Here is a 60,948-nt window from a genome sequence, read left to right as displayed (position 1 = left end):
TTAATTTGCATATGCTTAAACTTTGGTATCAACTTGCAGAGATTCCCCAGGCCTGTTAGATTTTTCCAGTGCCCCCTACTTGTCTTCTTCAACATTTCACCCACTTATCTAGGGTTCCACTTCTCAGTCCACATCCTTCCCAAACCCTCTCCCCTCCACCTTCACCATGTCTGTTGGGATGGGACAGGCTCTGATGATGGCTGTTTGGTCCCCATGTAGGTTTCTCCATATTGCCAGTAGGATGCAGAGAATTGGAAAATTTCTTGGACATCTGTCCTTTAAACAAAGCAGCTAGGCTGGGCCAGAGCTTGGGACAAGATTTTGAAGCTGGTTTTGTGAGTCACTGTGAACTCTGAGCACCCGCCCACTTGAGGCAGACTTTGCAAGTTTAGCTTACGGGACCTATCAGACCAGGTCCAGGGACTGGGGCTTCCTCAACGGCCTTGTTAGCGTTCAGCTAATGAGAACAGCCTCAAGTTGAGGAAACTGTGGCTGGAGCGAGGCAGTTCTGCTCCCCGTCACCCTCCTGCTGATGGGTGGCTGCTGAGCCTGTGCAGGGCAGAGCATCTGGTGGGAGAGGACCCGGCCTGACCCCTCTGTCTTGTGGGGATGTTGGGGCAAGTGCTTACCCTCACACTCTTCCTGCTCATCAAGGGACATCGGGGCCAAGGTAAGGAGGCTCAGCCTGGCAGGGGTGGGGTTGGTATGGACTAGGGGCCGTGGCCTTCAGGGAGATCAGCATCCAGAGCCTCTGGGTTGTGCTGCTTACATGGTGACCTGGAACTGTGACTGAGCAGTTCCCCGCAGCTCTGGACAGGCTGGGTCAGAGACCAGAGGCTGGCAGTGGGTTGGGAGGTCCTTGAGAAGTGCCTCTGGCCAAGCAATCCAGGCCACCTCAGGCAAGGTGAGTCTTTTCCACTGGCTTCAGTTTTCCTTTCTGTCTAGTGGGGAGAAAGTATCCTCCCTGCTGGCTGTAAGAAAGACAAAGGAAATATCCTCTAATTTGGTGGGATTACCAGCAGAGAGGAGAAGTGGCCATGAGCTTCATGGGTTTCTCCAAGGAAATAGGGGTACTGGAGCTCAGAGACTGACAGATTATTCTCTGAGGCAGGAAAGCTGAGCCCTGGCAAGGGGGAGGGGAGAGGGGAAGTGTGAGGCCAAGGCCAGAACAGACGCTTTACCAGCATGGCCTGGTCCCTCATCCCTCAGCTCTTCCAGCAGCACAGAGGCCATGGGAGCCTGAGAATTATTAGGGAAATGTTGTCTGGGGGCAGGGTGCGGGGAAGGGAAGAGAAGGAGACATATATAAGGAAGCTCCATAGCAAACTGATAACTGTCAGCTGGGCCCAAGCCAACTAATGTTTGTGTGTGTGGGAAGCAGTCTCCCCCTCTTTTTCCAACCCTGTCTAGGATGCTCTGAGACTTGGAGCCTGCATTTTAGATCAGCGACTCTTTGAGGGGCATCATGAGCGCGGCGTGCAGTGAGAGGAGGGCACACTTTTGTGCAAAGGGAAGAAACAGAGGCACAAGGAAGTATTTGTGCAAGGCCTGTTAGAAGCCATCCCTGGGTACTCAGTTCAATCACTGAGCCCCTGAGCACTCTGGTATCTTTCAAGAAGACACATTCTAGGCTCCGGCTTTTGTAACGAGTACAGGCGGAGTAAGGCAGGGTGTAATAAGGAACAGGGAGCAGAGAGAGAAGTCTGGAGACTGGGGCTCATGCGTGTGGGCTGGGGGGACCCAAAGACGCAGGATCCTAGGTAAGAGAGCTAGGTTGGAACCTGGGCTAAGTAGCCTTGAAAGCTGAGATAGGACCCACATGCTTTGATGCCTGGCTTTGGGGGTGGGAGGGACAGAAGGTTGAGGCTGACTCAGATCATGAGCCCAAGTGGCAGGAGGATGGTGCTCCCTCCATCCTCATTCCCAGGGCTGTGGTGCTCTCTTTGGGTGTGGCTATGACAAGACTCATTGGTAGGGGGTAGGGGGGAGCCTGGCAAGTGATTCTTTGAGCACAGGGACGGATGGACTTTGGTCTTAGGGAACTTCTCTCTCTTCTTGCTATGCCCTGTGTCTGTGGGGCCGGCTGATGTAAGCTGACTGAAACTGCTCTGTTTATTTAGTTCAATTTTTAAACTTCTTAATTGAAAATAATTTTGAAGTTTCAGGGAAGTTGCAAGAATAGCACAAAGAATTTTTGTATTTCCTTCACCTAGATTCACCAGTTGTTAACATTTTATCACATTTGCCTTATTTCTCTTTCTCTCCAAATATAGGTATGTGTGTATAGCTGTATAATAATAATTATTTTTGTGGAATATTCAAGAGTAAGTTTCAGACATCATGCCCCTTTACTCTTAACTATTTTAGCACACATCTTCTAAGGACAAGGATGTTCCAATATCATATCATATCATATCATATCATATCAGCACAGGTATCAAATTTAGTAAATTTAACATAGATACAATCAAACATACAGTCCATATTTAAATATTACCAACTGTCTCCATAATGTGCTCTACAACATCTTTTTTCCCCATCCAGAATCCAATCAGGATCATGTATTGCATTCAGTTGTTATGTCTTTTTTGTCATCTTCAATCTATAATTATTCCTTTCTTTGTCTTTTATGACTTTGACATTTGTGGAATACAAGTCAGTTGTTTTCTAGAGGGTTCCACAATCTGAGTTTGTCTAATGTTTTGTCATAAGACTTAGGTCATGCACTTTTGGCAGGAATACCACGAAAGTGATGGCATGTCTTTTTCAGTGCATCCCATCAGGTGGTACAATGATAGTGAAACATTTTTTCTAAGACTTGGTTTACTGAAGAATGTAATATGCATCACATATGTGTAAGAGGCTCATATCACTCTTGAGCATTGTAAAAGTCTTCCAAAGTCTTCTCACTTCACGTAGAGTAAAAGCCATACATTTTGCAATGGCCCACGTGATCGGACCTCCCTAACCACCGCCCCTTCCTCTCTGATCTTCTCACTGCATTTCAGCCACGCTGGCCTGCTGGTCCTCACGCATGTTCCACTTGGGGGCTTTGCACTGTCTTCTCCACTTAGAATGCTGCTTTCCCCTCATTTGCCATGAGGCTTGCTTCCTCATTCTGCTCAAATAACACTTCTGCAGTGATATCTTTCCCATTAAAAATGTCAACCCCTTCATCCTGTAACTTCTTATCTCCCTCTTCGTTTATTTTTCTCTGTAGTGCTCGTCTCCATTTTACATACTATCTGTTTACTTATTTGTCTTATTTTCTATCTCCTAGGCTCTTCTTTACCTCATTAGAATGTAAGATCCTTGAGGCCAGGGCTTTTGTTTGTTTTGTTCACTGCTGTATCTTCAGCATCTAGAACAGTATCTGGCACAAGTAGACCCTCAATATGTATTTATTGAATGAATGAGTACTTTAAATAATCCATGGAATAAAGTGAGTTTATCTGCCTACCAGAAAGCTTCATTGGGAAAACTGTTTTAGATTTTAAAGCATGTAAATACTAACTACCTCTGTGGCCTTGAGGAAGTTAACTAACTTCTTGTTTCTCAATTTTTCATTCATAACATGAAGTTAACAGTGGTGCCCATTTCCTGGGGGATGTGTGAGGATTAGATGAGATATAGTGTATAAAGTGTTTAGAGAAATGTTGAGTTATGACAAGTCCTCCAAAATGAATGCTCATGTTATTCAGCTCTTTGGAGGCAGGGCATATATTTCACTTAGTTTTGTAGTCAGAGTAAAGAAGAGAGACTATTCAGTAATCCTTTGTTGACTTTAATTAGTTGAAGAGAAAGTGAGTTAGAGAATCTTGAGATAAGATGATAAAGTTTTAATGTGTGACCCTTTTCTGAGGGTTTCTCATTATCATAACCAGGATCTTAGGGAGTCTTCAACATTTTTAACTTAAAGGAACATGTATTCAAGACATTTAATCACATGATTACATCGTAATGTAAAGTAGTCTGTTTTCACAATAGCATCTCCCTCTCTATTCCCATTCCTTCCCTGGATATGTTTTGAGTAGCTCTGCACCAGGTGCTAGACAAGATATTTAGGATTCAGTAGTGATTAAGTACACGGCCCCTTTGTTCATAGAGCCTACACCATTTATATCCATCAGTATATAATTACAGCTGTGATTAGTGCCCAACGAAGTGCCCAACACAGTAAGTGCTCCAAACATGTTAGTTGAGTGAGTAAATGAATTGTTTTCAGGCATCTTAGAGGAAGATTGGGATAATTTTTGGGTCAGATGGTTTGGGGACCAGGGACCTTCAAATCACTGCCCATAAGTGTGGACTTGGGCCCTAAAGTTCATTTTGGACCCTAAATTCAGGTTTTGGCTATGCATTCTGAAGAAACTACAAAGGACACACCAGAGGCTATAAATGCCCAGGGGCAACAAGGTGAGATGTGCTGGACAAAAAAAAAGGGGCAGGGGCAGTGTCTCACAGATCAGCTCTGAAGGCTGCAGGCTGTTCCCATAGGTTGTGTTGAAACTTTCACTTCTCAGGAAGGAGTCACTGATCGCAACTGCTCTGGCTGGGATCCAGACAAGTTCTAAAAAGGCTGGATTTATTTTTGTCCATCTTTTCCTGATTGTACTCCCCCTCAGACAAAGTGTGAAGAGTGAAGTATCTGTCCACAGGAGAGAGGTCAGGACTCAGAGAACTCAGGGCTGCAGCACCACTGGAGGAAACCAGTTCTATAGAAATCCCTCCAGAGATAGCTGGGCCACGGTCTTCATGATATGTGTGCAGAAAAGTGTGCAAAATTATAAACGTACCATCTCAATGAGTTATTGTTAAGTGAAAACACCTGTGTGTCTACCACATGTTCCCTCCTTTCCTTACCTCCACCCTCTTCCACAAATACAACCACTCTTCTGACTTCTAACATCATTGGTTAGTTTTGCCTGTATATAAATGGAATCATAAAGTATATACTCCTGTATTTGGCTTCTTTTGCTCAACATCTGATGAGATTTATCTCTGCTATCAGTTGCAGCTGGTCGTTTTCATGGCTGTATTTCATTGTATGACTATATAATAGTTTATTAATCTATTCTACCATTGATGAACCTTTGGGTTGTTTCAAGGGTTTTTTCCCTATTATAGTCACGCTGCTAAGAGCCTTTTGGCCAAGCTGCTTGGCATGCGGGATCTTAGTTCCTTGCCCAGGGATGGAGCCCACGGCCCCTGCAGTGGAAGCGCAGAATTTAAACCACTGGACCACCAGGGAAGTCCTCTATGAGACTTTTAGTGCATGCACGTCTGTTGGGCGTATCTCTGGGGGTAGAATCACTGGGTATGTAGATATACCTCTAGCAGTTGCTGCCAAACTGTTTTCCAAAGTGGTTGAACCAAGCAGTGTGTGAGAGTTCCAAGTTGTTTCAGGGCCACCAGCTTTGTGTTCTGAGGACCTGCAAATGGGAAATGAAAGTGCAGGGGTGTGGAGCCTGAAAGGTGAAAGTCAAAGCCAAGAGAACCATGTCTGTGTGGCTTCCCTGGTATACTGCACGAAATTCCTACGGGAGAGTCATTTCTGGGAGCTGAATTTAATTGATTAATTAATCAACTGAACACTTCATTAAACCCTTACTATGTTCCAAGAACTATGCAAGATTTTGTGGAGGAAACAAAGATGAAACACACATTGGTTCCATCCTTAAGAATCTTTCAGACAGTTAGAGGAAAATAGGCCTGTACAATATCAACTCTAAGGGAAGACAGAAAATGCTAAATGCTAAGTGTCTCTGACAGGCAAGATACATTTAGAGCACAAAGGGTGCAAAGAAGATGGAGATTCCTTCTAGGTAGGGACACTGGGGAAGTGGTCTTGAAGGATAAATAAGAGTTCAGGAGATAGAGGTAAGGTAGAAGGACAAGCTAAGCAGAGGGAACAGCCTAAACAGAAGTAGGGAAAACAGGTTTGAATGAGGAGACATGAGAAGCAAATGCACTTGTTATCTTGGAAAAAGACAGTATTATAAATGGGATGATTCAGTTAACTGATACAAAGAGTGGGACATAGGCTAGGTAAGTTGACAGAGGTAAGGGGTTGCATTGTCTGAGAGGTGGAGTCAGTATGGTCAGGAGGAAGCCCTCCAGGGTGGGGCTAGGTGAAGAAGAAGAGAGGCGATGAATTGGGTTGTGGACCTGGAGGGGATTTTGTCTACTTTATAATTTTGCCTTGACTAGGGCCGGCCCTGCCCCAGCACTTTTGGGACCTCACTGAGGTTTATCCACCCAGACCCCATCAGGAACCCCTTCTGTTGCCTTCACTCCAAGCCTGGTGGCACAACCCTGAGCTGAGGAAACCTCAACATCCTTTGTTGGCTAGGGGAAGTTATACTTTTCTGAAAGTTCTCTTTTCTCTCCCCTGTCCCCTCTCCCAGTCTCTCAGGCCTCAACCTTCTTCCCATCTCACCCTTCCTCCGACCAGCAGGTCAAGGTGAGAGGGAGCTGAGCTGACAGTGGACACTGCGGGACTTTGGAGGCTGCAGCTCTTGCACCCAACTCTGAGGCTGAGCGGGACTCACTGCTGGGTCAGATCGTCTCCTTGACCGTCCTCTGTGCTGGCTTCCCTCTTCTTCCTGAGGAGGTGGTGGAGTTAATCACTTGACCTCTGCCCTCCCTCTGCAGAGTTGTTTCACCCCATTCTTTCCTAACCACCGGAAGAGAGGCCCCAAAGCTGCTGAGTGGTAACAACAGAGGTAGCAGCAGCCCTGGGGCCTGCTCTGACCACCGGAATCTGCTGTGGCCTCTCCGCTCTGAACAATCCACCACTTGTCGGGGCCTCCTCCACCTCTCACTAAGCATGTGAGAACTTGTGTTGAAGTTATCTTATCATACTGCGATTTCTTGTCTCTCCATTTGGCATATGTGCCCCTCGGGGACAGGGACAGAGGTCTTTCTGCATCAGTCACAATACCCAGTACATAGTACCTTGCCCACTCATCTTTCTGCTGTATCCTCCCACTCCAACCTCACCCCACCGCCATCCCTGTCTAGCCCTGCCTCACCCTGAATATCTTCCTTTTCCCCACACTGGGCTGTTGAGGGCTGCAGAAGAAAATTCAGCAACAAAGAGCAACTACAGATTGAGAGCCTTCAATTTCAGCTGGGTCCTCAGTGCCCTGGGAATCCTTGTTTCTGATCCACAGCTTTCCCCTTTCTCCAAAGGGGTGATTCCAAACCTTCACCATCTCTTCAAGATCCTGTTCCATCATCATAGCTTTTATCAGCCTACATTCTCCTTCTCCAAGTAAACGGAGGCCCCAATTAGGGATTCTGCCGACCTCACCAACAATCCTTCAACATCAACTGACCTCATCTGCGCCCATAAATGACCACAGTCACCTCTGCTCTGCATTAGGGAGCTCTCCTCCTTTCCTTGGTCTGTCCTTCCCCGTGTGCTCTGGACTTCACGGCTTCATCTGGTAGGTCATCCAGGACCTGCCCAGTCCATGATATCTCTGATCTTTCTTCAACTGCTCCTTTTCTGTTGGCTCTCCACTCTTAGTTCATTATCCTCCCATTTAAAAATCTATGTTGGAATACCATCCAGTTTTTCCCTACTGTGTCTTTCTTTCCCATGTGTCTCTTTTACTACTCATACAGAACACTTCACTTCTGATACCTCTGGTCTCCAAGTGTGTGTGAGGTTCTTTCCCCATACCAAGCAACTCTCTGTGACACCAGCTGGGTGTCTTACAATTTGACTCAATTCTGACACCATCTGCCAGGAGACAGTGTTAGATTTCACAGATTAAGGGCTCGTTCCCACAAGATTACCTCCCTCTGCCATTTCAGACACCAGTCTCAAGCCCAGGTTGTAGATCAGAGGTTCCAGTGAACCCCTCTTCTGATTCAATTAATTTGTTGGAGTGGCTCACAGAACAGTGGGAAACACTTACTTACATTTACCAGTTTATTAAAGGATATGATAAAGGATACAGATGAACAGCCAGATGAAGAGATAAATAGGGCAAGTTCTGGAAGGGAGCTTCTGTTCCCTTGGAGTTGGGGTTCACCAAACTGGTAGCTCCCCTAAACTCATGCTATTGGGATTTTATAGGGGCTTCCTCATGTAGATGTGATCAGTTATTAACTATTAACTCCATTTCCAGCCTCTATCCCTCCTCCAAAGGATGGGAAATGGGGCTGAAAATTCCAAGCTTTTAATCATGGCTTGGCCTTTTTTGTGATCAGCCCCTCCCGCCCAGGAGTTGATCCAGAGTCATTTAATAGAATAAAAGATGCTCCTCTTATTACTTAGGAATTTACAAAGGTTTTAGGAGCCCCATGTCAGGGATGGGGTCAAAGACTAAATACTAAAGCAAGAGATGCTTTTATCACTCGGAAATTATAAGGATTTAATTTAATTTAATTTAATTAATTTAATTTAATTCCTCTGTGCCAGGAATTGGGGGGAGAGAATAATATATATATTTCCATTATCTCACAAAAGTCAAACCAACAAATCAAAATAACACCTGGTGTTCTTCCTGTGGTAGCTTGTTTCCTACCTCCTTTTTAGTTGGAGACAAACCCTTCTTAAGTGTGTAAACTAATACAATTTACATAAAAATAGAATAGTATAATTAAAAAAATGACTACAATGGCAGTATAGCATCAGGAGGGTAGATCACACATTCGATTCCTTAATAATTTAATAGTTTAGTTAATAACTTAATCATTCCCTGTATACTCTATGTTCAGTTTTTTAAAATTTAATTAATTAATTAATTAATTAATGGCTGTGTTGGGTCTTCGCTGCTGCACACGGGCTTTCTCTAGTTGCAGCGAGCGGGGGCTACTCTTCATTGCGGTGCGTGGGCTCCTCATTGTGGTGGCTTCTCTTGTTGCAGAGCATGGGCTCTAGGCGCACGGGCTTCAGTAGTTGCAGCATGCGGGCTCAGTCGTTGTGGCTCGCAGGCTCTAGAGCGCAGGCTCAGTAGTTGTAGCGCACAGGCTTAGTTGCTCCGCGGCATGTGAGATCTTCTGGACCAGGGCTCGAACGTGTGTCCCCTGCATTGGCAGGCGGATTCTTAACCACTGTGCCACCAGGGAAGTCCTATATTCAGTTTTGTCATGATGAAGGAGAACCAGAATGAAGGCTCTATGTTTTGATCTGATGGTGGTTATTCAGGAGTTTACTTTATAATTATTCATTATACTATGCATTTATATTTTAGGCACCCTTTAATATTTGTGCTACCTCTCAATTTTATAGAAGGTAAAAATAAAATAAAACCATCACAACCCCCTAAAAATTAAACTCATGTTCTATCACCCCACTCTCCAGACCTGCTGGAGAGAGCTTTATTACCATCCTTAGCAGACCCATAAGCCAGAAGTGTGGGTGTCTGTAACAATGCTGCTGTTCTGTCTGTGATGCCCTCTTCCATACTCCTTTCTCAATCCACCTGGCAGGCCTGGGTGCCCCAGGCAGCACCTAGGTCTCCTCCTCTGGGAAGCCACTCCTAATGCCCCAGGGAAGAGTAAAGCGTGCTTTCCTTATGCTTGTGTCACGCCTTGGGCATACCCCCATAGCACATTTCACATCAAGTCTTAGTTGGCTGTTTTAGGTCTATCTTCCTCTAGACTGTAAGCACAGTAAAACAGAGATTGTAACTTTTCCTTTACGTCTTACCCAGTGCCCTTAATAATCCCATTCTCCAAAATAGGAGTGATATTACAAATGATATTACAGATATGATATGAGCAACAACAATCATAACAGATGCCAGCTCTGAGCAACCTGGAAAGCTTTATTTGATGTATTGGCTGAACTTCTTCCCTGCCTTTGGGCCAGTAAGATGCACCCATGCATGCACCAGTAACCTTGGCTGTTCACTGTTCCCATATTACACTTATATGCTTCTGTTTTCATCCTCTTCTCTTCTTATGATTTGGCTTTCATTCCTTATTTAAAATCCTGCCCAGCCCTATAGATTCTGATTTTGTGGCAAGCATTTCTGGCACCCATCTTGGAGCCCTTAAACTTGGCGTTTCTTGTTGGTCTTGGAGTTGGCTCCTGTGGAATACTCAAGATCCATCTGTAGTCTCAGCCCTTTTGCTGCCTTAGGTGGGGTGGAGCTTTAGATACCCATTACTTAGCCCAGTGCCTGGCCAATGAAATATGCATCCATTGGTGTGGCTCCCTCTCTGTTGGGCCTTACCCTTGACCCTTCATATGACTGACACTGCTATTGCCAGTTAACCAGTCATGGGAGTTCCATATCTTCCTTTAGCACTTGCTTGTTATGTATGGGGGGCATTTCTATCTTTCTGCGTACCATTCTATTTGCAACTCTCCCCAACTCTACTCGCCTGGGTTAATCTCTTGAATGTAATTTGGTTGTTTTATCATCTCCCATTTCTAGTCTGTGAAGGTGATGTCCTGTTTCTAGGAAATTAAGACTTATGATATGTATGTATTTCTTTGTAAATGCTGCCAACCACTAAGACCATCTTGCTTAGTTCTTCTATCTCTAATATTCTGCCTAAGGGCTGCACCGTCTGCTTGATTCCCTGTCCCCAGAGGAGCTGTGAAGTTGCAGTTCCCCCTACCCAGAATGTTTTTTCTGTAGCTCTTCGCCTGGCTGGATCCTTCATATCTTTCATTTCTTAGCTCAGATGTCACCTCCTCAGAGAGGTCTTCTCTGGCCATGAATCTACCAGTCAGTCTGTTATATCACCTTTTAAAACTACCTTCATGGCACTTAACGCTTCTCTGAAAGGATCTTGTTTCATTTTTCACTTATTTATGGTGCGTACCCCAACTGGAGTGTAAGCTTCATGAGAGCAGGGACCGTGTCTCTCTTGCTCACCCCTCTAGTCCAATGCCCTTGAGCAGTGGTTCTCAAGTGGGGACAATTTTGCCCCCCAGGGGACATTTGGAAATGTCTAAAAACTTTTTTGTTTGTCATGAATGGGCCAGGGGTGCTGGCATCTAGCGGGTAGAGGACAGGGATGATGTTACACATCTTTACAATGCACAGGACAGCTCCCCTTCCCTCTGCAACAGGGAATTAACAGACCCCAAATGTCAAGTGTTGAGATTAAGATATCCTCCCTACAGCAATACCTGACACACAGAGAGTATTCAATAAATAATTGTTGAATATAGGAGTGAATAGTCTTCTCATTGCCTCAAAGGGGCTCACTGATTCTTATAGATGTACCTGGAACCTAGGTTTAGGACATCTTTGTCAATCTGTAAATTTGCCCAACCTATTTCCTAGTCTATTTTACCTGTGAGAATTTCTGATCCACTGATTTCTGGTTGTCATTTGAGTAAGTATCAGGAAGACTTTTGAGTAAGTATCAGGAAGACTTTTCTAATATTTCTCCAAAAGTGAGTGCAGAAATCTCCTGTTTTTCCACTCTTGCTGTGGTAATGTTTCCACAGTGGCAACATCTTACTTTGCTCTAATCAAAGTACATTTTACTTAGTTTAATGATCAGAAGAGCTCTCTGAGAGGTAGTAATTACTCCTTTTTTACACTTTGTATTTTTATCAAGATATAACTTACAGTAATGTACAAAAAGTTTAAGTGAATAGCTTGATGAAACTTTATATATGTATGTACATGTAACCACCACCCATCTCAAGATGTAAAACATTTCTAGCACCCCAATAGTCTTCTTTGTGTCCCCTCCAACTTGATAATCTCCTCAGAGTTAACCAATATTCTAACCTCTTACCATAGATTTGTGTTTTTTCGGATTTTGAATTTCATATAAGTAGAATCATTCACTATATACTTTTTGGTGTCTGGCTCCTTTATTAATAACCACGTCGATAAGATCCATCCACATTTTTGCTTGTAGAAGTAGTTTATTCTTCTTTTTTAAAAAAATTAATTAATTTATTTTTGGCTGCATTGGGTCTTCATTGCTGCATGCGGGCTTTCTCTAGTTGGGCGAGCGGGGGCTGCTCTTCATTGCGGTGCACGGGCTTCTCATTGCGGTGGCTTCTCTTGTTGCGGAGCACCAACTCTAGGCATGCAGGCTTCAGTAGTTGTGGCATGTGGGCTCAGTAGTTGTGGCTCGTGGGCTCTAGAGCACAGACTCCATAGTTGTGGCACATGGGCTTAGTTACTCCACAGCATGTGGGATCTTCCCAGACCACGGATCAAACCCATGTCCCCTGCATTGGCAGGCAGATTCTTAACCACTGCGCCATCAGGGAAGTCCCAGTTTATTCTTTTTCATTGCTGTGTAACATTCCATTATATGAATATAACATGATTGATTTATTCATCTAATGATGACTGATATTTGGGTTGTTTTGCATTTTGAATTATTATGAATAAAGCCATTATGAACGTTCTTGTATATGTTTTCTTGAGTATGTACAAATTCTCCTGGGTCATAGGGCATATGTAACTTTAGTTTTAAAAGATATTGTCAGTTTTCCAAAGTGGCTGCACCAATTTACACTTCCATTAGCAATGAATCAGAGTCTCAGTTGTGCCTCATCCCTGTCAACACTTGGAATTTTTGGTCTTTTAAATGTTAGCCATTTTGGTGGGGATATAGTAGAGTCTCATTGTTTTCTGATATCCAGCAATGTTGGGGACCTTTTTGCTGCTTGTTTGTTAATTGGGTATCATTTATTTGTCAAGTGCCTGTGCCAGTCTTCTACCTTTTTTTTTTTTTTGGGTTGTCAGTTTATTTCTTACTGATTTTTAGGAATTCTTTATAGACAGGCATACCTCATTTTACTGAGCCTCACTTTATTGAACTTTGCAGATACTGAGTTTTTTACAAATTGAAGGTTTGTGTCAACACTGTGTCACACAAGTCTATTAGCTCCATTTTTCCAACAGCATTTGCTCACTTCGTGTCTCTTTGTCACATTTTGGTAATTCTCTCAATATTTCAAACTTTTTCATTATTATTATATTTGTTATGATGGTCTGTGATCAGTGATCTTTGATGTCACTATTGCAATTATTTTGGGGTGCCACAAACTGCACCCATATAAGATGGTGAAGTTAATCAATTGTTAAAATGACAACAAAAGATTCAGAATATTACATAAACTTAGTTGATGAAGCAGCAGCAGGGCTTGAAAGGATTGACTCCAATTTTGAAAGAAGTTCTACTGTGGTTAAAATGCTATCAAACATCATTGCCTGCTACAGAGAAATCATTTGTTAAAGAAAGAGTCAATCCATGTGGTAGAGGAGGCTCAGGTAAAAGGCGGAGCCTGACTTTCCTTCCCCAAACCACTACTCCCCATCTGGGTGGAGACTACTCCAATGTGCATGGTGTGAGGGTGTGCTCTAACTTTATTGATTTACATGTAGTTGTCCAACTTTCCCAGCACCACTTGCTGAAAAGACTATCTTTTTCCCATTTTATATTCTTGCTTCCTTTGTTGATGATTAATTGACTGTAGGTGTGTGGGTTTATTTCTGGGCTCTCTATTCTGTTCCATTGATCCGTATGTCTGTTTTTGTGCCAATACCACACTGTTTTGACTATTGTAGCTTTGTAGTATTATCTGAAGTGTGAGAGGGTTATGCCTCCTGCTTTGTTCTCTTTCCTTTGTATTGCTTTGGCAATTCTGGGTCTTTTATGATTCCATATAAAATTTAGGATTATTTGTTCCAGTCCTGTGAAAAATGTCATGGTTATTTTGGTACGGATTGCATTAAATCTGTAGATTGTTTTGAGTTCTATTGCCATTTTAACAATATTAATTCCTCCAATCCAAGAGTATGGGATATCTTTCCATTTCTTTGAATCATCTTTAATTTCCTTTATTAATGTATTATAGTTCTCAGCATATAAGTCTTTCACCTCCTTGGTCAGGTTTAATCCTAAGTATTTTATTTTTTTTTTGGTGTGATTTTAAAAGGTATGGTTTTTTTACATTCCCTTTTTGATATTTCATTATTAGTGTAAAGAATTGTAACTGATTTCTGTATGTTAATCCTGTATCCTGCTACCTTGCTGAATTTATCTATCAGTTCTAGTTGTTTTTGTGTGGAGTCTTTAGGGCTTTCTATATATAATATTATGTCATCTGCATATAATGGCAATTTTACCTCGTCCCTTCCAATTTGGATAACTTTTATTTCTTTTTTTTGTCTGATTGCTGTGGCTAGAATTTCCAATACTATGTTGAATAGAAGTGGTGAGAGTGGACATCCTTGTCCTGTTCCAAATTTTAACAGGAAGGATTTCAGCTTTTCACCATTGAGTATTATATTGGTTGTGGGTTTGTCATAAATGGCTTTAATTATGTTGAGATATGTTCCCTCTATACCCACTTTCGTAAGAGCTTTTCTTAAAATCATGAATGGATGTTGAATTTTGTCAAATGCTTTTCCTGTGTCTGTTGAGATAATCATGTGGTTTTGTCTTTCTCTTTTGAATGTGGTGTATCACATTGATTGATTTATGTATGTTGAACCATCCTTGTGACCCTGGAATGAAATCAGCTTGACCATGGTGTATGATCCCTTTTATGTAATGTTGGACTCAGTTTGTTAATATTTTGTTAAGGATTTTTGCATCTATGTTCATTAAAGATATTCACCTGTAATTTTCTTTTTTTGTGGTGTCTTTGTCTGGTTTTGGTGTCAGGATGATGATGCCTTCATAGAATGAATTTGGAAGTGTTCTCTCTTCTTAAATTTTTTGGAATAGTTTGAGAAGGATAGGTATAAGTTCTTCTTGGTATGTTTGGCAGAATTCCTCAGTGAAGCTGTTCAGTCCTGTATTTTTGTTTGCAGAGAGTTTTGCTTTGTTTTGTTTTTAAATTACAGATTGTATTTCACTTCTAGTGATCAGTCTGTTTAAATGATCTGTTTCTTCTTGACTCAGTTTTGGCAAGCTGTATGTTTCTACAAACTTGTTCATTTCTTCCAGGTTGTCCAATTTGTTTGCATATAACTATTAGTATTCTCATAATTTTTTTGTATTTTTGTGGTATCCGTGGTTAAAATTTCCCTCTTTCTTTTCTTATTTTGTTTATTTGGGTCCTCTCTCTTTTCTTCTTGGTGATCCTGGCTAGAGGTTTGTTGATTTTGTTTACCTTTTCAAAAAATTAGTTCTTGGACTTATTGATCTTTTCTATTGTTTTTTTGGTCTCTATTTTATTTATTTCCTCGCTGATCTTCATTATTTTCTTCCTTATGTTGACTTTGGGTTTTGTTTGTTCTTCTATAATTCTTTTAGGTGGTAGTTTAGGTTGTTTGTTTAAGATTTTTCTTGTTTTTTGAGGCAGGCCTGTATTGCTATGAACTCTCTTAGAACTGCTTTTGCTGCATCTCATAGATTTTGTAAGGTTGTGCTTTCATTTTTGTTTGTCTACAGGTATTTTCTGATTTCTTCTTTGATTTCATTTTTGACCCATTGGTTTTTTAAGAGCATGTTGTTTAGTCTCCATATGTTCTTTTCCTGTTTTTCTTCCTGTGGTTGATTTCTAGTTTCAGATTTTTGTGGTCAGAAAAGTTCTCAGTTGAGTTTATTTTTCAGTTATTTTATATTTTATTCCCACAATTTTCATTTGGTTCTCAAAAAATTCATTTTTTCAGGTAACTATTGCTGTATAATGAAGCACCTCTAAACTTAGTAGTTTAAAACAACAACCACTTATTTAGTCAATGATTCTGCTAGTTGGCAATTTGGGCTGGGCTCAGCTGGGTCATTATTTTCATTTCAGCTTGCACCATTATGCATATATGGTCAGCTGCCAGATTGACTGGGGACGGCTGATCTAAGAAGGCCTCAACTTGCTGCATGTGATCTCTCATCCTCCAGGAGGCTATCTGAGTCTTGTTTATATGTCAGCTAGACAACATGCCAAGAGAACACGTAGAGGCACATTCCAAGAGGCATGTGCAAGGCCTCTTCAGATCTAGGCTTAGAACTGGCACAACAACATTTTTACTGCATTCTGTTCAGAAAGCCAGCCCAGTTACAAGAGATGGGAAAGTGAACTCTATCTCTTGATGATGGAAGGAGCTGCAAAGTCACATATCAGGGAGCATGGCCATTTTGCTTTCTATCACACTAGTTCTCTGCTGTAATTCTCAAACATATTTTATTTCCTTGAACATGTTAAACAAAATTACTTTAAAGTTTATGGCTGATAACACTATTATCTAGATGTCCCTTGGATTTATTTCTATTTTTTCTTTTGGTTTTTGGACATGTTTCCTCTTCTTATGCCTGTTTATTTTTTTATTTCATTTTGGACATTGTTGTATGAAAAATTTTAGAAATAGTTTAATGCGCTGGTTTTTGTTATTTTCCTCCAGGAATAATTTATATTTGCCTCTAGTAGTCAGATTAGAAATACTAGAGATATTAGATAATGTTAATCCAATTCAGGGTTGAAATTATTCAAAACTGGGCTTCAATCTCTGTGAGAGCTGGCCTATTTCTTTTCTTTCTTATTAACTTTTTGGCTGCGTTGGGTCTTTGTTGCTGTACCTGGGCTTTCTCTAATTAAGGCGAGCTGCGGGCTACTCTTCATTGGGATGCATGGGCTTCTCATTGCGGTGGCCTCTCTGGTTGTGGAACATAGGCTCTAGGTGTGTGGGCTTCAGTAGTTGTAGAGCGCAGGCTCACTAGTTGTGGCTTGCAGGCTCTAGAGTGCAGGCTCAGTAGTTACGGCACATAGGCCTAGTTGCTCCATGACATGTGGGATCTTCATGGACCAGGGATCGAACCGGTGTCCCCTGCATTGGCAGGCAGATTCTTTTTTTTTAATAAATAAATAAATAAATTAATTTATTTTTGGCTGTGTTGGGTCTTTGTTGCTGCACGTGGGCTTTCTCTAGTTGTGGCGAGCGGGGGCTACTCTTCGTTGCGGTGTGTGGGCTTCTCATCGCGATGGCTTCTCTTGTTGTGGAGCAAGGGCTCGAGGGTGAGCAGGCTTTAGTAGTTGTGGCATGCAGGCTCAGTAGTTGTGGCGCACAGGCTTAGTTGCTCTGCAGCATGTGGGATCTTCCAGGACGAGGGCTTGAACCCGTGTCCCCTGCATTGCCAGGCAGATTCTTAACCACTGTGCCACCAGGGAAGTTCCTGGCCTATTTCTTGTTCACCCTTACTCTTAGTGTGTAGACCTTTATGGTACCAACCCCAAATCTGCTGGATTTTAGGTATACCCACTTCCTATCAAGAGGTTCCTGAACTCCATGTTCTCTTAGTTCCTTAAGCTTATTGTAAACTCTGCTTAGCTTCTCAGCATTTCAGCTGCTTTTTATGGACTCAGAAGATGTCTCCAAGGAGCAACAGTCAAAAATTCAGGTTCCACCTCTCTGAATTGCCTTCTTCCAGATCTTGGCCCTATAATTTTATACTGCTTTATTAGCTCTCTGATGCCATTAACAACATGCTTTTATACTTTGCCCGTTATTTCTAGTTATTCTCAGTAGGAACATTGGTTAGCATGTCTTAATCTGGTCTTCCATTATCAGAATTAGAATTCTTTAGATGATTATGTATCTCAACCTTTAAGTGTATGCTGTAGGATGAAAGCATGTTCTATTTCCAGATCACAAATTCTCTGGAGTCAGGAACCATATCTTATACATGAAGAGGTCCTGCCTTTTCAGAGTCCTCATTACAGTGGGGACTCAGTAAAGACTGAATAATTGGTGATGACAGTTCATGTCATTTTTGTAGGTTTAGTAATTATTTTTCTGTTCACCTTTGTTCTCAACATCTTTAGGCAGTGCTAGGACCTCAAGAGACAAAGTCACAGAGATGTATATCACAGTCTCTGCTTTTGGCTTGGTAATGAGCACAGCCAGTTCAAATCATGGGAATATGAATATGAACCTCATGTGTTTTACTCTTAGGAGTGTCAAACCAGAGGAACATATTATATTAACCAGATAGTAATTACGAGTCCTTTAATTATTTACTTAGTCTCTTGAGAAAATGCTGACATGAAGGTATGGTTAGGAGTGAGGGTATTTATAATGCATGTGGACATCTAAAGATCTCTCTCCATCACTCTCTTCTCAATGTCCTCCATTTTAACAGATCTGTTTGTATAACTATCTCCTTCTTTTATTCTCTCCTCCAAAGTCTCCCTGACCCTTTTCAACCCGCCCAGATAGACCTTTTTATCTCCAGCATCCACTGGGCCATGGCACATAGCTTCCCTGCCAAAAATGGCCACAGGGATTTCCACTTGTTTTCATTGATTGCACTGGGGTACTCTAGGGTAGGCAATGACAAGCAGCTCTATTGCACATTGTCACGGTCATTAACCCCCATCTTGGTCCTTAGAGAGGGATGTGCTAGGATATGCCTTGGCAATATAGTTTTATTTTTCTCTATTTGTTTTCTATGGAGCGATCCTGTGGATACTTTCTAGTAACTAAAAAATTGGCAAACACTAATGAATAAAGACCACAATCCTATGTGCAAAGTGCTACAAGAAAGGATTACGAATCTAGTTCTATGAGGACGGAGGACGGAGGAGGGAGCCATTAGTTCAACTTGGAGGGTTAGTCTTATTAGGTCTGGCCATTAAGAATTTCCAGCAGTCACTGATGGCCACTGTTGGTTGCCTCAGCACTGCAGGGAAGGAGTGACATCATATATGATATTTATAACATTGTGGTGGTTAAGAATTCGTCCTCTAAAGCCCAATTGACTGGATTTTAAGCTCATCTTTCTCACTGTGTAACTTGGGCCAATTACTTTTAAGTTCTTTCTAACTCAGTTTCCTAACCTGTAAAATGGGGATAAGACTCTTTTAGGGTCATTGTAAAATGAAATAGTAAAAATATGTAAAGTGTTTAAAACCTGTCTGTCCCATAATAAGAACTCAGGAGATTTTAGCTATTATTACTGGTTTGTGGGCCCTTCAGACTCGGGCACAGAGCATGGAGGGAGGGGAGGCAGATAAGGGAGATACACTTTCAGGTTCTCTTAGACTTTGGGCTCCTCATATGCATTTCCATCCTCTTGGTTTAAGGAAGGTCACATCCAACAACACACAATGTTCAGGCTTGAATCTCTTCTTTCCACCTCCAGCCTGCGTTCTCTTTCCTATAATCCCTAGGTTCTGCTGATCATGTGGTTGGAATCTCGGGAGAGTCTGTCTGGTTACGGCCCCCCAGCGTACAGATAAGGACATACTCTGTTAAATGGAAGATGCAGCCATACTCAAATTCAAGCTGTTTTTTGATACACTCTTGGAAGAATGTTTCCAGCCAGAGCGATGTAGGGAAGAGTTTGAATTGGACTCCAAATCATTTCAACAATAGACTCAGCTTTATAAGCGAAAACTTAACTCTTCTCATCATGGCAGTTCAGCAGCAGGACAGTGGCCTCTACTTCCTGGAGGTCACTGAAGACACTGGGAAGGTTTGGAGACATAAGTTCCAGGTTTCCGTATTTGGTGAGTCCTCAGGACAGCTCATGCTGCACCTCTGACTCCTGCAGGGCTTGTATTTCCAGCACCTTTCTGATCAGAATCTCTGCTTCCAGATCGTGTTGAGAAGCCCCAGCTGGTGGAGAGGTGGAAGGTCCTGGGCAGGGGGATGTGCCAAGTGACTCTGTCCTGCTCAGTCTCCAGAGGTGGTGATGTGAGCTATGCTTGGTATAAAGGGACTGAGCTGATTCAGACACCCAGGAACCTCACCAAACTGGAGGAGAAGATTGATGTCAGTGGTTTGCACACATACACCTGCAATGTCAGCAACCCTGTCAGCTGGGCAAACCACACCCTCCAACTCACACAGGGCTGTCTGAATGCCCACCCGAGTAAGTGGAGCACTTTGCGCTGTAACAGGGGCTGAAGGTGTGGGACCCCACAGCCAGGCTCATGTGCAAAGGAGACTTGGATCTGAGATCCCTTGGCTGCCTCCCCCAGGGCTTTGCAGTCCTTCCCCAGGGAGGTCCTGGCCTCTAGGCACACAGTTTCCATAAAGCCAGGGCTGTCTTTGTCTGGGAAGGATTTTATCCCAATAAAGAATCTCCTTCTGGGAGATGCGCATTTCTCCTTCATGTAGGGAATGCTTAGTTGTTTGGTGAGTCGCAGCCCTGCCATGATGCTGATCGTTACTTTCTTTCTCTGAGAGACTGATGGAGATCTACTTTCTCCTCCTGAGTGACAACTCCCCCAAACCATATAGTTCCCCAAGAGGTAACTATGCTGTACACAGTGTTCTGGGTCATAGGGTCATCAGGATGATCTTGGGGGTACCTAGAAGAGTTCTTGTTTTTTTTTTGCTTATGCTCATCCTAAGAGTTACCCCGAGTTAAGTTGACACCACTATTGATTAGATAAACAAAGAATTACTGTGCCATCAGCATGGGCATGACAGGAAAAAACAACCCACAGTTCGCATACTTAAGGAACTTATAATCAAATGGGGCAACAAACTAAGCATTCATGGGCAAAAAAGAAACAAAACAAGCTGAAGTAATGTGGAGTGACAAGGACACTGGAGTTTGGTTCATGCCAGCCATGGCTTCATCATTCACTAGCTCTGTGAACTCAGGCTGATGCATTACCTCTCTGAGCCTCAATTTTTCTTTTGGGTAAAATGGGGATGTTAATAATAAGTACCTCACAGGATTGCTGTTAAGGTTAAATGAGATGATGTTTGTAAAGAGCCTAGTCAGCTGGCATCTGGAACTTTAATTCATTTCCCTTCTCCCCATGTTGGCTGGGTTATATAACAGGCTACACGTGTGACACAAATGTTAAAGTTTGAATGAAGAAGAGCAGTGAAAGCAAGAATAGCAGAAGGTGAAATGGAAGACTTGCCTGGCACATAGTAGGTGTGCAACAAATGTTTGTTGAGTTAAAAACAAAAGAGTGAATGGATTAACATTTGCTGTGCCAGATGTTTTACATATATTAGACCCCGTAATTAACCCCCATGTGTAGATAACATTATCTACTTTCTGTAAGTGACAAAACAGAGGCTCAGAGAGTTTAATTAAGGAAGTTGCCCAAGGGCACAGAGCTTATAGAATTAGAATCGAGCCTGGCCTCTGAGATACTAATACCCATACTCTTAGCATCACTCAGGGGAGGTCACCCAATTGAGAAGAGAGATGACTTTGATGGTGAATTCACAGGGTGCGTGGAGACCAGCCATTTGAGAGAGGAGTGTGGGTTTTGAGACAGTCCCTGCAGCAGACAGGTGGGAAGGGAGAACAGAGAGGGCTTAGCACTCAGGCCTGGTGCCTTCCATATCCCTCAGGTTTCATCTTTCTGTTCATTTTGGTGAGCATCGTGATTCTCCTAACGGCATTGTTCCTGGGCACCCTCACCTGCTTCTGTGTGCGGAGGTGGAAGAGGAAGCAGTCACGTAAGTGGAGGGTCCCTAGGAGGTGTGTTGCCTGATTTGACATCCCCAGTGGCATGCACCTGGGGGCACAGTACCTGCTTTTCCTTGGGGGCATTGAGGTATGTGTGTGTGTGCTTGGGGGAGGGGAAGCAGTGGCTGCTGGGCCCTCTCTCCCAGTTCACGCCTTCTGCAGTGGCTGCTGGATGTTTACAGTCTGATCCCCAATGTGCAGATTTACCTGCACTCTGCCTGGCCTGACGGAATAGGTATGTCAGGGCAAGTTGCTGCCACTGTGCATTTCGGGTATCCTAGGGAGAGCACTAATCTGCCTCCTTTCTAGAACTTTTCTCAAGGTCTTGGTCATCTGGGATGGAGGGAGGACCGCCAGTAGCAGAAGCCTGGACAGGACGCCCTCTGGAGGTCTCTGCAGCTCTTTTCTTTGCTTCTTTGCTTTCCTCTCACAGAGACCAGACCAGAGGAATTTCTGATGATCTATGAAGATGTCAACAACGTGCAAACCAGGAGAAATCAAGTATGGCACCCTAGGGGCTGCGGTTTCTCTCAACGAGTCTGGGAGATGCTCTTGGGAGGATGACCATCCAGAGCAGGGGGACAAAGAGGACCAGACAATTGTCCTCAGTCCTCCCCATCTATCTTTTCTCCGTCAGCCTCCTAGCTCTGGCCATGGAGGAAAAGAGGAAAACAAGGGGGCGGGGTGCAGAAAAAATGAAGGAGGCAGAAGGGGCATCTTGGTGCAGAATCACAGCTGTTGGGAAGGGATGGCCCCCTGGTGTCCTCATTTCTGTCCTGTCTTACCAGCCAGGCTCAGCCCCATGAAGAGTCCAACCTTCTTGTATTTTTGTGTCTGACCACAAAGTCTCGGGTCCCTGCAAGTCCGAGTTTACTTTTGTGGGTCCCTTGATCGTTGCCCAGGCTGGGAAGGAGGCCCGCCTGAGCAGCCAAAGCACAGCTGTTTCACAGCTGGCTCAGTGGTCTGTGCTCACAATGCTTTGGGAGGAAGAGGCCCGAGTCTGGCTGAGGCGCTAGAGAGAGTATCCAGGTTAGCACAAAGGTTAGTTCCTCTGTGAACCTCTCTGGCCGGTCAGTGTCTGCAGCTAGTGGCCTACTCTGCCTGCCATCCAGGGGTGTTGAAGAGGAGGAAACTGCAGGGGGCTGCAGGGGCCCTCCTGCTGCTCTGCCCCTGAGCAGGGCAGGATGTGTGACAGGCCTCAGGGAAAGGCAGTGCCCAGCTGAACTGCCAGGTGGGAAGGGTGATGGGCATGGGGAGGAAGGGCCCTCTTCCCACCCCCATTCCTGGTGTTCCACCTGCGGAGACGAGGCAGGAAGTCACAACAGTGGGACTCTCCCTTGTCACAGGTGTGAGGCCCTGTGAGGCCTCATAGAACAGAGAAGCAGCTTCCCAAATGTCTGGGCTCAGTGGGAATTAGGAATCAGTGTGGCTCCCCTGGCCCGTTTCCTTGCCCCACCCATGGAATATTGGGGCATGAAAAACAAAAGGAGACTTTGTTTCTCCCATCATTACTGGATGCTGGTACAAATTCCTGAGAGCAAGTGCATCTTCCTACAGCCACGGATGCCCAAATGCTCAATAAAAATAACCTTTCTTCCCCAACAAAATGAAGGTGACTTCAGATTAAGTAAACGGAGGAGAAGACAAAGGAAAATAACTACTCAGAATAAGAGAGACCTCTTGGGGATTCAGGTCTGTTACTCTGCATCTGACTCAGGGCTTCCTCCCTCCGTGGCCACGTCTCTCCATGGCCTGTCCCTTCTGTCCCCAAGGTTCTGCTTGAAGGTCTAAATCTTAAGCTTCACGTGGTCTCACTTTGGGTCCCAGCTTTGACCTTTCTGGAGACACTTCACTCAGGTCTGGGCAGAAGAGAAAAGCACAAACTCCTGTTTCTTGCCGGATGCCAGCGACTCCAGCCTCCGAGCACGGCTGATGTTTTTCTGCTCCTCTTAGTGTCTTCCTGCTTCTGGGGAGTTCAGCTTCTTCCTTGTCTAATGGACTCTAATGGTCTCCATGGGCTCTCCCCCAGAGCCTAGCCTGGCAGTCTGTGTTCGGGGTCGAGCAGCATGAAATGCCTCCAGCCCCAGTCTCCCGTGGGACAGGACTGAAGAGAGAAGCAGGAAGGGCGTGTGCTCCCTGCCTTTGGCCTTGGTCCAGGGCTCCACCCAGCACCACAGCTGCTCAGAGGCTGGCTTGAGGCCAAAGGCAAGCTGGCCACCAAGGCTGGATCTAGAGAGGGGGCTTTAGAACATTTAGAGTCCCTGAATTTGTGTCCTTTATAGGTAAGGCTCAGATTAGAGCCCCACCCAAAGCTCTGCCCCTTATCAGTAGTTACGTGGCAAATTTAGTCAGAAAGTCAGCAAAGGCAAGTTTCTAAGTTACCAAAGTAAAGCAAGTGACAGGAGACCCTTTGGGCAGGGTCATTCGATGCAATTCTTTCATACTTGGGAGGTTCCCCACTTCTGACACTAACTGCTGCACGGTGAGTCGCTCCTACTGTCTCTCCCTATCCTGAGATGCTCAAAGACCACCTCCCTCCCAGGTTCCTGGGAGCGCCTCTTCTTATGCTGTTCCTCCCCAACTCGATCCAAATTCAGACAGACACAGCTGTCTGCTCACGTTACCATATGTCCTTTTACTATCTCTTGTGCAGGAGCAGAATTCCCCTGGAGAAGGGCACACCATCTACTCCATGATCCAGTCCCAGGTACCACTCTGGTTTCTCGAATCCATTCTGTACCTGTCCATGGGGCTTCCTAATGCCCCCTAGACACTCACACCCTTGAATGGCAGAGTAAGACCTTGGTGCTCCTGGCGTCTGGAAGACAGCTCGGCCTCAGCTGCATTAAGTTGTTTGCAAAGATGAGTGTGATTCTGGAATGTCTCGACAGCTGAACAGAGCTGGAAAGTCTGATGCAGACATTCTTTTCTCTTCCATGCCTGGTAGCAAGTGTGGTCCAGATAAAGTCAGTGGGAGGAGGAAACTTGTCAGGGGACTCAACTTCTGTTTTCCCTCCCTGTTGCTTCCAATACTTGGGGGCCTTGTACTTTTTATTCCTGCCCTGATTATACCTGTTTTCAGGAGATAATGCATCTGTGTTGTTCTCTTCTATCTAATTATGACTTAACAATAGCATTTATTAAGCACGTAACATGTCTATTTTCTTATTGAATGTCACAAAACAACCTCATGAAGTAGGTCTAATAAAAACCCCATTTTGGGGACTTCCCTGGTGGCGCAGTGGTTACGAATCTGCCTGCCAATGCAGGCGACACGGGTTCGAGCCCTGGTCCAGGAAGATCCCACATGCCGCGGAGCAACTAAGCCCGTACACCACAACTACTGAGCCTGTGCCCTAGAGCCCACGAGCCACAACTACTGAGCCTGCATGCCACAACTACTGAAGCCAGTGCGCCTAGAACCCATGCTCCACAACAAGAGAAGCCACTGCAATGAGAAGTCTGTGCACCACAATGAAGAGTAGCTCCTGCTCACCACAACTAGAGAAAGCCCGTGCGCAGCAACAAAGACCCAACAAAGCCAAAAATAAATAAATTAAAAAAACCCCATTTTGTGGATGAGGAAACAAACTCAGAGGTTAAATAACGTGCTCAAGGCCACATAGCTGTGTTGCGGCAAAGCTGAGCCAAATGATTTCCGAGTCTTCACTCCACCTCTACCTACTTCATCTGTAACATTCTGGGATTGTAGAAATTCACCCATAAACTGGAGAAGGAGCCTGTAACATTGACTACTAAAATGACTGTATTGATAACCCGGACTGCTGAGGCATCTCTCGCAAAGGAGACACTGCCCCCTGGTGGCCAGTAATGATAATGTCTGATAAAAATGACATTATTTTACTTATTTATGTTTTAAAGAATTAAGGCTTGAAGCAGCAACCTCTTCAGCTTGGTAGCTAGGCTGCAGGGCAAAGAAAACTCCTGGGGAATGGTGATAAGCTTCAGAGGAAGATCAAGAAAAGAGGGAAGAGGAGAAAGGGAAGGGGAAGAGGAGAAGGGAAGGCAATGGAGGGGAGAGGAAGAGAGGAGAGAAATGGAAGAGAGGGAGGAAAGGAGGAAGGAAGGTGCCCGACCCCTCAGAGCCACTCTGGAATTCCCAAGCTGGGTGTTGCCTACTCCTACTCCCCTTAAGATAACGTGATTCACTGATAATGGGTCAAAGAGAGATGTAAGGGCCATTGATATCTGGCAGTTTTCTGGCTTTAGTCACATTGAATTCCAACAAGAGGAATTTAAATAAATGCAAGGAAGAAATCCTCTTAGACTGAGATGATGATGAGAATGAGATTTCTCCTCTGGAGCATCTTAAAAAGAGGATGGTTACCTGCCTTTGAGGACACCTGGCTCAGGTCCAGAGAGGGAAGGTATGATGTCAAAGGGAGGCACTGAGGTGTTGAGGAAAGAACCTTGGAGAGTCTGAGGTCTAGATCCCGCTTCTACTGTGAGCACACTCTCTGACTTGGGCTATTTACCCTTTTGGAGTCTCATCTGTAGAATGGGGCAAATTATGATTATTCCTATTTTGTAGGAGTGTTATAAGGGTTAGAGGAGAATGCATATACAGAGTAAGCACTCAAAAAATAGCAGCTATCTTTAATAACAGAGCAGGACTAGCTTTCAGGTTGTCTGACCTCCCAACTAGTCCAGGATTCTTTTCACTAACACTTAAACCTGCTGTCTGGGCAAGGTTGAAGGGGAGGAATGGAAGAGATAGATGCCTGCCTCCCCAGGGTTGTGTTGGATCTCTGCTTCTGAAATGGTTTTATTTCTCTTTTCTTTAGTCTTCTGCTTCCACATCACAAGATAATGCAAATACATTGTATTCATTAGTACAGTCTTCCTGGAAGGTAAGTCTCCTCCACAGGGTGTTCTTTATGCACAAATGTATTTTGCCTGTGCATATGCAGGCATGTGTTTGCAGAGGGTGTGTGTGTGTGTGTGTGTGTGTGTGTGTGTGTGTGTGTACTTCTGAGTGAGTTGTCTTCCACTGTGTGTATCTGAGTAGCTTGTGTTAAATGACTGTGTTTAAATGTTAATGGGTCAACTAGAAATGCCTTTCTGGTTCTGTCTGGGGAAAAAGGACAGCTCTGAGATTAGGAGAAGCGTGGATTCTATAGGAGTTTCTGTGGGAGGCGGAGGACCGTCAAAGACAGAAAGGAGGTGCTTTGTGCAGAAGGACCACAGAGCCCTCATTAGACCAACTGAGGCTATGGTGGGAGATACTGGAGTCATTTCCAAGGCAGGGGCATATAACCTGGAACTGGAGGAGTAGACTGGACCTAGAGAGAAACAGTGTTGACTTTCAGAGAATCAGACAAAGGTTCTGGCCAGTCACCTGCTGGTGGAGGTCTCCAGACCGAGGCAACCCATCATGGTCTCCTTGAATCCTGCTCCAAGCTGAGCTCACAACTGTTACATGTGCCTGGGACCACAAAGTGGGACGTCTTAGTGCCCATGGTCATATTTCCACCTTGGGGGGTGGGGGGGTGGGAAGAATGTTAATTCCAAGGCTGGAGTCACTGTATGAAGCCAAAACCTTACCATGGTAGTATGGGAAGTTTAGAATCTGCCAAACTGTGGAAGTGTTGAGTTCATGTGTGTCAGGGATCCTGTGTTTGTGTCAAATGGGGGAGAGGTTTGGGAAGATTTTTTAGACTTTTCACTCGCCCTCCTTCTAATAAGTCATTAAATCAACTTGGATTCTACCATGAGAGGTATTTATATTTAAATTATACACTAGAGTTTATGGACATATAGATGGTCACAGGCACCATGATCACATGCTTTTGTATTAGGTTATGAAGGCTCTGTATACTACTGAAAGTGCTTCTGAGTTCCTGCACTGTCTCCAGTGTTTCACCATGTTCAGGGTATGTGCTAGGATTGGTACTTATGTATGTGCCAGAATTGTTTACACTAAGGTGTGTATGTATGCTATGTGTTGAAAAGATACACAGTTTGAGGCAGTATTTGTATTAGGTTTGTCTGAAGGGTGTGTGTGTGTGTGTGTGCTGGGAATGTGTGTATGTGTGGATTTTAGGGGTATGTGGGTGTGGGATACTAAACTCTTTTGGTTCAGAAATGTCATATCTTAGGCAAGTATGTACTGTGCCTTCTTTGGAAACCGTAAACACCATTGTTTACTCCCGGGGTAGGAAATTCTATTTGCTTTTGGCTGGGGATACTTCAGGGACTTTCTGGGCCTTGAGTCTCCTTTGGGACCTCTCACATCAGTTAGGAGTGGGACATTTCTTAACTTGAAGTTAAGCACTCTTTACCCTCTGAATTTCCAGTCTGGATCCAAGAAGATGAACCACAACACTTCCTTCAATAAAACTGTCTATGAAGAGGTAAGAAACTCCTCTGAATGGGTTTAGTGCTCATAGCATAGCCCTGAAGTCATACACGTGTGAAAAGTCATCCATAGAGTCTCAGGGCTGTAGGGATTTTAGGGATCTTCTAATCCAAATCTTCATTTTAGAGATGAAGAAACTGAGGTTCAAGGAGAGTGATGGTCTAACCCAAGATCATATCATATTTTGGAGTTTGACTCCTGTTGGGGAGATAAAGTTTTAAATTAGGGCTATCCTCAGGCTAGTTTCCCAGCTGTGTGCCACACACTGGACATCTCTCCTTTCCACGGGTATGTGTGTGTTGGGGAACGGGGAGCAGAGAAGGGAGGATAAATGAATCTAAATGATTTTCCCATTAGTAAGTAATTGGGAATCATTCCAGGACATAGGTGATCTTCAGCTGCTGCTGGGATGGACACTGCACAAAAGAGACCAACGAGCCCGGTGGCCAGATTGATTCCCATTAGGCCATTTAGGGAATGGAAAGTAGGGACTCAACGTTTATTGGAGGTTTATTGCATATGTGTGTATATATATATATATATATATATATTAGCCTGCCAGTGACTTCATGTGAACTATCTTATTTAATCCTCACAGAATACTATGAGGTAGTATAATTACACTTCCCATTTATACCCAGAGAATTTAAGGCATGGAGAGCACCCCACCCATCAACCTCAGTTAACACCTGAGCTTCCACCTGTGGCCTGATAAAGATGTTGCCCCTGGTCACAAGGGAGAGGATAGATGGGTGCCTGCTGGAATTTCTGGCACTTGAGCTGCGGCCCTACATTAAAGCCAGCTGGACAGGCCAGGGTTGTAAAGGGCACCATGTGGGCCAAGGCAATCTAGGTGGGTCATGAAGAGGGGTGGTGTGGTTAAAAAGCACTAGAAATGGAGCCAGAAGAACTGGATTCAAGCCCCTCCTTTACTTCTTACTAGTAGTTGACCCTGAATTATTTGCCTTAGCCATCTGAGCTTCCTTTTCTTATGAATTGTGAATCAGGATAATAATTCACAGCCCACAGGGTTGTTATAAGGATCTCTTAGTGGGAGGGTCTGAAGATCTCCTCTTCTTCTGCAGGTGGGAAAGAGAGCATCCAAAGCTGCAAACCCTGCTCGACTGAGCCGCAGGGAGCTGGAGAACTTCTGTGTATATCCCTAGTTGCCGCAGCTGTTCTCACCTTTCTTACAGTTCTGCTTCTGTCACAATGGATGACACCACATGACTCTCTGCAGAGCGGTTCCTAGTCTGGAGAGGATACGAGAGTTTGTGCATGGTCTATATTTTGTTTTGAAAATGATTGCTAACAGCCATTATAGGAGCAAGGCTGTTAAATACTATCTCAACCCACAGACTGGACAAGAATGGGTAGAGATATTGGGTAGTTTCCAAAAAATGACTCAGCAATCCAAGTACTGGTAATCTTTCAAGTGCTATGTAAATGTATGGTGGTGTTATTATTAGCATTAAGATTCCCTTCCTCTGGTTTTCTAATCTATGACTTGTTTTCCCTCCTCCCTAATCAGGGATGACCACATTTTTAGACCCTTCCCTTGCCCAGGCTCATCTTCCAAAGAGGAAGGAAAGATAATGGGGATGCAGAGGAAAAGAAACAGCCCCCTCTGTGAGGGTGGAATAACTAGCCATAAGCCAGCTGGCAGGTTCTCCAAGGGGGCCATGCCTGGGCTTTGGTCACAAAAGGGTGTAGGCAGGAGCGAGGGTAGATGGTGCAAAGCAAGCCCATCTGTGAGTGGAAAAATCACCCAGAGCCCATGCCATCCTGATAACCTGGCAGTAGGACCAGCTTTGTCTACAGATCGAGGTTTGACTTACAAAAACACATTATTGGACATCTATTTTGGCCTCTTCACAGTTAGAAACAATATTGTATTTAAGTTCTGAGTTCTGATGTTCCCCATGGCACATGCTGGAGGGAGGGCTCAGACCGCTGAGCAACTGGGAACCAGACACCTTGCTAGGCTCCCCTGAGTCTTCAGGCCAGACCCTTCCACAAGGCTGTGGGGAGCAGGCTGAGACTCTGGCCGAGCCCAGGAAAGGGTGAACTGGAAGAGGGCCTACTGAGAGACCCCCAACAGGTGGCATTGCATGGAGCATTGTTCTTCAATTGCCCCACTCTGTATTTAAGGTATGAATTTAATATAGAACTGTGTTGTTATTTAGAAGCAGTCTAAATTTCTTTCCTGAATTAAATGTCTGGGTCTCCGCCCTATTCTGTACTTTTCTTCTCTATAGCAGCCAAAGGGCACTCGTGGGCCATCAATAAACACGTCTGTTCAACTCCTGCTGGAGAGGAGTCTGGCTTCCTGGTAAGCTGTCAGTGTCTCCCAGCCTGCGTTCACACTGGAACCACAGATTCTAGGGTCCCCAGATCCCAGGGCCACTTAGTCTTGGGGGATAGCCACTTGCTCATGCCCCGCCTGATCCCTCTCCCCTGCAGGTGTGTGGTTGGCCAGGCTAGCTTCTTCCTGGAGACAAGTGTGGACAGACCACATCCTGGAGAAAGTGTCAAGGGTAAAACTTGGAAAATATATGCAAAAGGAAGAGGGGGAGGAGCCGAGGCACCTATTAGGAGCTGAGCTGCTCAGTCAAGGAGTTTGGTGAGAAGAGGGAGTGGGAAATGATAGGGGTCACAGCAGTTCAGATGAACACCAGAGATGTGGACCGTTGCCTGCTGCTGGCCTTTCACATGTCCTGAGTTGCATAGCTCTTGAACTGGCCAGATTTGTTGAAGGAGCAGAAGAGATCCTATGAGCCCAAGACCTTTTGGGATGCTCTATTCTGGAATGTAATAATGGACATCATTATCATCTTACATGTCTTTGTTGAGCTTCTGTGATAAAGCCTTACAAAGATAATTATCCATGCAATGACCAGCCAATGAGCAAAGCAGTAATTAAGCTCCTGCTGTGTAGGAAACACTGCCTGGCTCCCTGAGAGTACTCACTTCAGGCCACAGGAGTCATACTGACTCCATGGACCACGTGCAGGGGCGCATGACAGCGGAAGCACAGTATTCAAAAACATAAATGGGCTGCAAAGCACATGTAATGCAAGCGGACCCGAGAGTATCATGAATGTAAGTCAAGGGCAGTGTACAAGCAGGGGGACAGGGCTGAGGCCACAATTTGGGGGAGAAGAGAGATATTATGGCTGTTACGCATCCAGACCTGACAATAAGGAGGGAAATTCTTTTGGGTAAATACGGGAGGCTTATACAGAAGACGCATTTTAAGCACTTAAAAAATATATCAAAAGAGTAGTACACACAAGTGGTTTAAAAAATATCTGGCAGTACAAAAAGTATGCATTAAAAAAATCCCCAAGCCAATCCAGTTCCCTCCACAGAGGCAGCCCCTGATAAGATTTTTGTATTTCCTTTCAGAACTTTTCTTTATCTATATAAACATACAGTTATTTTTTTATCCAACTGGTAGCATATGAAACACACTGTCCAAGACTTTGTTCTTTCCATTAACAATGTATCTTAGAGCTCATTCTATATTAGCACATATTAGTCTTTACTTTCCTTTCTTTACAGAAGTGGCAAGTTTTGCCATTGCATGGGTATACTTTCATGTGCTTAACCAGATTCCTACTAAATGGACACTTAGGTTATTTGTAGCCTTTTATTTAAAAAAATACTACTGTGGTCATGATTTCACCTAGATCTTTGTGTCTGTAAGTGAGAATATCTGTTGGATTTATCTTAGCAGCTGTTTAGAGGAACATGTGAAGGTCCAGGTCCCCTTCTACAACATGACAAGCCTTGGCAGAGTTTTGAGGTGTGCACCTGAGTTGAGAGGCAGAAACAGTATGAGCATGCAAGGAGACAAATGGAGCCCAGAAGTTGTCTGATCTGTTAATGGGTTTGGGAAGTCATGGGGGTGAGAGGAAGGGGGAGGCACAAATCCAGGCATCGCCGAGACACTGAAGGAAATTCTGAAGTGCTTCTGCCTGCAGGAGCCCCAGGCCCTATTAGGTCCAGCACTCCAACCTCATGGAGGGAGGCAGCTGCTTTTCAGGGGACATTTTCATAGGTAGATATTTCAGGAGACTCAAGGTCATTCTGTTGCGGTGCTGGCGCCACCTGTGAGCCAAAAGACACACAATAATATGGTTAATAAAGCAATTATCCAAGCTGATGACAAGCATTTACGGAGAATCTCCTAATGGTGAGGGCCATGCGCTAGGCTCTTTGGAAGGGAGATATAAGACAGTTTAGTGCAGCAAATTGAGGGTGTTCAAAAATGACAATAAAAGGCCTTGCTCTCGTGAAGCTACAGTCTAATGATCCCAGTCTCTACCCTAGCGAGAGAAACAATACAGACATTTATATAAAGATAATTCAGGTGATAGAGGCTAAGTTCCAAAGTAATAGTCCAAACCATTAGACCTTCATATTCCAGGGGTTCTGAGGATCCCTTGTCTGAGAGTGTTCAGGAAAGGCTCTAAAGAGAAGATGAGACTTGAGCTGATGCAGAAAGGAGGTTGGGTACCATCAATAGCTTGGAAATAGCACAAACCTTCTTTGAGAGATCATGCAGAGACAAGTGTCAGAAAATAACTAAAGTAGGTTTGAGAATTTCCTGGTCAAGTGGGAAATAATGGCCTTAGGAGACCCAGAACCAGAATTCCTGGTCCTGAAAATTCTGAGGGCAAGGAATAAATTCTTTCTAGAGTTTGGCTGAGGAAATGCACTGATTTCCACTTATATTGTGGGTGAGGGTGGTTTTAGGGGTCTTGAGTTCCTGGAGTGGTGTGGGAGTCATGCAGGACTGACCAGATAAGGTGGGGGGGGGGTCACATGACCATTCTGAAACTCAAAGCAGGGACTGCTGTCCATGACTTTAAGATTGACCAGTATTGACCCAAACACAAAGGGCCAGGCCCAAGCAGCTTTAGTGAACGTAGTCAACAGTACAGATTTGGCCTTGAGACCAAAGATAAAGTTCCTACCTGGCTAGGCATTAGGCCATGCTCTAGAAATCAGGACATGAGGCAGATGATGGTTGAACCAAACTGTGTATTTGCACAAATGTTTACTGAGCAAATTCTACCCATCTTTTAAGGCCTAATCCAAATTATTTTTTTCATGAAGCCTTTCCTGGCTACCTCCATGCAGGGCTGTCTACCATTTCCAATGTCTGAAAAACCCTTGGGAACTGCACACATAATAAGCAGTCATGTAGAGTATTTTCTCTCCCCTTTCAGGTGACTAAATCAATCCAACTCTCCTACATCAAAGATAGATAACAAGTCTTCAAAGTCAAAAGTGGTGCCTTAAACATATTTGAATCCCCATAGCACTCAGCCCAGTTCTGGGCAAACAAAAGGTATTCAATAAATATCTACTGATTGATTCATCAATCACAGAGAAGTAGCATAATTGAAAAACTTGGAGAGTTAAAAAAAAATCTTGTTCGAACATATTACAGTGAGGAAATTCTGGGGGAGACTTGAAAGCAAAAGTATGAATGGACTCAATATTTTCAGGAAAGTGAAAGTGGAGTGGACAGCCAGATTCAGATCAAGGTTAATTGTTTAAGACTTTTCAGGATTATTTAAAAACTCCTTGTGGTTTTTAATATTGAAATTCCAACCACTATCTGTGTGAACTTAGGCAAATTTAATTCCTGAATCTCAGCTTCTCTGGCTATAAAGTTTGGATGACAGCACACTTGTAGAGTTGTTTTAAGGATCAGATGAGAATATGTTTGCTAATGTTTTGTAAACTGTAAAACTTTATATAAACTTATTATTAATGGGGAATTCTATGCTGAAGGGATGTTTTAACGCTCTAATGAAACCAAAGGGCTGTAGTTAATAGCACATATTCCAAAAAATCTTGGCATTAGACTGTTGGCTAATTTCCAGTTGTTTTGGGAAGTTGCCATTTTGATGGATTAGAGATAGATTTTTAGAGATAGATTTAGAAACATACATGGACCATACAGTGTTTGGGTTTACAGACTCTTATTCTGGTCAGTGTTAAGATTAATCAATATAAGATATCATTAAATTAATTAGAAATATTCAGCTTTTGGCCACACCAAAATATATTATATTATATTTTAATATATTATATATTTAATATATATTAATATATATTTAATATATTAATATATTATATATTATATTTTATATTATATTTTCATATATTATTATATTATATAATATATTATATAATTATATATTATATTATATTATAATATATTAAATATATTATATTCCAGATACAAATCAGGAATATTTGTTTCAATATCTCTATGCACCATGGAGTGTGTCATGGGAGCACACAGTGAGTGGAACTTGAGCTCCTCTGCTTTCAGTTAAAATGGTCTGGGCAATATTTCCTCACTTTATGGGCCTTAGGATACAGAGAAAATTGTTCTCACCTTCTGAGGTTTCTGTATAGAGCAGTAGATTGTGGCTGACCTCTCTTTCTTCTGAGGAACTGGGGTCTGTCTCTGTAACAGACCAACACCAGGATATCCATAATCACCAGACGAGAGCTTTCCAGAGATTCGCCCTCAACTCTTGAGGAAAAGGGGCACCCCACCAGGTTCTGATTACACATAGAGGGTGGGAACTGCCTTAGTGCAGTGGAAACAGCGCCTCTGGTTTCCCAACATCTCCCTTATTTACGGCCCAAGAATGGGAGCGAAGTTCCTTCATTTCAAGGGACCCCAAGGTTGGTAAACATGGATAGAATCACAATTCTCTGCCCTTGCACCGCTGGTCCTGTCTCCCAGTTTGGAGAGATTAGTCTTCCAGGTTACTGGATGGTCCTAGAAGGGGGAGGGGGAGGGAAGGTGTACTGATCAAAAGAGCTCACCTGAAAGTCAAGGAACACCTGTGTATACACAGTTTCCCCTTCAGTCACAAGCGCCGGTGCCGTGTCATCTGGAGTGACGAGATCGTACTCTGCTTGCCCCTCGGAGTCATGTCCAGCATCCTCCTGAGTGACCAAATCACACACCTGGTCTCTTCCATTGACAGGTTGGTGCCTCTCTGTCCTCTCCTCATCCTCCTCAGTTGTTCCATTGCTGTCAGAGCTGCTGTCGGAGACGTGCCTGGCAGTCTTAGGGAAAGTGTCCACCTTCTCATACCCTTGGGAGAGCATGGAGTATACTGTGTGGTCAGCAGTGGGCTCTGGAACACATTGTGCAGGGTTGGTAAAACGTGTGTCAGCCCCCTTCTCTCTCTTGCTTTGTGCAAGGATCCAAGCTGCTCTGACTCCTACCCCAGACGAGGCCTAGAGAACTGGAGGAGAAGGTGTTTTCCTGTCTCGCCTCACAGGACTCCATTCCACTCCCCCTTCCTTCTTCCTTTCAAGCATTCACTTGTTCATTCATTTGATAAGCATTCATCGAGTGTGTTACGTGATGGACTTAGGAGCTCTCAGTGAGCAGGACTGGCCCCGTTGAATAAACCATCCTAACTGCCATGACAGGTACTCTGGGGAAACACAAAGGTGAATTAGACCTGGTCTTGAAGGAGTACACTGTCTACCTGGGGGTCAGATCTATACATAAATCAACTAATGTAAGGCCAACTGTGACAAGTGTCATAGGAAAAGTATGAGGAAAGTACAGAAGTGAGAGGAGATGATCTCTGGTTAGGAAGCAGAGAAGAACTTGTGAAGTGGCAGAATTAAGGTAGGCCTTGACATTGGGGCAGGACTTTGATGAATGACAGTGTATTCTTGGTGGAGAGAACAGCATGATTAAAGGCAGGTATGAAACCTGAGGCACCCTCTCTTTTGGGAAAGGATGATACTTAAAATATTTAACAACCACAATGGTTTGGGCATAGGACAATCAGAATGGGTGCCTGCTATGAACAACTGGGTGGATGTCTACTGCCTTTGGGGCATATCAAGCAACCCATTTGATCTAAGTGTAGAATAATAATGGCTCACATTTATTAAGTGCCTACTATGTGTCAGTCACTGTTCTAAATGTTTTTCATGAATAAATTCATTTAACCTGCATAAAACCCCATGAAGCCTAGACAATAACTATTCTTATTTATGTTTCGCAGATGAGGAAACCGGAGTACATAAAGGTTGAATATTTGCCCAAGTAAGTGGGAGGGTCAGGATCTGAATGCAGGTAGTCTGGTCCCTGGTGTTCTTAACTGCTACTCAATACTGCCCCCTATGGGCTTTGTGTAGGAAAAAAGTAGACAAAAGTAGCGATAATCATAGTTACCACTTACTGAGTGCACACTGTGGGTGCTGCCCCACGCAGTCCTCACAGCAACTGAGAGGTTGGTGCCTTCATTTTGCAAAGTAAGGAAACTAAGGCTTAGAGACTGAATTGCCCAAGATCACTAAAAAGGAGGAGAGCTAGGATAGAAACACAGGATTATCTGACCTCAGGACTCATACACATGACCACTAGGTTATCTTGCCTTTTGAGTAACAGACAAAGCCATGAGGAGCCACTGATGGTTTTAGAGCAGTCAGAATTAAGCTTTGCAAAGGGGGAGCAGAAGGGATAGAAAGGAAAAGTTCTGGAGAGGGAATGGCCAGTTAGGAAATTATTACAATATTTCAGGGAAGAAGTTACAAGGAATGGGAATGTCCGTTAATAAGGACTTGTTAAATAAATTAAGGTACATCTGTAGAATGGAATAAATGGGAGTCAGTCTTAATCTACGTATGCTAATATTGCTAGGATCTACTGTTAAGTTAAAAAAGCAGATTCAGAAAAATGTTATAGATGGCTCCCGTGTGTGTAATCAAAGGAAGAATATATGGCTTGTAAATGCATTAAAATGCTCTGAAAGGATTTAAACATACATATATCTTAACAATGGAGGTCTCTTCAGGGAGAGCTGGAGATTGGGATTTAGAAGGAGATTATTTTTGATTTATACCATGTGAATATGTGACTTTTCAATTAAAAAAAGAACCTGTTTAAAAAAACAAAAAATTGATGACAGCAAGAACTCAGGCAGTGGCAGAGTCTCCAAAGAGGAAACTCTGGAGAGATAGTAGAGAAATAAAAGAAGCAGGCCTTGGGCACTGAGGAGATGTGCTAGGGGAGGGAGGAGGGACAGGAATGACAGTGGTGTTCCCAAAACTTTTTTATGCCTCCTCCTGTGCCCAGGGCGTCAAGGAAGGAGCGTTCAGGCTAGGGGAGACCAGGGTCTGTTCTGCCAGCTCTAAGGAGGAAGCTGGTGGGAATCTCCAAAGTCTAGCCTCATTTCCATTTCATGCCCCCTTTTTCTTGGTTACACTTTCCCATCAGAAAAGGCTTCAGTGTTGGATTTCTGAGCCCCTGGATCCCCCACACATTCCCTCCTCCTATTCCATCTCCTTGGGACATCCCCTCCATGAGAGGTGACATAGGGTTTTTTAAAGCAGGGTTTGACTGAGTGGCCAGAGTTTGAGGATTCCTTAGAACTCCAGAGCTTCAGAGTTCAAGGTGGTAATTTAGGACACTGAGATTTGGGGCTGAGAGAATAAGGTGTAGGCATCTCAGCTCTCCACCCCAACACTCATCAGAACAGCTCCACTTTTACGTGCATTGTGATTTGGGGGTGTTACATAATATTTTGTTTGAAGAAAGCATTCCTTAGCTTTTTCAAAAATTGGTAAAACCACTGCCTCAGTAATACTTACGGGTAATAGGTATCTAAACAGTCTTATGAGTTTTAATTTCAACTAAGTTTTAATTTTGCTTCTGTCACAGATTTACTGTTTCATCTGGTCTTTGTTTCTCCATTCTTGGAGTGGAGACGGTAAATTCATCCTCATCATAGGGCACATTCCAGTGATGGCAGTCAATGCCTGAGGAATCCTAGAGACACCGGAGGAAGGACTAGTTCTCCTAGCTCTGGTTACCATCTTTCAGGAGTTCAGCCTCGTTGTGGCTTTTGTTCTCCGAACCACTTTCCTTTCAACACGTTGCTTCTCAGACTTTAACAGGCATATGATTCACCTACAGATCTTTTTAAAATGCAGGTTGGTGTTCAGTATTCTGGGGTGGTACCCAAGAGTTGCGTTTCTAACAAGCCCTTGGGTGTACCCACGTTGCTGGTCACACATTGAGTAGCCCCACTCTGGAGCTTCCATCTGGCCTGGGAACCCCATAGCCTGTGTCATTGTTGATATATTACCTGGTGTGTCAGCTGGAGCCTCAACTTGACTGGAACTGAAGCCTGGGGCTGAACCTGAGAAATCAAGTTAGAGGAGGGTTATCATTAGGGCTGTGAGGGGAGAGAGTCTCTGATTCTGTGAGAGTCAAAGGAGAGGGAGAGAGATTTCTGAGAACATAGGGAAAAAGCTTTAGGGAGGAGAGTGAACCCTGATGTGAGTACAAGCCCATGGGAAAGGATGGCCAGAGTCTAGGGTCATCTTCAGCTGAGGAGAATTCTCTGGAGCTTCCTGCCATCTCTCTGGAAGGGAGAGCTCTAATCCCTCTGTGGTAGCCACTCATCAGGTTGGTTTGCTGGCTCACAGTAATTCTTCCAGGGACCCTATATATTCTAACCAATCTGTTCTTTCTGGGAACTACTCCATTTCCCACTTCAATACTGACATTCCAGAAGGAGCTACCAATCACAAACACTCATTCCATTGCCCACAGTGATTAGTCCAAGCAATAGTCACATGACCTAAAGCTGAGCCAATCAGAGAGATTTCTGAGGTTCTTCAAATTGGAGTTGGAGGGGAAACATCTTTTTCCCCTTTCTGATGTCAGAACTACTAGTATGTGTGAGTCTGGAGCTACCAGTTGCTGTGTTTTGGTACATTCCACCCCCACCCCTGCCCTTCAGCCGGCTGTATAAGAGAGTTAAGCTGGCTTATAGGGAAAAATAGCGATGAGAGATGGAGAGCTCTGGTGGCTTTTGAGTCTCTGGTGACATTTGTCTCTAGGTCAGCTCTTCTCTTCCTTGCCCATAGACTGATTATGTGAGTCTCCAAATAATAAAGCACTCCCCTTGCACTTCTCCCCACCCTTTCTTGTCTAAACTAGTTTTGAATTGGGTTTCAATTATTTGCAACTAAAGAGTCCCAACTGACACTCCTCCCCTATCATTCTGAGAAGAAATGAGGTCTTGGGAGAGAAGGGCTAGGAGGGAATTATGAGAGGACAAAGAAGTCTCCAGAGGTCTTAGGGAAATGGCCTAATGCTGGCAGATGTCATTGATCTCAGAAACTCACATCGTCCTTTTTTCTTCCAAAAGCACCAGCCAGAGATCCCAAAGCACAGAAGGCTGAAAAGAACCATCAGGGAGAGCCCAGACCAAAGTGCTGTCCTTCTCTCAGGTCCTGTGAAGAGGAACGGAGTGATATCAGTAAAAATAACAACAAGGGAGTTGGGGCAAGCAATGGACAAAACATAAAGGCCATCCTACCTGCCTCTTAAAATCCCATACTATTGCAGGAAATATTCCTTTTCATTCATTCATTCATTCTACAGCTATTTATTGAGCAATCATATTCTAGGCAAGAAATTATAGCAGTAAGGCAGACACCGTCCCTGGGTAGAGAGGTTTATTGCTTGCCCAGTGTCACAGAGTTTTAAGTACCTGATCTGGGATTTGAATGCAGGCTGTCAGATCCTAAAACACCCTTATCCATCACACTACACTGCCCCTCTCTATAAATGGCATAAGGAGAGTTCTAGACAGTGAATCCAGATTACTATTGATCGGAGCTCTAAAACCATTTGCCAGACACAGCCTGACCCAGCATTTTCACATCCTGGGTAGACCTTCCTTTTTTTCTACTTCTCTCTAGGGAAGAGCAGAGCACAGAACTCAGAGCCTCAATCCTGCTTCTGCTGTGTGACCTTGGTTAGTATGACTAAGGAATTAAATTGTCTATTTAATTTTAATTAATTAAAATTTAAATTAAAAATCAGCTACTCTAGTCCTTATTGAAAAACTGATAAGTATATTTAGAACAACTTGGATATAAATATATTTTTTCAACTGCAAATTTTATGAAATCTGAATACAGATCAACTACTGTCCATGAGAATTTAGCACCTGAATTAAGATGTGCTGTAAGTGTAAAGTACATACTGGATTTCAAAGACTTAGTACAAACTGAAATGCAAATTATGTCATGAATAATTGTTTGTATTGACTACATGTTGAATTGATGATATTTTGGATATATTGGGTTAAATAAAATATAGATTAAAATTAACTTTACCTGTTTCTTTTTGCTTTTTCTAATATGACTATTAAAAATTTAAATTATGTATGTGGCATCCATTATATTTCTATTGGAATGTGCTGCTCTAAAGACTCTCACTCACACTCCCTCACTGCACTTTATAAAGAACCACTCAGAATGAAAACTCTTGGGTCCACGGACTCAAGGCTCTGAGGTCTGGCTGAACAGGAGAGCAACCTGGACAGAGGTCCCTAGAAAGAAACTGCTGGGAGCTGTTGCTGACAGGATTGCTGGCTCTGCACGTGAAGCTGGGGTGTTTTTCTCCACTTCTCCAGGAGACGCTGAGGTGAGCTCCCCCTTGGGACACGACAGCTCCTTTCTGTAGGGGGCTCCATCTGTATGTCACGTTGTGTCCACTGTCCTCCACTGAGCATGTCAGGCTGACCCTGCAGACGCCGTCCTCTGTGAGCCCGAGGTTCCCGGTGACTTTTGGCTTCTTCAGTCTCCCTATGTGAGGAGAAAGGTAGACCAGATGTGGAGTCAGGCCTGCACCCTGGGCAGTTACCACTCAAAATATATTCATGAACTTGTGGGTTGACATTGCCTTAGGGCTGGGAAGGTGCCTCCAGGCGTGCACCTGAACTTTCCTTTGATAGCTCTAAAATCTCGGACTCATCACTTTACTCATCTTTGGTCCTTGGAAATAGAGGAGTTAATGAAAAGTGAAAAAAGATACCCCATCATTCTATACAGTATACTGTGAAGAACAAACAAACCAATCAACACAAATAAGCACAACACTTCCAAGTGCCCTGAGGCCCTTCAAGGCTTACATTCTGAGGTCCCATCATCTAATTTGTTTACTTACATGAGATAAGGAATATGGAGAGGTGAGCACAGCACTGTCACAGAGTAAGCACTTAATAAATGCTAACAATTTTAAAAGCAACGTAAGACTGGCACTCTTTGTTCCCAATTTCTTATTCTTTTGACTTGATCTTCTTCCTGGTTCTTTGATATTTGAGTCACAGTAGGCAATAGATGTGAACTAGCGGACTTGCATATTTTAACACGACCATGGACAGTGACACTTTTCTCATGTACTGAAACACCAACATGCCCAGGCAGGGGATAGGTTGACCATGTCTGAATGGTACAGGTGAAGGAGCTGGCAAATATAAATTATCCAAACCGTCCAGCTAAGCTCCTGTGAAGCACAGGGCTGAGGAGGAAGACTCTGAGTTCTTTCCCTCACACTCAAGGAAGCCAAGTAGCCTTCCAAGCTCTTGGAGGTCACAGGACAATAAAGGCTTTCTCCTCAGTCTTCTATGATTTTACCCAGCCAGCTCTGTCTTTATGCAAAGTGATAATGTTCTATAAAAATACAGGTTGGAGAGTTCCTTGTCCCACCCAATAATCAATGCAGGAGGACAGGGCAAGTACCAGAAGTTGGTTGATTGAGGCTTAACTGGAAGCCTAGAAGAAGGGGGCCTGGGCCAGGGGAATTTGCCCAGCTGCTGATTGTATTGTCCTCCTGTGAACTGACTGGTGTGAACTGAGTAGCTGTCCTGTGGGTCTGAGGCATTTTGTAGGAGGAGGGAGGTGGGATAGGCAGCAAAGAGGAGAAACCTTTCAGGGAATGAATCTAATGATGGGCGCTCTACTCAGAAACTCACGGTAGATGCTCAGGTTGATATGTTTTGTGCTGGCAACTCTGGCGTTTGAGCACACATAGGCGTGGTAGGGGCCAGCGTCCTCCATCTTCAACTGGCCAATCTTTAGGGAGTAGTCCTGGCTGGAGACCCACGCCGTGTTCAGATTTGGATCCTTGAACTTAATGAGTTGATTGGCTGTTGCTTCTTCTCCCCGCTCTTTGCTGATAATAGAGGTGTTAAACATCCAGACAACGTTGTCTATGTGCTGACTGTCCGGGAGTGCCAGGGACAGGGTGATGGACTCCCCCAGGATCCCCGCCACTGTCTCCCCCACTGGTCCTCCTCTGGAAGCTCCTAGATCTGTAGCCAGAGGTGAGACATTGCAGTTTCAGACACTGGTCTCTATCCCTTGACCCTCAGCCTGCCTGAAGGGGACCATAGCCCAATACACCCTCCTGCCCAGGCCTCCTTCCCCCTTTCTCTGATGAGGCATCCCTGCTGCTTTCCCATGACCACTTGTCATGCACAGGGATGCACATGGCTCTGCCTATTGCATACGCAGGCCCCTCCTGCCCTCTCTGCCCTTCTAAGGACACCCTAGGAGACACCCCTACCCAAGCAAAGAGCAATCTGGATTTCTGCATCCATACTCTCTTTTTCTCTCTTGTGTTATAGCCCCTTAGAGTTTCACAGTGCCCTGGGAGTTCCCAAGTCCCCTGCCAGTCTCTCTCAGGCTCCTGAGGGTAGAGAAAAAGGGATTTTCGGGCCTGTTCTCTTACCTCCCTACCTCATCTCTGTCCTGCCAGAATCCTGGGGTTTAGACTCTATAGCTGCTTAGATTGTTTCTGGAATCCCCTGGAGGGCCTTAGTGGAGCCAGTTACCTGTACAGAACTGCCAGGCATGGACAGGGCGGGAGTTGCTCTGGCTGACTGGGTTCTTGGCTCTGCAGACGTATGGCAGGTCTGAGTCACAGGGCAACCAAGAGATGGTGAGACTAGGCCCCACCCAGGATTCAGAAGCATGGGGATCCCTCGAAGTCCAGTAGTACTGAACATCTTCCCCTGCCCCCTTCACGGAGCATACCAGGGTGATGTTACAGGAGGCGTTCTCAGACATGTTCACAGACGTCATGGTGACTCGGGGCTCCTGCAGCTGTTCTGCAGGAACAAGGGCAATAGGAAGACTACTCAGAATGCTTCCCCAGCAGGAAAGGGCTAAGTGAAAAAGATGGTGATGGTAGAGGAGCTGGGGGCCGAAGGAAGAGGCCAGCATTATCTGTTCCAGTGGGAAGTCTTTTTCTTTCTCTTTGTATCCCATGCAAGCTAGGTTGATTGCCTTCCCTCAGTGCTTCCATAGTATCCTCTACAGCTGTTATCACCAAGACTCAACATGACAATAGTCTGATTACTTCTCTCTCTCCCCCACCAGTTAGTGAATTCCTTGAGGACAGAGCCAGTGTCTGTGCCTGAACATCTAACATCTGCCTGGTGCATGAAAGACACTCATGAATGTTTGGTAAATAAATGGATGAATGAGTCAGCCCCAAACACTGGGGATTTGGAAGCTCTGCCTCTATAATTTGAGTTGCCCTTGCCTTTTGGTCTAGATTTGGGACCCACTGTGCTTCCAGACTTTCTTCCTGGTCCTCTCCTTTCCTTTTGTTCCATCTCCTCTGTTCACAGCCTGTGTGTGTGTGTGTGTGTGTGTGTGTAAGTTCATTTTCTTTTTCTTTTTTGAATAGGCAATACATACATAAAATTGAAATTGCAAAGATACAAAAAGGTACACATGCACACACAAAAAAAACAAGCTTTCTTGCCCCAGCCACCTAGTTCCTCTTCTCAGGAATTATTGTTCTTGGAGGCAATTACTGTTAGGAGATTCTTGTTGATCTTCCCAGAGATATTCTACTTGTAGACACATATATATAATAGCATGCTGTACATATTGTCCTGAAGCTTTTAAAAATTTTAATAATATATCTTGGAAATTGTTGTATGTTAGTACATATTAAGTTGATTCATTCTATTCCTGTTAACTGCAAGGAATTCCATTTCCTTAATATATCCAGAGCACCCTAAAAATCATTCAGAAAGATCAAACAATCCAATAGAAACATGGTGTTATAGGCTAAATTCTGTCCCCACAAAGTTCATATGTTGAAATCCTAACCCCAAGTACCTCAGAGTGTGATTGTATTTGGATATAAGACTGTATTTGGAAACGGAGGTAATTATTTTAAAATAGGGTCATTAGGATGGTCCCTAATCCAACATGTCTGGTGTCCTTATAAGAAGAGGAGATTAGGACAGAGACAACACAGACAGAGAGACAACCATCTGAGGACATAGGGAAAGAAGGTGGCCGTACGCAAGCCAGGGAAAGAGGTCTCAGAAGAAACAAAACCTGCTGACCTCGTGACCAGCCCCAGATTTGTGAGAAAGTAAATCTCTGTTGTTTAAGTTACTCAGTCTGTGCTATTTTGTTATCGAACCCTAGCAAACCAACACAGATTTTGGCACCAGAACTGGGGTGCTGCTATAATGAATACCCAAAAATATTAAAGTGGCTTTGGAACTGGTTAACGGATAGAGGCTGGAAGAGTTTTAAGGTGCATGTTAGAAAAAGCCTAGATGGTCTTCAAGAGACAGTTCATAGAAATATGGATGTTAAAGGTGATTCTGGTAAGAGCTCAGAAAGAAAAGAAGAGAGCTGTAGAGAAAACTTCTATTATCTCAGAGATAGACATATTATTGTCAATATAACATTGGTAGAAAGATAAACATTAAATGTGTGGCTGGTAAGGTAATAGTTGAAAATGAAGAGCCTGTTATTGGAGGAAAGGTGATACTTATAAAGTGGCAAAGAACTAAGACAAATTATGTTCTAGTGTTTTGTAGAAAGTAGAACATTTAAGTGATGAACTGGGTGTTTAGTTAAGGAGATCTCCAAGCAAAGTGTTGAGGGCATTGCCTGTTTTCTCCTTTTGCTTGTAGTAAAATGTGAGAGAAGAAAGATAAATTGAGGAAGGAATTGTTAAGCAAGAAGAAACCAGAATTTAAAGATTTGGAAAATTCTCAGCCTATCTATAGAGCAAAAAATGAGAATTTGTGTCTGGAGAAAACACTGAGAGTATGGATAGACAATGGTGTAATTCAAGGATCCAGTCAACCATTTCAGTAGAAATTCTGCCACCTTGGACTGAAGGGACACAGATGGGACAAAATGAAGGAAGGCTGTCAGATTTGGGGGATTTTACAGGATAAGCCAATAGAGATGTCCAGCTGAGACCATGCTTTATCCTTCAAGAAAAGGGAAGAACGACCCCAAGGGCAGTTCAGAGGTTGACAGGTCTGCCACTGGTGCCACAGGCCTAAAGGGCATAGGCCCAGGGGACATTGGTGAGGTGGTTTCCTCCTTGGTTCCAGGGGGCAGGGCTGCTGGCCAGGGCCCAGGGCTAAGGGGTGGGGCTGTCACCCCAGTGGACCAGAAGGATAAACCATAGAGCCAAAGGGGATTATTCTCGGACCTAAGAAGATGTGGAGACTTCCCTAGTGGCGCAATTGTTAAGAATCCGCCTGCCAATGCAGGGGACACGGGTTCGAGCCCTGGTCCGGGAAGATCCCACATGCCTTGGAGCAACTAAGCCCATGCACCACAACTACTGAGCCCGTGTGCCACAGCTACTGAAGCCTGCGCACCTAGAGCCCATGCTCCACAAAAAGAGAGACCACTGCAATGAGAAGCCCATGCACCGCAACAAAGAGTGGCCCCTGCTCGCTGCAACTAGAGAAAGCCCGCACGCAGCAACAAAAAACCCAATGCAGCCAAAAATAAATATATAAATAAATAAAATTTATTAAAAAAAAAAAAGAAAATACATCATCAAAAAAAAAAAAGATGTGGTATATATATACACAATGGAATATTACTCTGCCATAAAAAAAGAATGAAATAATGCCATTTACAGCAACATGGATGGACCTAGAGATTGTCATACTGAGTGAAGTAAGTCAGACAGAGAAAGACAAATATCATATGACATCACTCATATGTGGAATCTAAAAAAAGGGTATAAATGAACTTATCTACAAAATAGAAATAGAGTTACAGACGTAGAAACTAAACTTATGGTTACCAAGTGGTAAGGGAGGGGATAAATTGGATTGACATATACACACTACTATATATAAAAGAGATAACTACCCCAATAAAATTTTTTTAAAAATCTAATAGAATTTGCCCTAATAGGTTTTAGACTTGTTTGGGACCTGTGACCCATTTCTTCTTTCAGATTTCTCCCTTTTGGAATGCAAATGTCTATGTTGTGCCTGTCCCATCATGAAAGCAGGTAACTTGTCTGGTTTCAAAGGTTCACAACTGGAGAGGAATTTTGCCTAGGATGACTTATACCTCAAGTCTCACTTATACATGATTTAGATGATATCTGGATAAGATTTTGGACTTGATATTGGAATGGGTTAAGACTTTGGGGGCTGTTGAGATGGGGTGAATGTATTTTGTGAGAAATACATGAGTTCTGGGGGGCCAGAGGGCAGAGTGTTATGGGCTGAATCAAAATTCATATGTTGAATTCATAATCCCTATTACCTCAGAATGTGACTGTATCTGGAGATAGAGATTTTAAAGAGATAATTAAGTTAAAATGGGGTTGTAATGTGGGCCTTAATCCAGTATGACTGGTGTCCTTGTAAAAAGAGGAGACTAAGACACAGTCAACACAGATAGAGGGACGACCATGTGAGGACACATCAAGAAGGTGGTCATCTGCAAGCCAAGGTGTGAGTCTCAGAAGAAATCAAACTTGCTGACACCTTGACCTTGGGCTTCTACCCTCTAGAATTGTGAGAAAATAAATTTTTGTTGTTTAAACCACCCAGTCTGTGATATTTTGTTATGGCAACTCTAGCAAGCTAATACCGATGGATAAAGGATATTAATAGAGAGTGAGAATCCAAATGTCAGAAAAGAGGATCCAAATAGCTCTTAAACACATTTTGGCTGTTCTTCACTCTTGACATCTGTGTTTATGGAATTGGGTGAAAATGACCAATGTGATAGTTCTCTTTGTCCTAGAGAGATTAATTCCTGGAGAGGAAAAAACCCTGCTTTTAAAAATAAAAGGTCAAAACCCACAGACGCTCTCTGGAACTCACCATAGATAGACAGGGTGAATTTCTCACTTGTGGTGACTTCAGAATTCTTTTGGTTTATCTGGGCTTTGTAGGATCCTGCATCTTTCAGAGTCAGCTTGTTGATAGACAAGGAATTGTTCTGGGTGATGTTTATTCGCCCCTGGTAGCTTTTGTCTATAAAGATAATCTTTCCTCTTGCATCTGCTAAAGCCAAAGCTTCTTGGGGACCACTCCAGGCGATGTGCTCAATTTCTGTGCCTACTGAAATGTTCAGGGAGAGAATCACCGAACCCCCTAGAATCCCTTTCACCACTGTTGGGGCTGAGTCCTTTTCAGAAGCTCCTAGCCCTGCAGAGACAAAAGAGGGACTTGGAGGAGGAACTGGAGTCCTCAAGCCAGCGTTCATTTGTTTGTTCGTTTATTCATGCATGCGTGCATTCATTCATTAAATAAACACATATTGGTAATAAATGCCAGATGTTGAGAAATGAAATGATATTTTGGCTGTCCTCCATCTAGGTCCATTGCTTAGCAAATGGACCTCATTCATCCATTCATTCACTTCCCAAACATTCTCTCCCAGGAATGTAGCTACAATAATCAGTAAAACAGATTTTATACGTTTCTATTCCTACAGGGAAATTAACATTGTGACTTTTGATGAAGTTCTGAATTTCTCTGAGAATCAGTCTACTCATCTGTAAGACAGAAATGTTCACACCTGTACCATCTTCCTCCAAGAATGTGGTCGAGAAGAAATAAAATCAGGTTGCTGTAAATCATAAAGAACTAATGAAGTAAAAAATGGAGCATCTTTAAAAAAACAAGATGGATTGATGGATGGCTAAAAGGGTGGATAGAAGAATAGGTGTGTGATAAAGCAAGTAAAGTAAAACACTAGTGACAGAACTGAGCTGGGAGGTATCTGAGTGTTCACTGCAAAATTCTTCCAAGTTTTCTGTACGTTTGAGAATTTTCATAATAAAATATTGGGAATAAAAGGAGCATCTCTCACCTCTATTATCACCTTACCTTTCCCTCATTGTCCACGGATCTCAGCCTGACTTTGGCTTGGCCAAGGAAATCTGGTCTGTGCTTGGGAACAAGGTTTGAGGTTGGGAATAGGTAGGTAGCATTGATTCAGCCCCTGATTTCCTCATCTCAGGAAAGACTCAGATCTCTGATAACCATTGTTACCAAGGGTTCCAGAGACCTGACATTTGCCCACGGCAGCTTATTTCCTTGTAGAGGTCCTGTGAGTATCCGCCGGGTGACCCCAGCCTGGATTCCCAGATTCCAGGGCTTCTGAGGCTCTAGAGAGTGCTCTGTAAACCCTAGACCAACTCAGATGGGTTCAGGACCCAGACTACACCAGGAATTCTGGGTGGAAAAATATGTAGAAAATGTTAGAGAGAGAGGAGTGTCCAAAGTACAGCCTGGAGGGATGGGAAAAGGTTGAAGTGTGTTCGGAAAGCCTAAAGGTTACAACTTCCGTAGACACAGAGAAGAGATTGGTGCAGGCCAAGGGGGTCTCTGTCCAGACCCCCATCAGCAGAGCACTTGGACCTTGTGGCGTGGTAGCTAGGGAGGACACAGGACTAGGAAGCCTGGACATGAAAGGGTCAGTTCAGGTAGACTCTGGGGGCAGATTCAGAAGACAGAAGCTTAGCTGATGTGATGTTGGTTTGAGGTTGCCTAAAAGAGAGCTCTTCTCATCCAGAAGACACTGCTTATGATTGCTATGTGTGTATTAGGCACTTTGTAGAAATCACTTCATTTAATCCTCAAAATTATCTGATAAGTAGCCCTGTTCTTCTGATAAGGAACTGAAATTTAGAGAGTTTAAGCCACTTGCCTGAGATCACAGATTTGGTCAGTTGCAGAGCCCAGATTCTATGTACATGATGCCCCGGAGTATAGAGGCCAAAAGCACTCACCACCCTATCCTGGAAGCCCAGAGGTGCTGGGTCTTGGCTGGGTTCATATGAACATGTTTTGATCTCATCTTTCCTCACATCAACGATAAACAAAGCCTCTCATACTGTCAGTGGGAGGAGCAGGATGTGGTCCTGATCATATTGTAGCAGAGTGCTACATAGCTCCCTGCAGAGTGACAGGAGTCCCAGGTATCATCCATCTTATTTTTGAACTACATCATTTGACAAATAATTAAAGGGGGGTTCAAAGACTGTGATAACTGAATTTGACTTGCCCACCCTTTAATAGTGTCTGAGAATAATGTACTTAACAGTGATTATCATAATAACAAACATAGCTTCCACCAACTACGTGCCAAGCACTGTACACATACCATCTCTATCTATAAAACAGTCTTGCATAACACATCTTATTATTTGTATTCTGCACTTAAGAAATAGAGTATGAAATTAGAACACTCCTTAACACCATACACAAAAATAAACTCAAAATGGATTAAAGACCTAAATGTAAGGCCAGACACTATCAAACTCTTAGAGGAAAACATAGGCAGAACACTGTATGACATAAATCACAGCAAGATCCTTTTTGACCCAGCTCCTAGAGAAATGGAAATAAAACCAAAAATAAACAAATGGGACCTAATGAAACTTAAAAGCTTTTGCACAGCAAAGGAAACCATAAACAAGAACAAAAGACAACCCTCAGAATGGGAGAAAATATTTGCAAATGAAGCAACTGGCAAAGGATTAATCTCCAAGATTTACAAGCAGCTCATGCAGCTCAATAACAAAAAAACAAGCAACCCAATCCAAAAATGGGCAGAAGACCTAAATAGACATTTCTCTAAAGAAGATATACAGATTGCCAACAAACACATGAAAGAATGCTCAACATCATTAATCATTAGAGAAATGCAAATCAAAACTACAATGAGATATCATCTCACACTGGTCAGAATGGCCATCATCAAAAAATCTAGAAACAATAAATGCTGTAGAGGGTGTGGAGAAAAGGGAACACTCTTGCACTGTTGGTGGGAATGTAAATTGATACAGCCACTATGGAGAACAGTATGGAGGTTCCTTAAAAAACTAAAAATAGAACTACCATATGACCCAGCAATCCCCCTACTGGGCATATACCCTGAGAAAACCATAATTCAAAAAGGGTCATGTACCAAAATGTTCATTGCAGCTCTATTTACAATAGCCAGGACATGGAAGCAACCCAAGTGTCCATTATCGGATGAATGGATAAAGAAGATGTGGCACATATATACAATGGAATATTACTCAGCCATAAAAAGAAATGAAATGGAGATTTTTGTAATGAGGTGGATGGAGTTAGAGTCTGTCATACAGAGTGAAGTAAGTCAGAAAGAGAAAAACAAATACAGTATGCTAGCACATATATATGGAATCTAAGGAAAAAAAAAAAAAAAGGTCATGAAGAACCTAGTGGCAAGACGGGAATAAAGACACAGACCTACTAGAGAATGGACTTGAGGATATGGGGAGGGGGAAGGGTAAGATGTGACAGGGTGAGAGAGTGGCATGGACATATATACACTACCAAACGTAAAATAGATAGCTAGTGGGAAGCAACCGCATAGCAGAGGGAGATCAGCTCTGTGCTTTGTGACCACCTAAAGGGGTGGGATAGGGAGGGTGAGAGGGAGGGAGATGCAAGAGGGAAGAGATATGGGAACATATGTATATGTATAACTGATTCACTTTGTTATAAAGCAGAAACTAACACACCATTGTAAAGCAATTATACTCCAATAAAGATGTTAAAAAAAAAAAAAAGAAATAGAGGCTCACACACGTAAGAAATGATGGAGCAAGGACTTAATTTCAAATATTCCTGGTACTAAAGCTTGGGGCGGGGGTCAAAACTTTTCACCCTACTGCCTCCTAAGTTCCTGAAACAACTCCTTGGAAACACAAAAGCATCAAGGAAACTCCCTTCTAGACCCAAACAGTGAGGTTTGAGGTAACCCTAATTGGTGGAGCCAGACAGAGGGAGATGTCTCTTTGCCCTGAACTGTTTGAAATTCCCTGCATTGACCATCTGAGGCTTGGGGGTCGTTGGATGTGGCTAATTCCAGGTTTATCCAACATAACCAAGAAGCACCTCGAGAGTTGGGTGTGGATATAAACAGCCCTGCTGCTGCCTGTGTTTTTATGGTGAGCAAGGATGAAATAGAAAGTGAAGAGAGGGGGCTTCCCTGGTGGCACAGTGCTTAAGAATCCACCTGCCAATGCAGGGGACACGGGTTCGATCCCTGGTCTGGGAAGATCCCACACGCCACAGAGCAACTAAGCCCTTGCGCCACAACTACTGAAAGCCATGCGCCCTAGAGCCCGTGCTCTGCAGCAAGAGAAGCCACAGCAATGAGAAGCCCGCGCACGGCAACAAAGACCCAACACAGCCAAAAAAAAGGGAAAGGAGGTCAAACTAAAATTCAGCCTTGAGGTCTAGGCTCCCTCTACCCCCATACATGCATCTAAGAGTTTTCTAGAGTTTTCCTCACTGCCCATGCCCACCTCCATCCTCACTGCTGTCAGGTCCTTAGTGCTACCTGCATTATCCTCCCTGAATCCCTGGTGAGGAAGCAGGATTCCAGATGGACAGTAACCGCCACAGCCACATCCAATGACCTCCAAGCCCAGGTGGTTGGGATCCTCCCTGGGGTACTGGGTCAGCTCTGCCCACTGGAGAGGGGTGACCCAGGCCATGCTCTTGAGAAATGTTTCTCAGAAACTAGCAGGACTTGGGCCTTGAGGGGGAGGTAGGATGGTGGGGAGAAAGGATATTCACATAGAAGCCACCTAGCCGAGGGCAACCAGACCATCTCCAGATCCCCAATGAAGCCTCCATACATGTGATGAACAAGGCAGGATGTAGAAAGAAGCTCCAGCAGTTCTATCCCTCCCTAGGAAATTGACAGGTGGCTTATCCTCAGGACAAGTTCCCTGTATCTCTCTGTGTGTTTTACCCACAGCGTATACGGAACAAACTCATCACCCAGTATTTCTTAGCAGGAAAATGTGAAGGTGAGAGGAATAGAGTCTGAGCCCAGAGTTATTTGTGACCGGGGCTAGAATGTCACCTATTCATGGTATGTAACTATGCATACTCACACACACACATACAGAGCTCAGAGTAAGGTGGAACTTGCAGAATCATTACCAAAAGGAGAAGCATTTCCTGCTTTTAACAATTAGAATCCCCAGCAGAAATGTGACCAGCCTCAGAGGAATACCAGTAGCAAGCAGCGGTGACCATAGTGTGGACTTACCCATGAGCAGGAAGAGGAGAGGGGTCCACAGAAAGGGAGAGGATATGTGTGGCTGACTCTTTGGTGGCTTATTGGAGAAAGGTTGTAGAGCCCAGCCATCTGTTTGTCTTCCTGGGCTCGCCATGATGATCTACTTTCAGATAACATGCTGACGGAGGAAATACCACAGCTTCCGCAATTGCATGTGTGTGTGTGTGTGTGTGTGTGTGTGTGTGTGTGTGTGTCCCAGGGAGGGTTGTTTATACCCAGCACCACCAGCTCCTCCCACATGCTCAGGCTGGGGTAGAGGTCCCAAGTCGATTAATAACCTTCATGGGATTTGCAAACCAATAGCGGCTATCACTTGCTTCAGCCTCAGGAGACTTAGGTTCTAAACTTGGCTCTGAAGATGCAGCTTAAAGATCTCTACCTCCTGGTATTCATGCCCTAGTGTAATCACCTCTCCTTGAGTGTGGGATAGATTTTGTGACTTGCTTCTAGTGAGCAGAATGTGGCAGAAGGGATGGGATGTGGCTTCCATCTTGGGCTCTCTTTCTCCACCCCCATCCCTCCTTGAGCTCATGCGAGGAGCCAGGTATTATGCTGTGAACTGCAGGGCCCCAAGATAAGGAAGGCCTCCAGCCAGCATCCAGCATGGAACTGATGTCTCTGGCCAATGGTCGATGAGAACCTGAGGCCTGCCAAGAGCCACAGGAATGAAATTGGAAGTGGATCCTCCCCTAGGAGGGCCTTGAGATGACTGCAGCCCTGGCTGACACCTTGACTGTAGCTTAGTGAGGGACCCTGTGCCAGAGGCACCCAGCTAAGCTGTGCCTGGATTCTTGATCCACAGAAGCTGTGAGATAATAAATGTTTATTGTTTTAAGCTGCTAAGTTTTGCAGTTTGTTACGCAGCAATGGATAACTAATACAATGGTCCAATAAATTCCCTATTTTGCTTAAGCCAGTTTGTGTTGGCTTCCTGTCAATGCAACTGAAAGACTTTGAATTAATCCTGAAAAAACACCAGGGAAACTGTGCTGAGGATGGATGTTGCAGGTGACAGTTGTAGAACTGGCTGAGTTGAGAAGGTAAGTTGCGGGGGGGGGGGGGGGTGTAGCATAATTCCCTTTATTTGCCTTGGGAAGCTGACTTCTTCTTTCAATTGATAGTGTAATAGCTGGTTAAGCTGTAGTTTGTTGTATCTTGAGATTTATATGTTTACTTAGGCTATAACCTTAGAGGACTTAGAAAACTTCAGGATGGTGGAGTGTGTGGCTTTAGCTAACATTCAGTGAGTGCTTCTTGGGTGCTAGGCCCTTTTCTAAAACTTGACACATATTAACTCATTAGTCTTCACAACAGCTTTATGAGATAGGTATTTTTTATCATCCCCACTTTATAGATGAGAAAACTGAGGTATAAGGAGAGTAAGTAGCTTGCTCTGAGTTTTGTAGTTAGTGAGAATTTGAACCCAGGAAGTCTGGGAGGAAGGAGGGAGAGAGGGGGTCAATTAGGATAACAGGCCTCTGCCCATGGAGAGCTTCTTCAGAGGCTGGTCATGAGCTGATGTTGCAGAATCCTGAGAGGGAAGTCCTCCTTAAATTTGTGCTTTAGACACCTCTCTCACCTCACTCTAGTACTGGCCTTGTGGCTAGAATATGGTTGCCTAGAGAGAACTGCAGGACATGGGGCCAGGAATGGTTGCTGTAGCTCAGATAAAGGGTCTTACAACCTAGGAGCTATGGACTAAATGTTTGTGTCTCCCCAACATTCACATGTTGAAGTCTAATCCCAAATGCAATGGTTTTAGGAAGTGGAACATTTGGGAGATGATGAGGTCTTGAGGGTGGAGCCCTGAAGAATGGGATTAGTGTCCTTATACAAGAGACCCCAGAGAGCTCCCTCACCCCTTGTGCCATGTGAAGACACAGTGAGACGATGGCTGTCTATGAACCAGGAAGCAGGCTCTCACCAGACGCTAAACATGTTGGTGTCTTGATCCTCGACTTCCCAGCCTCCAGAACTCAATTTCTTGTTTATAAGGCACACAGCCTGTGGTATCTTTGTTACAGTGGCCCAAATGGACTGAGACATAAGACTACAGGCAGTGATGGTCCAGCAAGTGTTTTTAAGCAGAGGCATGGCATGACTCAAGGACTTGAAGAAAGATTACTCCAGCAGCAGAGTGGAAGGTGGATGGAAGGAATGAGACTGAGATATGAGAAGACAGGTCACTAGGGAGCCCAGGTAAGAGCATGAGAGCAGGGACAGCCTGGATGGGAAGAGAGAAGAAAGGTGGGAGAGGGTTCAAAGATATTGATAATAATAAAAATAATCACATCTGTTGAGTAATTGCTGTGGGTAAGGCTTTGTGCTTGGAGTTTTACATACGTTTTCTCTTTTAATCCTCAAATCAACCCTATTTGGTTGGTACTCCTATTATTCCCATTTTAGAGATGAGGAAACTGAGGCTTAGTGAAGGAAAAGTCATTGGAAGGACCTTCTTTGAAGTTGTGAACATAGGTAGACGCAGTCTTGTGATACACAGAATCCAAATGAAGTATCATTTAAGTATAGTAATTAAGTGCAATAAAAATCTAAAATAATGTGAGTTTTGATATAATGCAGTTGGCAAATGGGGTCTTTACTCACCCAGCCCCTGTCTTCACACAGCGAGGGCTAATATTCTCATTGGGCCATGGATGCAAAGGCACCTAGTGTTGGGAAGCAGAGTGGAGGCAGGTTGGCCCCAGCATCTCCAGTTTCTCAGTGTCCTTGTACCAGGCCAGCAAAGGGTGCAAATGACTGGAAAGTCTGGAACCCCTGCTACTGTCCTGGAAATCCAGCCAGTCACAGGCTCCTATTTACTGGGCATTGCCTTCAGGTAGCACCAAACTCCAGCCTGGGCTGCAATTTGGATCCTGCAACCATAGTCCCAAATTTAGTTGCATAGATTCACCATGAGCCCCAAACCAGCCCTTTAATAACTTTGCAATTAAGACGACCCTGCATTTTACACAACTGCATTTTTTGGACTTTATTTTTAATGTTATGTGGGGTTCTAATATGTACTATTCCTGAAGATTGGAAGAATATGAAAAGAGTATAGAATTTTGGCAAGTTCAAAGCTCTTTACACCTAAATGGAAAGAGAGTTAAATATCTTAAGAGCAAAAATAAATGCAAAGGAAAAATCAAGTTCTGTAGCTGCAGGAAGGGGAAAAATTAGGTAATATCACAGTGTGCAAATTGAATCTAGGGGACAAGGGCATGAGACCAGCCTTTTAGAGGGCATCAGCAAAGTAAATAAAGGGACCATCAGCTAAAGTCTCAGTGATATCTGGTCATTAAGCAACAGTCCTTGGTTGAGAAGGTGGCCCAGGGAATAGCTGGGATTGAGATGATTGTTTCCTTTGTAGTTATGAATCTTTCAATCCTGGAAAGATAAGGAATTCAGAATAGACATGTTCAAGATGTCAGTTAATACTTTTTGTTTAAGCATATGTATTGTTTAAGAAATCCAGCTTATTAAAGTAATAGTTAACTTTGTGGTTCTGATTTGAACTGTGTTAATTGAGTAATTGATTTACACTTTGATTTTAGTTGGAAATCTTAAGTATATATGAAGTATTGAATATTTTAAAACAACTTAAGAATTACCATATTTAAAACTTTAGTTATTAGATTTATAAGCTCTCTTTAAGTATTTGGGGAGGCTTATTTGTTGATTAAAATACTTTAGAAGGAAATTAAATATATGACATTCAATAGTGAGGTTTGAAGTCCTTAAGGGAATCAATTTATACATTTGTAAAATGAGTCAAATATTATCAATTAGCCCCTAAAAAGGGTTATTAGAAGTTTCCTGACTTGTAAATGGAACAATATGTTTGTAAGCTGAACTGGCCTTAAGGCTGACAGGTTTTTAATTTGTCTGTTTGGTTTTTTTTTTTTAGTAAATTGAATATGAATTCTTTTTTTTTTTTTAAGTATTTGTTTATTTGGCTGGGCCAGGTCTTAGTTGCGGCACACAGCATCTTCGTTGCCGCGTGCGGGATCTTTAGTTGCAGCACAGGGGATCTAGTTCCCTGATCAGGAATCGAACCCAGGCCCCCTGCATTGGGAGAGCGAACTCTTAACCGCTGGACCACCAGGGAAGTCCCTGAATATGAATTCTTAAAAGCAGTATAACCTATGAATGATTTTTTTAAGCACTAAAACCACCTTCAGGGAAATAAATGAGAGTGGGAGAGTCTTACTGACTGGAAGGTAGTTTGCTAAGGTCACAGAGCTAGCAAGCAGCAGAGGCAGGATTCAGATCAAAAAGCTTCACACACACCCCACTGCACCCAATCCCTCCTGAGGCTACATCACTCACATAACTTTATTTTTCTATTGATGTGACTTTCCCACTGGCCTGTGAGCAACATGCTTGCAGAAACTTCTTTTCATCTTTGAATCCCCAGTCTCAGCACAGTGCCTTTGCAGCTCCCAGCAGGAGCTCATATGTGTGTTGAATAATTGAGTGAGGAGAACCCAGTGAGAATAGCATCCCGGAGCACCCTCCAGGGACGGTTTCAAGCAGGGAGTGTTCCAACGTCAAATTCCACCAAGCGGTCATAGAAGATAAGGACCAAAGGGTCTATAGGATGTGACTGATGGGAGACCATGGGTGACGTTCTTAAAAGCAACATAGATTCTCTTCAAGTCTTGTCGGGACACCTAGCCTCCACACACGGAAGGCCAGGGAGATACTTATCAAAGTCCGAGAAGTAAGGGAGCCTTACTTCTGACTAGATTGTGACTAGCGACAGGAGACACTAGTCACAGTCACCTTCTCATGGAGATGTCAGAGGAGTCTGCATAGCCTAGCAAAGCCATCAGGACTCCTTGGTGTGGAGAGGTGGGGAGGGGAGCTCAATACCTGCCCCAGCTGTCCCCTCTCTCTCCATCCACCCATGGACCAGGACTTTTCACACAACTCCCTCAACCGTACCACTAACAGGGCAAGATAGTAAAATGATATCTGGTGGTCCTTCATGGTTGGAGGTAGAGGTGGTCCCAAAAGTCTTGTTCCCTGGATCCTTCCAGCCTTGTTTCTGTGCTAAAGAAGCTACAGCCAAGCCTGTGCCTGTCACATTTTTGTCCTTGGGCCATTCTGGGCTCGTTCTTCTCTGCCTGTTGACTCCGTGTCTGCTCATGGACTTACCAAGCATGTAGGAACTAAGCCCTTACTATATGCTGATACTGAGCTAGTCACTGGGAACTGAAAAGTGAAAAAAGTAGGCCCTACCCTCAAAGCGCTGAGAGACTACTAGGAAGAGTATGCAAGTAAGCAGATGTTTATGGCGCAGCAGGATGGGTGTTACCATAGAGGCGAGTAGGGGGAAACTGAGAGGCCCAGAAGAGGGCAACTGTTCTAGTGTGGCATTTCAGGCAAAGCCTTTCTCAAGGCGGTGATGACTTTAGTCGGGGAATGGGAGGATATTAGAGGGAGGCAGGTGAGCCAGGTGGCAGGGACTAGGGTAGTCCAGTAAGCCGAATTGCAGGAGTCAATTTACAATGGTGAGAAATCATAAGGTATGTGGGGGGGAGTCCAAGATGTGAGACTCGGTGACAACATGAGGCCAAGCTCATGTCGGGAAGCCAGCAGATCCTGAAGGATTTCATCTGTCAGGACTGTGACCCTGGACTTTACCTTGTAGGGGATGGGGGACCTTAGAAGGGTTTAAAGCAAGGCTGCGACGTCGTCAGCTTTGGCTTTTAAATAGCTCACTCTGCTGCCTCTCACACTTCTTTCTTTCATATCCCCTTTTTTTCATATCATGTGACTCAAAAGCTGCATGTGATTAAAGCGGTGAACTCTAAAAATGGGAAATGTTTGTGGGCTGATATTTACATGCACACAGCCTATCAGCTGTCATGAGGCAGGCCAGTCCGCTGCATATTATGGGTCTTTCTCTACTGTGGTCCTTGCTCCTCCATGGTCTTCTCACTGGTAAGTCTGTCCTTGCCACTGCCTCCCAGGCACCTCTACCTGCCTGCATGTTGGGTTTCTCCAGCAATGGGTCATTTTCACTGAAGATGCCGCCTCGCTGGGAGCCAGACTCTGTGTGTGTGTGTGTGTGTGTGTGTGTGTGAGGTGTGTGTGTGTATGAGGGGTGCGTGTGCTATCATCTCAGACCATGCAAACCCAGATTGTGTCCTGTCACTTTCACACTTCTTCTGCTAGTGAGTCACAAGGACCCTGGACGTCCCCAGACAGACCGATGGTGGAGGCATGAGATAGGAGATCTGCCACAGCCAGTTCCAGGACCTCGTTTGCATCTTGCCATTTCAAGCATGATCCTCTTATGTCTCTCTCCCCCAAGCCTCTGAGAGTCACCTTTATTGTGAATTGGGCTTTCCTGTCGCATAAATGACTTCAGTAGGGGATCTCAAACCCGGCACCTCGTGGCTGTTCCTGTCCCTCTGGGTCCTTACTGCTCACTCCCATGCCCCCAAGGACCTGAGTGGTGGCAGGAAACAGACTTGAGAACCGCAGGCCAGAGGAACAGAGCTCTTAAGAAACCCATGGTGAGGGGCCAGGTTCTGCTCTTAGTCTCCAGAGTTTCAGTCTTTCGCTTTCATCCTCATTTAGGAGGAAACCAGCTTGCACTGGTTATCAGGGTCACCTGTCTTCAGGGTGGCCGCCACCCCAGCCTTTAGGGTGTCCCCTAAGCCTGCTGTAGAATCCTTTAAATGTGTTTAAAACTTGGCAGTTTATAAAGAACTTTTACTCAAATTTAAAATAACCTGATCCCAGGCTTCCCTGGTGGTGCAGTGGTAAAGAATCCACCTGCCAATGCAGGGGACACAGGTTCGAGTCCCGATCCAGGAAGATCCCACATGCCGCAGAGCAACTAAGCCCGTGCGCCACAACTACTGAAGCCCGCGCACCTAGAGCCCGTGCTCCACAACGAAAGGAGCCACCGCAGTGAGAAGTCCGCGCACCGCAACGAAGAGTAGCCCCTGCTCACCGCAACTAGAGAAAGCCCGTGCGCAGCAACGAAGACCCAACACAGCCAAATATAAATAAATAAAACAAATAAATTTATTAAATAAATAAATAAATAAAATAATCTGATCCCTACAACAATCTTGTGATATAGATAAGGCAGATAGTATTAAGCATATTTTACAGACGATGGACTGAGAGATTAGGTGACATCTTCTGGCACACAGCTGGTGATCTGTGAGAACGGAAGTCAGCGCTGCCCAGCTGTGGGAATGCAGCAGCAGCAAGGAAACTCAGAGAACCACAGTGTCCCCAGCCAAAGTCACAGAATTGAAACTCAGAGGCCGGATTCCTGGAAGCTTCCCCTTGCCTCCACTTTCATATCCCTCCACGAAGCAAGCACATCTGTGAGCTTCCCTTCCTCTGTGGCATCCAGGCCAGGCCCTTGGAGGTCACTGTTGACAGGGGCATCCCTAGGGCACGTGGCAAAAGAATGGGTGAGACAGGTCTTGCCCTAAGAAATGTTCATATTTCTTCGGTTCAATTCCAGAAACATTTGTTGAGGCCTCTTGTGTGCTGGTCCTGTGCTGTGTGTGTGTGTGTGGTGGGGAAAGGGGTCAGTGGCACACGGGGAGGAATTAGGTGTGGTGCAATTCTGCTGCTGGCAGCACAGTGTAGTCCACAGAGCATAAGCTTCGGGGTCAGGCGAACTTGGGTTTCATGTGACCTCTGTTGCTTCCTAGCTGGTGACTCTGGGAAAGTAATTTTCTTAAGCTCTTTGAGTCTCATGGTCTTCATCTGTGAAGTGGGAATAAGAATACGGACCTGGGGCTTCCCTGGTGGCGCAGTGGTTGAGAGTCTGCCTGCCAATGCAGGGGACACGGGTTCGAGCCCTGGTCTGGGAAGATCCCACATGCCGCGGAGCGGCTGGGCCCGTGAGCCACAATTACTGAGCCTGCACGTCCGGAGCCTGTGCTCCGCAACAAGAGAGGCCGCGACAGTGAGAGGCCCGCGCACCGCGATGAAGAGTGGCTCCCACTTGCCACAACTAGAGAAAAGCCCTCGCACAGAAACGAAGACACAACACAGCCATAAATAAATAAATAAATAAATAAATAAAATCTAAAAAAAAAAAAAGAATACGGACCTTACTAGTTTGTTGGGAAAGTTAAATAAAATAATGTGCTTAACGTACTCAGCAGTGTCTGGCACTGGGGTTTCATGTACTGATCTGATCCCTTTGTGTCTCTTTCCCTCATTGAATCCAGAAACAGGATTCAGAAAGGGAAGCTCTACACACATCCCACTGCACCTAACCACGTGGCTAAACTCTCAGCCTTACTTTACTTTATTGCTCAGACACTAATTCCCTTCTACCTTCTCCTGGGGAGCTCATGAACTATGGGGAAAGACAAACAACCCAGCTAGTTGTATGAGACAGAATGAAGTAAAAGCTTTAAACAAAACAAGCCAACAAAAGCACAGGCTGAAGGAAACTAGGAGGAAGGCATGGCCAGACCGGAAGTATGGAGCTCAGCTAAGGCTCCAGAAAGGAAGCAGCACTTGAACTAGGCTTAACGAGTTACTGCACTCAAGGGTGCAAGGGTGAGCGTAGCTGCTTGGTCAAGGTGGAATTCCTCCAGGCCAGACTTTAGGTCCTGGGCCAACTTGGGATGAGAAAGATCCATCTGGTGCCAGCACTGCCTTGGCATGCTTCCAGACTATTTGCACAATCCTCCAAGTGGAGCCAGAATAGCTCCATGGAAGAAATGAACAGCAGGCCGTCCAGTGGACTCTGTGGTGGGCACACAGGATGCTGTACGTCCCCCCGTGTGGAATCCCCACTCCCACAAGACAGCCACCACTCTCTTACCCCTCGTCACCGCAGCTGCTATCACAGGACTTCTCAGTTCAACTTTCAGCAGAAAAACCTCACCACCAGGCCTAGGAATCAGTGATGCAGCCAGTGCTTCTGGATTCCAGTTTGAATCAGGACCTGCATCCCTCCCTGGGCCAGGCAGCCTTTTCTCTTT

The 60,948-nt window shown here is 44.2% G+C and overlaps 3 protein-coding genes across 4 annotated transcripts in view; 2 read left to right on the top strand and 1 right to left on the bottom strand.

Annotated features, from left to right (window-relative positions):
* Positions 1 to 609: 609 nt before the first annotated feature.
* Positions 610 to 28,916, top strand: CD244 (CD244 molecule). Its single transcript, XM_059924697.1, has 9 exons — positions 610 to 670; positions 19,064 to 19,402; positions 19,492 to 19,767; positions 21,219 to 21,326; positions 21,770 to 21,837; positions 23,990 to 24,043; positions 26,142 to 26,207; positions 27,654 to 27,710; positions 28,801 to 28,916. Exons 1-9 carry the CDS (start codon positions 610 to 612, stop codon positions 28,879 to 28,881), a joined length of 1,110 nt encoding a protein of 369 aa, XP_059780680.1. The 3' UTR covers positions 28,882 to 28,916.
* Positions 28,917 to 31,358: 2,442 nt separating this feature from the next.
* On the bottom strand, positions 31,359 to 52,061 carry LY9 (lymphocyte antigen 9). Of its 2 annotated transcripts, XM_059902831.1 has the most exons (10): positions 51,938 to 52,061; positions 46,714 to 47,040; positions 42,418 to 42,693; positions 41,557 to 41,895; positions 40,118 to 40,387; positions 38,918 to 39,025; positions 37,870 to 37,923; positions 34,577 to 34,893; positions 34,137 to 34,208; positions 31,359 to 31,828 (listed from the first exon to the last, which is right to left on the bottom strand). In XM_059902831.1, exons 1-10 carry the CDS (start codon positions 52,059 to 52,061, stop codon positions 31,760 to 31,762), a joined length of 1,956 nt encoding a protein of 651 aa, XP_059758814.1. In that variant the 3' UTR covers positions 31,359 to 31,759. The 2 variants fall into 2 exon arrangements, with proteins under 2 accessions (XP_059758814.1, XP_059758818.1); XM_059902835.1 differs by lacking the exon at positions 46,714 to 47,040.
* Positions 52,062 to 57,816: 5,755 nt separating this feature from the next.
* LOC132352369 (SLAM family member 9-like) overlaps positions 57,817 to 60,948 on the top strand; it is a gene marked incomplete at its 5' end in the record, with an annotated part of 10,399 nt that continues 7,267 nt past the window's right edge. The window contains 1 exon segment of the mRNA XM_059902823.1: positions 57,817 to 57,916. Within this exon segment, the coding sequence (XP_059758806.1) occupies positions 57,817 to 57,916 (100 nt within the window).

Source organism: Balaenoptera ricei, chromosome 1 (assembly GCF_028023285.1).
Source record: "Balaenoptera ricei isolate mBalRic1 chromosome 1, mBalRic1.hap2, whole genome shotgun sequence".
NCBI classification, from domain to species: Eukaryota; Metazoa; Chordata; class Mammalia; order Artiodactyla; family Balaenopteridae; genus Balaenoptera; species Balaenoptera ricei.
The sequence above is the reverse complement of the archived record's forward strand: the minus strand, read 5'-3'. Positions and strand labels throughout refer to the sequence as shown.

Bases quoted from the DNA above. Each gene is read 5' to 3' on its own strand.
- CD244 (XM_059924697.1), top strand. From the start codon at position 610: ATGTTGGGGCAAGTGCTTACCCTCACACTCTTCCTGCTCATCAAGGGA. The intron at 19,403-19,491 runs GTGAGTCCTCAG...CTCTGCTTCCAG, and splicing joins GTTCCAGGTTTCCGTATTTG to ATCGTGTTGAGAAGCCCCAG. The intron at 24,044-26,141 runs GTACCACTCTGG...TCTTTTCTTTAG, and splicing joins ACTCCATGATCCAGTCCCAG to TCTTCTGCTTCCACATCACA.
- LY9 (XM_059902831.1), bottom strand. From the start codon at position 52,061: ATGGCGAGCCCAGGAAGACAAACAGATGGCTGGGCTCTACAACCTTTC. The intron at 47,041-51,937 runs GTAAGTCCACAC...TTGTCTCTGCAG, and splicing joins TCTCCTCTTCCTGCTCATGG to GGCTAGGAGCTTCTGAAAAG. The intron at 34,894-37,869 runs GTAATATATCAA...AATGTGTTCCAG, and splicing joins GGCTCCAGCTGACACACCAG to AGCCCACTGCTGACCACACA.